Here is a 72,089-nt window from a genome sequence, read left to right as displayed (position 1 = left end):
TATGTGTGTCTTTCTGCTTCTGGGTTATCTCATTCAAGATGATCACTTCTATTTCCATCCATTTGCTTGAAAATTTCATTATTTTCTCACTTTACATAAGTTTAGATGAGTGATAATCTATTTTTATGCACGAGTTACTAAACGTTATTCAAATTTGATGATGTTTTGGTATTATTTCACTTAGTGTATTTATTTTTACTTTAATTTTGTCTATACATTCGTCTACTACTTTTATATCAAGTGAATGTTCTTGCTCAGGATTATTTTATAACTGTCTTGTTTAGCTAATGTGCATTTGTTAAGTTTCTTTTTTTTTCTATTGTTAACTGGATCATTTTTGTTCTTCAGTGATTAAATTAAAACACAATGCATTTTCCAAGTTTATTTTGGTTTCTTTTCTTTCTTTCATTTTTTTTAATGTCAACATGTGGTGTGGATTATTGGATATCCCCTGTTCCTTTAAAATGTATATTCAGTTTTTCTCTATTGGTTGACTATTTTATGCATTTTTATTGTAAGTTTTTTGATAGTGTATTACAACTTTGTTGTATTTGCATTGTTTTTACAGTGATTTGTGTTAGTTACTAAGATAAGAATATAGACATCTCTAAGTGTAAGTTTTCATGTTTCTCCTTTCAACCCTAGATTGTTTTTTATTACATAGAAACTTAGTTATTAAAAGTACACACATTTAAGTTTGTAATAATTTATTATTATGAAACATCTTTGTATCTTTTGAGTGATTCATCTTAGCCATTCTGATGGGTGTAAGGTGAAATCTCAGGGTCGTTTTGATTTGTATTTCCCTGATGACTAAGGACCATTGAGAATTTCTTTAAGTATTTCTCTGCAATTCGATATTCTTCTATTGAGAATTCTCTGTTTAGCTTCGTATTTCATTTTTTAAATGGATTACTTGATTTGTTGCTGTTTTACTTATTGAGTTCTTTATATATAATGGATATTAGCCTTCTGTCAGATATAGAATTGGTAAAAATCCTTTCCCAGTCTGTAGGCAGTCGTTTTGTTTTGACAACAGTGTCCTTTGCTTTACAGAACCTTTTTAGTTTCATGAGGTCCCATTTATTGATTGTTGCTCTTAGAGCCTGTGTTATTGGTGTTCTGTTCAGGAAGTTGTATCCTGTGGAAAAGATCATCCTGAGGTATCCCACAGAAGCAGAAAGACACACAGGGTATATACTCACTCATAAGTGGATATCAGACATATAATATAGGATAAACATACTAAAATCTGTACACCTAAGGAAGCTAATCAAGAAGGAGGACTCTGGCTAAGATGTTCAAACCCCATTCAGAAAGGCAAAGAGGATACACATGGGAGGAAGGAGAAAACAGAGGACAGGACAGGAGCCTACCACAGAGGGCCCCTGAAGGGCTCTACCATGCAGGGTATCGAGGCAGATGTTGAGACTCATAGCTAAACTTTAGGCAGAGTACAGGGAATGTTATGAAAGAAGCGGTAGATAGTAAGACCTGGATAGGACAGGAGCTCCACAAGGAGAGCAACAGAACCAAAAATTCTGGGCCCAGGGTCTTTTCCGAGACTGATACTCCAGCCAAGGAACATTCATGGACATAACCTGGAACCCCTGCACAGATGTAGCCCATGGCAGTTCAGTGTCCAAGTGGGTTCCATAGTAATGGGGACAGGAACTGTCTCTGACAGGAACTGATTGGCCTGCTCCTTGATCACCTCCTCCTGAGTGGGGAGTAGCCTTACCCTGCCATAGAGGAAGGCAGTGCAGCCACCCCTGATGAGGCGTGATAGACTAGGATCAGAAGGAAGGGGAGGAGGACCTCCCTTATCAGTGGACTGGAGGAGGGACACAGGTGGGTAAAAGGGAGGGAGAGTGGAATTGGGAGGGGAGGAGAGTGGTATGGGGGGGATACAAAGGGAATAAACTGTAATTAATAAAAAAATAATTAAAATAAAGAAATGAATCTAACAGAGCCAGTAAAATACTTAATTTGGAAATGATTATTTATAAATTATGTCAATGATTAAAATATTGTTGACTTTAACAAAGTAAGTCCATTAAAAATGAAAAAAAATCTAATGCTCATTCATGTTTAAAGTCTTGGAGAGATCAGGGATAAAAAGCACATACCTAAACACAATAAAGGCAATATACAGGAAACCTATAGCCAACATCAGACTAAACAGAGAGAAACTTGAATCAATCCCACTGACATCAGGATCAAGCCAAGGCTACCCACTCTCTCCTATTTCTTCAACATAGTATTTGAAGTCATAGCTAGAGCAATAGGACAACTAAAGGAGGATTCAAATAAGAAAAAAAGTTAAAGTATCACTGTTTGCAGAAGATAAGATAGTATACTTGAGTGACACACAAAATTCTACCAGGGAACTCCTAGAGTTATAAACACCTTCAGTAAATTGGCTGGATAAAAAAAATAACAACAAAGAAAAATAATTCAGTACCCTTCCTATATACAAAATACAGATGGGCTAAGAAAGAAATTAGAGAAACAACACTCTTTAGAAAACAAACAAACAAAAAAATATCTTGTTGTAACTCTAACCAAGCAAGTAAAAGACTTGTATGAAAAAACTTCAAGTCCCTGAGGAAAGAAATTGAAGAAGATCAGAAGATGGAATGATCTCTCTTGCTCATGATTGGTAGGAATAACATAGTGAAAATGGCCATCCTGCCAAAAGCAATCTACAGATTCAATGCAATTTCCATCAAAATAACAATACAATTCTTTATAGATCTTGAATAAAGAATTTGCAAGTTCATATAGAAAAACAAAACAAAACAAAACAAAACAAAACAAAACCAAACAAAAAACCCAGAATAGCTAAAACAGTCTTCTACAATAAAAGATCTTCTGGAAGTATCTCCATCCCTGTTCTCAAGCTGTAGCATAGAGAAACAGTAATAAAAATGGTATGGTACTGGCAAAGAAGCAGAATGGTGCATCAATGGAATTGAAATGAAGACAGAGAAATGTACATACACTCCTATGGACAACTGATTTTTGACAAAGAAGCCAAAATCATACAGTGGAAAAAGATAGCATCTTCCACAAATGGTGCTGGTCTAACCGGATGTCCACATGTAGAAAAGTGCAAATAGACCCATATTTATCATCCTGCACAAAGTAAAGTCCAAGTGAATCAAAGACCTCAACATACAACCAGACATACTAGATCTGTTGGAAGAAAAGGTGGGGAAGAGCCTTGAACTCATTGGCATAGGAGACAAATTCCTGAATAGAATACCAACAGCGCAGGCTTTAAAAGCAACAATTAATAAATGAGACCTCATGAAATGGGAAATCTTCTGTAAAGCAAATGAAACTGTCAACAGAATAAAACAACAGCCTACAGACTAGGAAAAATTTTCACCAACCTTACATCCAACAGAAGGCTAATTTCTAGAATCTATGAAGAACTCAAGAAGTTAAATACCAACAAACCAAATAATCCAATTATAAAATGGGGTCCAGAGCTAAACAGAATTCTCCATAGAGGACTCTCAAGGGCCCAGATTACTGTGGGTGGTACCATATCTTGCTTTTTGGTCCTGAGTTCCGTAAGAAAGCAGGATGAGCAGCAAGCCATGATGACCAATCCATTAAGCAGCACCCAACTATGGCAAGTCCATGCCCTGTTTGAGTGCCTGTCCTAACTTCCTCTGATGATGAGCAGTGCTAAGGAAGAGTAAGTCAAATAAGACATTCCTTGCTAACTTGCTTTTCTCTTTTTTTTTTTTTTTATCACAACAATAGAATCCCTAACTAAGATATCAGATTCCATTTTGTTGCTCTGGCATTTCTGCAACTCTCTACTGAGCAGTTTGTTCTAAAATTCATAGAGATACGCCCATAAAAAACTCATTGGTGTAGGGATTAAAGTTGTGTTTAAACTTAATCCTCTGAATCTGCATGCTTTAACTTGAGAGTTATGGCTATTGTCAATAAATGCTCATACTAAGCGATATCTGATCTCTAATTTCTGAGTTGTGTTTGTTTCTTTACCTGTTGTTTCTTTTTTCTTAAGGTTTATTTATTTTAGAGGATTGTTAGCTTGTTAAATTAAAATTTTGATTCATTCATTTCTGTACTTGTCTATATATCTATTCTTCTCGTGAGATTTAATCTTTCTTAAACTCTCATAATTGGGAATGTCTTTATTCCCCATTGGTGTGTAGAAATTCTCTAGGCATTTTCAGCTATGCTGACTTACTGTTTAAGAGTTACTTTCATCTGTCCTTGTAATTAGCTCTCCATAGTTTTGAAAGGATTACTTTTCTTTTTTCTTTTTTTTTTTTTTGAATTTTATTTTTTTCTTATCAGTTACATTTTATTAACTCTGTATCCCAGCCGTGTCCCGATCCCTCATTCCCTCCCAGTCCCTCCCTCCCTCCCTCATCTCCACCGTGCCCCTTGCCAAGTCCACTGATAGGGGGGGCCTTCTCCCCATTCATCTAATCCTGTTTTATCAGGTATCTTCAGGACTGGCTGTAAAGCTCTCCTCTGTGGCCTAACAGGACTGCTCCTCCCTTGGGGGGTGGGGAGGCCAAAAAGCCAGTCATTGAGTTCCTGTTAGAAATAGTACTTGTTCCCCTCACTATGGGAAACCAATTGGTTACTGAGCTACCACAGGCTACATCTGAGTAGAGGTTCTAGGTTACATTCATACATGGTCCTTGGTTGCATGTCAGTCTCAGAAAAGACCCTGTGCCCAGATATATTTGGTCCTTGTGGAGCTCCTATTCTTTCCTCATCAGACTAACTCCCCTTTTTTCTTATGATTCCCTGTACTCTGCCAAAGGTTTGGTTATGAGTCTTTGCTTTGAAAATACTGCTAGTTAGAGTCTTTCAAATGCACATTTCCCTGATGGCTAATGAGGATGAGCATTTCTTTAAGTGTTTCTCTGCCATTCGATATTCCTCTGTGGAGAATTCTCTGTTTAGCTCTGTTCCCCATTTTTTAATTGGATTACTTGATTTGCTGCTTTTCAGCTTCTTTAGTTCTTTGTATATACTCAATATTAGTCCTCTGTCAGATAAAGGGTTAGTGAAGATTCTTTCCCAATCTTTAGGCAGGCGTTTTGTTTTGATGACAGTGTCCTTTGCTTTACAGAGGCTTTTCAGTTTCATGAGGTCCCATTTATTGATTGTTGCTCTTAGAGCCTGTGCTGTTGGTGTTCTGCTCAGGAAGTTGTCTCCTGTGCCAATGAGTTCTAGGCTGTTTTCCACTTTTTCTTCTAACAGATTTAGAGTATCTGGTTTTATGTTGAGGTCTTTGATCCACTTGGACTTTAGTTTTGTGCAGGGTGATAAATATAGATCTATTTTCATTTTTCTGCATGTGGACATCCACAAGGAGAGAAACAAAACCAGAAAATTTGAACACAGGGGTCTTTCCAGAGACTCATACTCCAACCAAGTACCATGCATGGAGATAACCTAGAACCCTTGCACAGATGTATCCCATGACAGTTCAGTGTTCAAGTGCATTAGATAATAATGGGAAGAAGGACTGCCTCTGACATAATCTGAGTGGCCTGCTCTTTGATCACCTCCCCCTGAAGGGGGAGCAAATTTACCAGGCCACAGAAGATGGCAATGCAGCCACTCCTGAAGTGATCTGATAGACTAAGATCAGAAGGAAGGAAAGGAGGACTTCCCCTACCTCTAAATGCTATTATATAAATTAGCATTTTCTTTCGAGGCTAGAATATTATTTTGCTTTTCTTAATTTTGCAAGTCCTGTTACATTTTCATTTTTAAGTGATTTGCTGTTTTTCTTTTGAGGCTTCTCATATATATTAATTTGTTCTTAGCAAAGACATTATCATATAATAGGAAACAGTTGTTGTTTTGACTTGTATAAATATTACTGCTGTATTATACTACTCAAATCTTGGTCTTTCCTTCTTGCATTGATACATACCCAAAAGAGACATTTGAGCTCTATTCGCAACTTCAAGTAGGCTCCAGAAACTTTACCAAGAGCATGACTCTTTGACCAAAGCCGGTAACCAGAACATCATCAATTTTCTCAATGATGTTCAAGTAACTATCATTGGACGAAATACCTGTGGTGGTCCTTCTGTTCTTCATCAGATGGACCCTGACTTTTTTTTTTTTTTTGGTTTATCTCTTCTATTGCTGTGAATAAATTACTTTTTAGTATGTTGATATTTACAAATGTTACTGTAGATAAACATGTCTGAACCTTAAACACACATGAATATACAGAGACACACACACTCATATGTGAGTACATTCATTCATTCATGATGTACTTTTTTTCTTACAGGGTTCACTGCAGGTTAAGGTTATTGATCACATTCTTTGCAGAAGTCCACATAGCACCATCTATTTCTATGAGAACTACATAGCTGGTTGGATAATTTCAGTTCAGTACCAGCTTGATTTCTTTTTTTTAACTTTTATTAGTTACACTTTATTCACTTTGTATCCACCCATAAACCCCTCTCTCCTCCCCTCCTAATCCCACCTTCCCTCCCCCTTCTTCACGCATGCCCCTCCCAAGCCCACTGATAGGGGAGGTCTCCCTCTCCTTCCTTCTGATCTTAGTCTATCAGATCTCATCAGGAGTGGCTGCATTGTCATCTTCTGTGGCCTGGTAAGGCTGCTCCCCGCTCTGGGGGAGGTGATCAAAGAGCAGGCCAATCAGATTATGTCATAGGCAATCCCTCTTCCCATTACTATGGAACCCACTTGGACACTGAACTATTATGGGATACATCTGTGCAGGGGTTCCAGGTTATCTCCATGCATGGTACTTGGTTGGAGTATGAGTCTCTGGAAAGACCCCTGTGTTCAAATTTTCTGGTTCTGTTTCTCTCCTTGTGGTGTTCCTGTCCTCTCCAGATCTTACAATTTCCCACTTCTTACATAAGATTACATGCACTCTGCCCAACAGGTTGATTTCTTAATAACAAAAACTTACTAGGGGATCAAAGAAGATGCAAAGACTCACAGCCAAACTTTGGACAGTACACAGGGAGTCTAATGGAAGAAGGATGAGATAGAAGGACCTGGAGGGCCAAGAGCCCCTCAAGGAGACCAATAAAGAAAAAAAAAAAAAAGAAAGCTGGGCCCAGAGGGGACTACAGAGACTGATACACCAAAGACCATGCATAGAGAGGACATACACCCCACTCCCTGCTCAGATGTAGCCCATAGACAGCTCAGTCTCCATGTGGGTTCCCTAGTAAGGGGAAAACAAACAGTCTCTGACATGAACTCTGTTGCCTGCTCCTTGATCAGTGCTCCCTAGTGAGGTAACCTACTCAACCCAGAGAGGAAGAGGATCTAGGCAGTCCTGATGGGACCTGATAGGCTAAAGTAAGACAGTAGGGGAGGAGGGCTTCCCCTATCAGTAGACTAGGGGAGAGAGATAGGGGAGGAAGAAGGAAGAAGGAGCCTACAACAGGGATACAAAGTGAAAAAAAATATAAAAATATAATAATTAAAATTTTAATAAAAATTCACCATGCAGTTCTGATGGGATATCAAGAGCAACAGCAATAACCTAAGTCATTTTGGATGTTTCTTGGCCATTCCTAACCAAAACCTCGAGAAACAGTATTCCATATGTCACACTGAGTTATTTTATTTGGCAATCTAAACTTCTGTATCTTCTATATAATAGAGGATAACCATACTAAAATCTACAGACCTAAAGAAGCTAAACACTAAGGAAGCCCCTAGGAGTGGAAGACAGGAAACAGTATGGAAGCCTACTGTAAGGGTATTCTGAAAGTTTCGACCCAACAGGAAATCAAAGCAGATGCTGAGAGTAACAGCCAAACTTTGGGCAGAGGGTCTTATGGAAGAAGAGGGATGGACAGAAGGACATGGAAGGGACAGGAGCTCCAAAATCAGACCAACAAAGTTGAAAATTGTGAGCCCAAGGGGTCCTGCAGAGACTGATACACCAACCAACGGCCACACATGGAGAGGAACTTGTCGATTATTAATATTAATTATTTCATGTATCTTTTATTTAAACAGTGGTTATTCCTAAAGCAACTGTATACCCAAATCACCACACAGAGACAAGGATGTATCTAGTTAACCTAGAGCACAATGCAAGGCAATAAATAGTTCCTCCGTCCTAAACCTCCAAGCCCACATAGTTTCCTCTCATTCAGATTTCCCACATTACACTTGCTTTTACTCATATGATAGGTCCAGTCCATCTCTCCTCCTGTTTCCCAAGTTCTCTCCTGCTGATCTCTCCTTTCCAACACCTCCCACTTGCTCCTTCTCCTCCCCTCAGGACCAGGATACTCCACTTTATTCTCTCAATTGAGCAGCATTGGCTGGTTGTTTAATTGAAAAATACAGAGAACAAATGATGGTATGTTTACACAAACTTGAAACAGGTGATGCTTAGAATAAACATCAATGCAATGTCCTGATTGAAACCAGATAGAGGGGTATAGAAATAGCATTTGAATGAACAAAGGTAAATTGTATACATTCCACAAGAACATTGTTCTAACACAACCTAAACCTTGCCCTCAGATGTAGTCCATAGGTAGCTCAGTCTTCTCGTGGGTTCCCAAGTAAGGGTAGCAGAGGCCGCTTCTGTCATGAACTCGGTTGCCTGCTCTTTGATCACTTGCCCCTGATGATGTGGCCTTACCTGGAAACAGAAAAAGAGGATCCAGGCTATCCTGGTGAGACTTGATAAGCTATGGGCAGAAGGCAAAGGAGGAGAACTCCCCCTTTCAGTGGATTAGGGGAAAGTGATAGGGGAGAAAGGAAGGTGTGGGGTAGTAGGAGGAATTGAGGGAGGGGGCTTCAATAGGGGTATATAATGAATAAATTTTTGTGAAAAAAATAAAAATTCAAACTAAAAAAAGAAACACTTTGAAAATCCTATTTGCAATAATATTTCGAATTTATCCACATCTGCACAATAAAAGAAAAGTGATTTTAGATGTTTTCACTTCATGACACTCATATTTACTAAGTGCAGGCAACTTTATATCTTGAATTTTGTGAATGGGTGAGTCTAGCATAAAAGAGATATAAGTGAATAGCATGTTCCATTTGGGTAGGAAACTTCAGTAACTGTGGGATGCAAATTATCCAAAACTGAACAATTTGCTGTCGCATGGGAGAACAGCAAATGTTCCCAAGAAATTCTAATTCATGAACAGAAGACATTTTATAAAATTTTAGTGGCATGAGAGGAAGACACTGTTAGCATACAGTTAACATCTCCAATTAAAAGCATCTATTGACTGAAGCTTCCTGGAAGTGATTCCATTTTATGTTAGTGCCTCCATGGTGCATATAAACTGCAGCTTCTGGGTAAGGACCAATGTTTGCCTTTTTTTTTTTTTTTTTCTGACTGCAAGCACGATGGTAGTAAATCATTCCAGCACACATAATGCAAACAGGATGCAAAGAAAGATCTCTTGCGTATGCAGTTCCACCCTGATTCAAAGGTTTTAAATCTATTTATTTTTCAGCTGTGATCTAAATGATAAATTTCAAGCAAATCTCTCAACTGTGATTTAACTGAATGATGAAAACTTTTGTTTGGAGGAATTCATGATTTATCTAGGTTAGCACCAAATAACATTTTGTAGGAGCTTGGGAATTAATCATTTTCAAGGAGAAATATTTGTATAAAATATATACTCTTTTACCCCCATACTATCCCCAGGCAAACTCTCATTGCTAGACATTATTCATTGCTCTGAACAGGTGCCTCCCAGACCTAAGCACCTTTCATAGCAATGGCCATTGAAATGGTTAGCATTCAATGACTATTGACTAAATATGATATAAACAGTCTGAGCTAATACAGAGTGGGGAGGAGCACAGGAAGTATATTCTTTCACCGTATGTTATTTTATGATAGTAGAATAAACATTTGAAGTTTTAACTTGCAAAGAGTTAGGTAAGTATATCCTAATTAGATAAGGATGTCATAAAATATGCTCTGAGTATAGTTTCCCCATTTTTTTAGTTCTCTAAGTTCCTCCCTACCTTTTATCCCCCTCATGATTCATTCCCTTTCTGTCTCTCATTAGAAAAGAATGGGCTTCTAAGAGATAATAACCAAGCACAACCAAATAAAATATAATAAAATGAAGCAAAAACTATCATATCAATATTGGACATGACAACCCTACAGGAGAAAAAAGTGTCCCAAAATCAGGCACAAGATTTGGAGACTCACTAATGCTCATAGTTGGGAATCCCATAAGAATACTAAGCTAATAGGTCCAAGATGTACATTGAATACATATAGGCCCTGTGTTTGCAAGTTCAGTTTCTGTGAAATAGCTTAGTTTATTAAGAAGGTCTTGTTCTGGTATTCTCTAACCCTTATGCCCCTTAAAATATTTGTGCCTCCTCTTTCAAGAAATACCCTGAGCTCTGAAAGGAAGGATTTACTAGAGACCCCCAATTTAGGCTCTCTCTCCACATAATGTCTCATTGTTGGTCTCTGTATCTATTTCCATCTGGTGCTGGAGGTAGCTTCCCTGATAATTCCCGGACAAGGCAGTGATCTATGAGTATAATAGAACATCATTAGGAATAATGAATGGGAAGTGTCTGGGGTTTTTGTTTTGTTTTGCTTTGTTTTGTTTTGTTTTTTTTTTTTGTTTGTTTGTTTGGTTTTTTTTGGAAACTCAGTTGTGTCATGAGAATATAGTTTTTGTTTTGGTACCAAGTATGGGATGTGGGAATGTTTTCCTTCATAGAAAACAGCCCCCACCCTCAGAAAATAGTTCCCTCAGAAAACAGCCCCTGTGAAAATGCATGAAATGTTTGTCAGCTTAGCTACCTCATGCTAAGGGCTTTAGGTTTTTGAGCTGGAAAACATCCTCTTGTGGATTCTGAGAAGGGATAAATAGAAACCCACAGATAGTAGACAGCATCTTTTGTACATTTTGCAAACGTTCACATGTTGTTGCTGGTTTTCACAGAGAGAAATGCCCCAAAGAACTTTTCTTGCAGCTTCTGATGACTTGCGCCTTTGGGAGAAATCTAGCTGCTTTTGCTGAATCCTTTGCTGTAGCTTGAGGTTTGCTGCTTCTGCAGCTTTGCTGTTTGACTGGATTGCTGGTATCCTGACAACTGAGATTGGTATATCCCCACAGAACCCAATGACTCTAATCAGCGAGTAGGAACTAAGAGAGACCTACTAACCTCCTATCTAAGGTCAGGAGGTTGGAAAGAAAGTAAAGGTTTCAAGAACCTTAAATAACGTAGGTAATTGAAAAATCTAAGCCTACAGAACCATTTGTTTGTTTTAGATCAGTAGAGTTTGGTTTCACCCTACCTCTCTGGGCTACATAGTCTCTGGTTCTTGATTACACAAGCAATGTCAGACACAGGTTCTTTCTATTGGAGCAGGCTGTAGATCAGTCAGGCATTGCTTGTCTACTTCCGACTTCCAAGGGTTCTGAAACACCATCACCCTAGATGATCTGCAGGCAGGACAAACTGTAGATCAAATGTCTACAACTTGATATTTGGGTTGGTGTGCATGTTTCTCTGTTCACAGCCTGCAGAGTACTGTTCCATACCAAAGAAAACATAGTGATGAGGGTTCCATGTAGAGCCCAGCTCAATTTGTCCATGTTCAATGAGTTGAGTTATTGTTGTCCTTGGAAATGGGGCTTAGCTGTCAGTTTATAAGGAGGAACCCACACATACAGTTTTCTCACCAAATATATTCCTTCACCTTTCATGTAGTTGGTTCAGGTAGCTCTTGTGTCTGTCAGTCTTCTCTTCTCAAAGCACCAGCTCTTAGTTTTGTTAAATATTTGTTTCATTTTTTCCTTTGATTTATGCTCAATTATGGCTCATACAATAACAAGACATTGCCCATTACATCATAAGTCTGATATTCATTCAAGCACATGGAATAGCATACAGCTTTTATTACTGCAGAAAAGAAACTGTGAGGGCAATTTTGAATTCTGTATACACAGAATGGGTGTGGCAAGCTCTTTAAATGGAAGAAATATAAAAGTAACTTTTATTCACCTGATATAATTGTTATGTCAGTGGTTTACTGGCGAATAAGCTCACACATTCTAGCTCTTTCTGAACTCTGATTGGCTGGTTCTACTCAGCTGTTCTGGGTAAAAAGCCTCTCTAAGCTGATGGAGTCAATCTGGCTTTTCTCAGCTTCTAGCTGAATTGATCTGTTTAGCCTCAAACTAACCCTGGCAATTTGTTATAATCTTCTGGTGCCTTCTCATTCTCTGGCTCCTTCTGTCTTCCCCTGCAACATGTCTTTTAAAACTGTCAAAATTGCCTCCACTCATTCTGCAGGAACTGAACTGTACTCACTCAACTGAACTCCACTGAACTCAACTCCATGCAACTGAATTGCCCTCACTGCACTGACTCCCAAGTGACTGACTTCCAGCTGACTGACTGACTGACTGAACTCAACCCTCCAAACTCAACTGCCTCTTCATGCTCTCTTAAATAAACTCTCTTCCCTTTGTTCTTTGCATAAGAGTTGAGTCTATCCTCAACTGTCAAATATTTCTCAGATTAATCACTCTCTACATCCCTCAACTAAACACCATTCTTTGGGATTAAAAGTGTGTACTTAAGGAATGTCTGTATTCCAGACATAAGGATTAAAGGTGTGTATCCTGTCTGCTGTATTACATTACAGCTGTATCACACTGACCTAGGTCTTTGGATATGATCCTTTGCCAGAGCAGCCATGTTGCTGGATTAAAATTCCTCTACAGGAGATCTGATTTAGAAGGGAAAAACTTAAAGAGAATCTTGAGAACAGACACAAAAGTACTCAATGGGAAAATAGACTGTCAGAGAAACATTATGAAAGAGAACATAACTTTAAAAGTGTGGATTTGAAGAGTTTAAGTTAACCTGAATATAACTCCATTTTGAAATAAAGATCTTGACTGGAGCTGAATTCAGGCACCAGGAAATATCACAGAGTGTGCACTTGGCAGAAAACAAAGTTAACTCTCCTAGCAACAGCCTTCAGGAAATAATACAGAGTAAATGCTTCATAGAAAATAAAGACAAACTCCCTGGCAATAATCAATGGGAATCGGTTGGAAATAGGGTGGGAAAATTCTCCCCAATGTTTCAGATATGGTTTAGAAAAATAACCATTGTGATTGTGTGCCTCAGAAAAGGTCACCCCATCCTGCTAAACTTTACCCAATTCTATAACACCAAGGCTTGTGCCCCCCTTGCTTGCTGCCATGGAAACCTCCTGCTCACAGACTTTCCCTTTAAAAATCCTATTCTCTCAGAGCTCATGGTCCTACTTCTATACTGCTGTGTCAGTGAGACTTGGGTCCTCAGTTCGATCGTTCTCATAATAAAGCTCTCTTGCAATTACATCGAGTCGCCTCCTGGTGGTCTCTAAGGATCCCATGAACCTGGCATTACAGGTTATATTCTGAATTCCATTTATTAATTCTTTACTAATATTGTCATGGCCTGTCCTGCTTCAAGATCCTTAAAATAATCATGACCCTCAAACCAAAGTATGGCTAGTTGTATAATGATGCTTCAAATGGACTTTTGAATAGTTAAAAATTGTAATTAGTTGTCAAATATTTTATATATATACTGATTTCCTAAATTTCTTTAGAACTTGAAAAATCTGTTATTGATACATAATAAAAAATCCTTTGTAGGAAATATTTTACTACCTGCAAAATGTACACAATAATTAATAAAACTAAAAGACAAACATATTTTATTTTTATTGCTGTATATGAATAATTACCTAGCACACACACACACACACAAACAACTCACATACAAACACTCACATACAGGCATGAGTTGTCCTCTATCTTAAAGCAATTATGAGGCTGCTAGGCACTGCTGAGTTAAGCAAATATTTGATGGAGAAATAGGAAGCGGAGAGTTGTATGCTCTATGGAGAAAGGTGGAACTGGAGACAAAGTAGCTATGAGGACCAGGCTGATGTGAAGAGCCTGTGCTGTACCTGGGACCATTGCAGTAATGTGGATCCCTGCTGCCACTGAAGGCCATGTCTGGGGCTGAGGTCCTATTGCACCTGGGGTCTGTGTTGATGTCCATGGCCCATATTATTACCAAAGGCCACACAGATGTCCATAGTCAGTCCTGCAGCCTAAAGTCCTGTTAGTATCCATGGACTGTGCTGATATGTAGGGCACATTTATGTGACTTTCCTGAGCTGCCACCTGAGTCCACTGTAGTGTATGTGCTCTGGGCTGCCTCTAAGTGCCTTGACTACTTTGTGGTCCTACTGCAGCAGGGGTCTGTGTTTGTGGTTTGTGCTGTTCCCAAAAACCACGTGGAAGCCCCTGACCTGTGCTCCCGCTGATTGTAAAGAACAAAGAAGCCACATTTGCAGTGATATCAATGGTTGCAGATGCATGGTTCAAAAAGAGAGAGAAAGAAGGCGCCTATGATAACCCCTCACTCCCACCCCAACCTCCCCCCTCAAAAAGTAGCACCTAATCTTGAAGCCATTGAAGAGAGCTCTTAAGATGTGTGGTACACATGCTGACGTTTGCTCTCCACAACTGGTGGCTTCTGGTGGGAGTGTGGAAGGGAAGGACCCAGTACTATGCATGGGGCAGACAGCTGACAATTTGACTATGCTCCAGTCAGTATGTAGATACCACAAATTGAAATTGGACATTTTTTCCTTTTTTAAGATTGAAATTTTAACTTTTATAATATTTTGGGGGGACGAATGGTCACAGGGGAGGGAGAAGACATCGAAAGAATGGAAAATGAGTGTGATCAGGGTGCATGATGTGAAATGCTTTAAAAAAATCAATAAAATGTAATATTGAAAAAAGTATTTGCATTGTGTTTGTTAAAATATTTAAATTTAACTTTTAAATACAATTCCAAGGAATATTTTTAATTTCTGATTTTACTTTTGTGCCTCTACATTAATATGAATATCAACATAGTATAAAACTATTAAGTAATTTAAATCATGTTCAAAAAATAATAGACACTTATTTTAATTGAAATAATTTATTTTATTTCATTTTATTAATTACACTTTATTCACTTTGTATCCCCCCCATAAGCTCCTTCATCCTCCCCGCCCAATACCACTCTCCCTCCCCCTTCCTCACACATGCCCCTCCCCAAGTCCACTGATAGGGGAAGTCCTCCTTTCCTTCCTTCTGATCTTAGTCTAACAGATCACCTCAGGAGTGGATGCATTGTCATCTTCTGTGGCCTGGTAAGTTTGTTCCCCCCTCAGGGGGAGGTGATCAAAGAGCAGGCCACTCAGATTATGTCAGAGGCAGTCCCTCTTCCCATTATTATCTAATGCACTTGGACACTGAACTGCCATGGGCTACATCTGTGCAGGGGTTCTAGTTATCTCCATGCATGGTACTTGGTTGGGGTATGAGTCTCTGGAAAGACCCCTGTGTTCAAATTTTCTGGTTCTGTTTCTCTACTTGTGGAGTTCCTGACCTCTCCCAATCTTACTATTTCCCACTTCTTACATAATTTCCATGCATGCTGCCAACAGTTGGCCATAAATCTCAGGGTCTGCTTAGATAGTCTGCAGGGCAGAGCCTTTCAGAGGCCCTCTGTGGCAGGTTCCTAGGTTGTTTCCTGTTTTCTTCTTCTTCTGATGTTCATCATCTTTGCCTTTTGGGGTGGAGATTGAGCGTTTTAGTCAGGGTCCTCTCTCTTGATTAGTTTCTTTAGATGTACAGATTTTAGTAGGTTTATCCAATGTTATATGTTTATATGAGTGAGGTTATACCGTGTGTGTGGGTCTTTCTGCTTCTGGGACAGCTCACTCAGAATGATCCTTTCCAGGTCCCACCATTTGCCTGCAAATTTCATGATTTCCTTATTTTTCATTGCTGAGTAATACTCGAATGTGTAGATGTACCACAATTTCTGTATTCATTCTTCAGTTGAGGGGCATCTGGGCTGTTTCCAGCTGCTGGCTATTACAAATAAAGCTGCTACAAACATGATTGAGCAAATGTCCTTATTGTGTACTGGAGCCTCTTTTGGATATATGCCTAGGAGTGGTATGGCTGGTTCTTGAGGAAGTGCTATTCCTAGTTGTCTGAGAAAGCACCTGATTGATTTCCAGAGTGGTTGTACAAGCTTACATTCCCACCAGCAGTGATGGAGGGTTCCCCTTTCTCCACAACCTCTCCAGCATGTGTTGTCACTTGAGTTTTTCATCTTGGCCATTCTGATGGGTGTAAGGTGAAATCTCAGGGTCGTTTTGATTCGCATTTTCCTAATGGCTAATGATGTTGAGCATTTCTTTAAGCGTTTCTCTGCCATTCGATATCCCTCTACAGAAAATTCTCTGTTTAGTTCTGTTCCCATTTTTTAATTGGATTACTTGGTTTGCTGCTTTTCAGCTTTTTTAATTCATTATATATACTGGACATTAGCCCTCTGTCTGATAAAGGGTTGGTGAAGATTCTTTCCCAATCTGTAGGCAGTCGTTTTGTTTTGATGACGGTATCCTTTGCTTTACAGAAGCTTTTCAGTTTCATGAGGTCCCATTTATTGATCGTTGCTTTTAGAGCCTGTGTTGTTGGTGTTCTGTTCAGGAAGTTGCCTCCTGTACCAATGAGTTCTAGTGATTTTCCCCACTTTTTCTTCTAACCTATTTATGTTGAGGTCTTGGACTTCAGTTTTGTGCAGGGTGATAACTATTGATCTATTTTGCATTTTTCTACATGTAGACATCCAGTTAGACTAGCACCATTTGTTGAAGATGCTACCTTTTTTCCATTGTATGGTTTTGGCATCTTTGTAAAAGATCAGGTGTCCTTAAGTGTGTGGGTTTATTTCTGGGTCTTCTATTTGGTTCCATTGATCCACCATTCTGTTTCTATGCCAGTACCATGCAGTTTTTATTACTGTTGCTCTATAGTACAGCTTGAGATCAGGGATGGAGATAACTCCAGAAGATCTTTTATTGTAGAGGTTTGTTTTAGTAATTCTGGGTTTCTTCTTCTTCCATATGAAGTTGAGAATTTTTCTTTCCAGGTCTGTAAATAATTGTGTTGGTAATTTGATGGGAATTGCATTGAATCTGTAAATTGCTTTTGGTAAGATGACCATTTTTACTATGTTAATCCTGCCATGCATGAGCATGGGAGTAATTGAAATAATTTTAATTAAAATATTCTCTATTCTGTATTTCATGCTATTTTGTATTTTTATAATTAACCTTGTAATTATTTATATCTGGATGAAATATACAGATATAAAAATAGCCACACTTCATTCATAAATTTTTGTTTTAGCTGGGTTGAATTGAAGATCCATTTTTAGTTTTTTGAAAAAAAATTCTATACACATGAAAGTTATTTTTCATCCATAGAGAATCAAGTTTTGCAATTTGTAGAAGGTGGTTGCAACGGGAGATAATCACATTAAGTGACTTAAACCAATCTCAGAAAGACAAACATCATGAATTTTTTCATCTAGTTTCTAAGTTTCTTATAGATATTAAAGTCTGTATTTATGTGGTATGAAATTAGAATTGAAACTCTGTAGGGGATAAATGGGATCAATGTGAATAGATGGGAAGTGCCCGTGAGTGGAGGAGTATGGGGGGAGATAAAATCAATAATGTATCTTATATGAAAGTGAAGTACCTTTTCACTTCAAATGTTGGTTCTCAGGTCAGATCTTCTCTGGATCCAGTTATTTCCATAGATTTTATATTACCGTTTAATATTTGGACTCAGTGGTATGTATTTTATAACTGAACAACTTCTGTAGTGTGGGCCACTATGTATGTGGATGTAGTGCCTAGATATAAATGTTTCTGAAAACTGATTGGAGTTTGATTAACAGCATTTCAATTATTCTTGACAGTCAGCTCCCTAACAAAGATTTGAATATGGTAAGAATTAGAGAAATATTTGAGGAAGAGGGATAAAGGGATTGGGAATGGAGGAGGGAGGGAAGTACAGGGAGGATACAAAGAGAATAAACTGTAATTAATAAAAATAAAAACAATTATAAAAACAAAAAATTATATTTTTGTTTTACTATTTTAGTGTGTGTATGTGTGTGTATTTTTGTCTATGCATGCATGTGAAGATCAGAGGGCAATTTGAGTGTTAGCTTTTTTTTTTTTCACCATATGGGTTCTGGGGATTGAACTCAGGTCAATCCACTAGATGCAGCCATTTCTCACCATTTAGCAGTCTTACCATCCAATGTTGGGTAACACAGCTGTATATATCATTAAAATGATACAGATATTTTACTGAATTTTATATGATTATGAAATAATTTTGACTCTCAATGTGTTATTTCAAGTGTCTTTTTAACCCTTTTTCTGTACCTAATATTTCAAAATGCATTCCTGTTATTACAACCATATTCATGGTAATTAAAATTTCTATGATACTTTATGTTGATGTTTACTTTTTAAAGTAAATGTATGCATATACATTTGTATTTATATATACATGTATTTATATATAATAAGTTGATAGAGCTACTATTTTTTAATCTAGAAATGTGTATTTACATTTGTTTTGCAGCTCTTTACACATACTTTATGCAGAATATTTTTGTAAATTGCAGCTCTGATTAATTCATGCTTTAGATAGATGATGCTAGCAGAACTCTACAGAATGTGCTGACTATTACATATCTCTAGGTTAAAAAGCTACAGTTGGTAAAAAACTACATTCAGATTGAGCTGCTTCCCACTATTTTCCCAGTGTTGACTGAGCTGTATATTAATAAAACTTTATGAAAAGTAGAAAAACAAACCTGTATAAATTTAATGTAAACAATGATCCTAACAATTAGATAACATAAAATATATTCATTCTGTCAGTAAAACAATTTTATGTGTATCAATGTTTAATCTTTTTAAATGTAACTCTAGAAATTATGTTCTAAAAGAAAAATAATCATTAAAACTTGGATTCATGTCAATTCAGAAGGCAAAAAAATATTTTATCTCATTCACCTTTTAATGTAAAATGTTGAAATTTCTTTACAAGTTTTTACTCCAATTTTCCTATAAGCATGTTTAATGTTATATTTTATATGGGATCTTTAATCTTGAAAATGTACATCAAAATAATTAAAAAGTGAATTAAAATATAATACAGATTGCGTATAAAATAATTTTCATAATTTGGCATGGTTGACCAGTGTGTTATTGATTTCTCTCTACAATAAAAATAATAGATATATTTCTTTTAACATCATTATATTTTATAATAATTAACAAAAGAGTATAAACAGTCTTTATTCCTTTTTCAAGACACTTCTTTACATAGTGCTGTACAATTTCCACATTTGTTTTAGTTACATTTTTACTCTAATACAAGAACATGACCAGGGCAACTTATAAAAATGGCAGAGTGCAGGGAATCTTATGAAAGAAGAGGGAGATGAAAGACCTGGAGGGGACAGGAGCTCCACAAGAAAAGTAACAGAACCAAGAACTCTGGGCACAGGGATCTTTTCTGAGATTGATACTCCAACCAGGGACCATGCATGGAGATAATTTAGAACCCCTGTTCAGGTGTAGCCCATGGCAGCTCAGTGTCCAAGTGGGTACCCTAGTAAGGGGAACAGGGACTGTCTCTGACATGAACTGATTGGCCTACCTCTGAGGGTGGAGCAACCTTACCAGGCCACTGGTAAGGCAATGCAGCCAGTCCTGATGAGACCTCATAGGCTAGAGTCAGATGGAGGGGAGGAGGACCTCCCTTATTAGTAGACTTGGAGAGGGGTATGGGAAGAAGTGAAGGAGGGAGAGTGGGATTGGGAGGGGATGAGGGAGAGTACTACTGCTGGGATAAAAAGTGAATAAATTATAATAAATAAAAAATTAATTAAAATTTAAGAAAAATTACTTTATTTTGTTTTAAAGTTCCAGGTGAATCAGAGTTCATCGTAATGATGAGGGTAGAAACAGAGAAAGCCCATCTTCAGCCATAAGTATAAAAGATAGAGTGAGCTAGAAGCTTTGTAAAGATTGTTTTTATTTCTTCTGGTGAGGGGATGAGATGAGTGCCACACACAAGCTTTATGAATACATGGCTTGGTCTGACCCAGAGCATTTCTATCTAATTATCCATAGGCCTAGGCCTGGACACTTCAAGCCTCCTTACAAAATAATCATAATAATGTGTAAGTCTGGACCTAAAAAGCTTCAGCTTCCGGCCTCTGGCTGCTAACCTAGGCCTGGAATGTTTTCAGCCTTCAAGAAATAATGTTGAATAAGCTCACCCTTATCCAGTGTTTGCAGAACTCTGGCTGGCTGGTTAAACTCAGCTGTTCTGGCTCAAAGTTCCTCTCCAAACTGACTAATTCAAATTGGCTTCTCTTGGACTGTCACTGAATTGCTTTGCTTGGAAAAATTGCCACTGAACCTACAAACTGAACTACAGTGAACTGCCTGCACTGAACACAACTGAAATGCACCAACAATGTACTGTACTGATTACACAGACTCTACTGTATTCCTGTACTCTACACTTGAACTCTACTGTATTTTCTCCACAAACTCTTCTGCTCATTCTCTGTACAGCTCTTAAGAAGCTTCTCTTTCCTGTCTGTTCTTGTAAGAGTTGGGTGCATCCTATCTCTGACTCATTCTGTCAAATCTTTCTCTGATTCATCACTTTGTCTGCTCTTTGGTTAGTAGTCATTGTTTGGTATTAACGATGGCGATGCAGCCTTCCCAGGCCACAAGGAAGAGGACCCAGACAGTTCCGATGAGACTTGATAAACTAGGGGCACATGGCAAGGAAGGAGAACTCCACCTTTCAGTAGGGGAAGGGGATACTGAAATTTGTAGAACAGTTTCCTGGACAGAAACACAAATATCCCTGGATAGATAAAACACTTCTGAATAATAAAAGAACTACAGGAGGTATCACCATTCCTGACCTCAAATTGTACAACAAATCTATAGTATTAAAAATAGCATGTTACTGACATAAAACCAGACATTTTGACCAATGGAATAAAACAAAAGACCAGACTTAAATCTGCAGACATATGGATGCCTGGCTTTTTATGGATAAGCCAGAAATACACACTGAAAAAGACATCTTCAACAAATGGTGCTGGTCAAAATGGATTTCTGTCTGTAGAATAATGCCAATTGATCTGTATTTATCACCCTGCACAAAACTCAACTTCCAATGGCTCAAAGGCCCAACATAAGTAAAGCCAGATATGCTGAAAGTGATAGAAGCCACAGTACGGAAGAGTATTGACCACATTGGCACAGGAAAAAAGTCAGTCTGAGCATTGTACCATAATTTGAAGAATACCTTAGGCTACAGAATAGGAAAAGATTTTTACCAACTGCACATCTGATAGACAAATATTTAAAATATAAAGAATATAAAAAATGGATTTTAAGGAAATAACCCAATTATAATGGGCTACAGATCTAATGATGTGAACTGAAAGAAACATGTAACATCCCTAATGATATGAAATTAAAATCAAAAACACTTTAAGATTTTATCCTACACCAGTCAGGTGTCCAAGGTCCATTATAAACAAAACAAGGCACCTCGTGTTGCTGAGAAAGCCAAGTAAGGATTGCTGTGCAAATTTGCTTGCCCACCACTCTCATCCATTGATTGTGAGGATGAAGATTTCTAAGGTTTACTGGTCAAAAATAAATAAATAAATAATAAATAAATAGATAGATAGATAAATAAATAAATAGATAGATAGATAAATAAATAAATAAATAAATAAATAAATAAGGAGAATGATTAAATCAAGACCTGGAAGAGATAGACGCTCCACAAGCAGACCAATGGAGCCAAGAAATCTGGGCCAGAGGGGACTGCAGAAACTGATACTCCAACCAAGGACCATGCATGGAGAGGTTGGAGACTCCCTGCACAGACGTATCCCATGGCAGCTCAGTCTCCAAGTGGGTTCCCTAGTAAGGGGAATAGGGGCTGTCTTTGACATAAACTCAATGGTTGGCTCTTTGATCATCTTCCCCTGGGTGGGTGGGGGCAGCCTTGCCAGGCCACAGAGAAAGAGGATGCAGCCAGTCTGATGATACCTGATAGGCTAGGGTCAGATAGAAGAGGAGGAGAACCTCCCCTATCAGTGGACTAGGGAAAGGGCACAGCAGGGTAGAAGGAGGATGGGTGGGACTGGGAAGAGACAAGGGATGGCTCTACAGCCTAGGTACTAAGTGAATAAATTGTAATAAATAATAAATAAATAAAATTAATTAGACCTTGTCCTATACATTACTTCACACACATATGCAGGTATATGAGTACATGTTAGCATAAGCATGTGTGCATTGTAGAGTTTCATGGATCCTGCTTGAGTTTGAATTAAAATACTGAGATATCCACACAGTTTAGAGCTATTGGCCTTTTCTGCGGCTTTCTCTCAGGTAGTTTCTAACTTAACTTCTCCACCATTGTCTTGCTCCACGTATCTCTCACTTTCTCTTTCTCACTGCCTTTTTCGACTCTCCTCAGTTTCCCTTCAGTGTTCTTCTGAGTTCCTCCATGTCTGTGTCTCCATCTGTCTGGAAGAAAGTTCTGCCCTATTTCCTGTCCCAGTTCCAGTGGCTAGCTTTTTATCATGCAAAAAGTCACATTTTGCCTAATAGGGAAGGTTACCTTTGCCTTATTTTTGAAGGCAGGTGAGGAAGTGACATTTACACATCCTGCCTGCCTGGCATTGATGGCTTCAAACAATTAATATCATAGCTTTTCATAGCCAGAAGATACAATACTTGTGGGTCACCGCAAAAATGTGTGTGTATGTGTATTTGCACATGAACATACATATACACACAGAAATAAACACTCAAGAGTTAGGCAATAAGCTATAATGTTGATTTTTCCATTTGTCATCAAGAAAGAAAAGTTAAAGAAAAAAAGCTTTCATTCAAATTTTATAGTAGTTCAACATGCAGGCTATATAATTGGTTGAGAAATGTAGGTTTAGATTTTTCACCAAACCAACTTTATTTAGATTTCTTAAACAGTTTTACCTCCTCCCAGCCCTACCTTCCCACTTTAAGTAGATTAGTAGGGGAAAAGGATGTAGACTTTTTTATCTACTTCTTGCTGACTAGGGTGGATGAGTCCTTAGGGGATTACATAACTCAGTCCTCCAATACCAGCAGTTCAGACAAAGGCCAACACCAAGCAGCAACCCGAATCAGCACAATTCAGAAGATCTGGACATGTCAGCAAAGGCTGCAAGACTCAGATGGATTGCCCCAAGAAGTTCTCTGGAGCATTTCTGTCTGCAAAGTCAAATGTTGAGGCACAAAGATCAGAACAGTGATGTCAGTTTTTAAAAGCAAAGTCTCACTGTCCGTGGGCTTCTATGTATCTTCTCACCTCAAAGTCCACCCAAGGATGTTCTCAGCTGGCCAAAATCTCACCCCTCACACAAGACAGCTCACAGAAAAACATCACGTCCCTCTCACAAGACAGCTTGCAGCAAAACATTACATGACAAAACTGAGTCTTCAAAGAAACCAGAAACTTCCACTTCAGGAAACGATTGAAGCTTTGAGTTATTGAAATACATTTGTTGTGTGTCAATAATTTGGTTTAGGTTGTATCTCCTTAGGACACTAAATGAGCCACTGCATATGTAGTTTGATGTTTTCTAGGCAGATTGCTGTTTATGACACCAGTCACCTGATGACAGTGTTCTGAGGGATGGGGGAAGGGATAGCAATATTAGAAAGCCTTCCTACCACATCAAGTAGCAAAAAGTATCACTTCTTCCTCATCAGTCTTGACAAGTGAGTTATTTCAAAAGCGTTTAGTTAACTTTATCTTTCTGATATCATATTTACTTAATGTAATTTCTTGGATAATTTCACTTAATGTTTTTCAGACTATGAGGTATTACAGACAATGACAAATTAAGAGGAGGACATAATACTGTTGTTTCTATTTTATTCACATGAAATGGTTTTCTTTTCCTTCAAATTATTTTATATACAGTAAAAAGGATTTTGCATTTGATTCTCCTTTATTTTTTTATCACTCGATATCCCTGTGCGTTCATATATATTTTTGTGCTTATTATATTCCCCTACCTTAAATATTATTCACAGTTATACATGGTTAAATAAGGCTTTTCGAAATGACCAATTTTTAAATATATTCTCCATAATTTTATTTTTACTTTTGGATCCAAAGGTATTGCTACCTTTATGATTCAGCAGGTGGTGGCTGTAGATTTACTGGCAGTTTCAATAATATCAGGAAATATTTCAAGTTCCTTAAAGTCTTTGCTGCATTCATCTCAGAGCAATAGTTAATTTATCTTAATGACTTATACACCCTGTTAAAATACATCTCCAGCCGGGAATTTCACATCATCCTGTAGTTCATTTGTGCCATTTGTACTTCGCAGATAAAGCAATAAGAAGAATTAAAGTTAACCTCTAAGAAAGATTTCCAGACATAAATAACTCTTTATCTGTTGTTTATATACTTCTCTGAATGGTAATTTGAGAGGTATGTATTACAAGAAATGAAAAAGTCTTAAAAATAAAGTTAATTCAAGTTTAAATGATTTACTTGAATATAAGCTATATTTTATTTGCAAAGTACTTGCCAGACAATTACAATGATTATAATTTTACTCATTATGTTATAGGAGTAGCCAAGTTAAATATAAAAATTTAATGATTATCCAAATCTAATAATCAGTCAAGATCTCTGAGGTAGGACAGAGTGAACTTTTAAATATTTTCATGTAGTCAAGTTCGTCATGTTCTCAGGCTACCAAATTCTTCTGTCTGCACGAACTATTAGACAGAATACCATTAAAACCACACAGAATTAAATAGAGTGGCTTTTTTTGACAAATGCAATTTACACCTGATGATTTAACAGTGAACAAACAATATAAAATATACAAATATAAACAATGAATAAAATCCTGGTTCTTAAATTAATGTTTGTAGTGGTTTTATTTAACAGGTTGTGGTTTAAAACATTGTATAACTCCATTTTATACCATATGAATTGAACCTAATTTCCTCTAGGCAGCACAATTAGAGGAGCACATGTCACAGTAACCAGTGGAGACTTAGAAGCAATAGAATTAAAACAACAGATAAGAGAGTTGTTTGAATAAAAAGAATCAAATTGATTTTTCTCTATGTAGTGAAAATGCTATCAATTTTCATATACTAAAATATTAGCAAATTTATATTCACCCAATGAATAAAAAATGACTTGGTATTAAATATTAAGATGAGTTATAATAAATAAAATTCCATAGATACATACTTTCTTCATTTATTCATAAAGATTTCTTGATTGTCTAAATAGTACATGGCATTGAGTCACTTTACTGTCTATCCATTGTTTAAATTTTCTAATCCGCTTTGCATGAATGCTATGTGAAATAGATTCTATGTATTCATTGACTTTGCAAGTGAGAAACTCATTGTTCACAGAGGTTAAATGACTTTTCTGGAGTCAGTGGGCTTGGGGAGGGGCATAGGAGGAGATGAGGGAGGGAAGGTGGGGTTGGGAGGGGGCTACAACTGGATTACAAAGTTAATTAACTGTAAATAATAAAAGCAAGAAAGAAAAAAAGGAAAGGTAAAAGAATTGCTGGGAAAATGTTGGTATACTGTTACAGTGTGTATGTTTCAGATGCTAAGGTCTCTGAGGTCAATGACTCATTTCACAAAGTTCTGTAGGGATGAGAGACTGAAGGAACCGTGTTAGCATCCTGGGCAGACCTGTTGCAGGAATAGCATGCTGATTCCACTAACTCCTTTAGAATCAGCGAGATGCAGGCAGAACTTTCCTACCATGGATCGACAGACATGCTCAAGTGCTCGTTCATCTAAAGATTGAAGAAGAAGTGCTCAGAAACAATAATTCAAATTCTGCATTTTTTGGTAAACATATAATCTTGAGTGTCAGGCATGAAAACCAATTTTTTATCTGCTTGCTATTCCCATACAGGTTAGATCATCCTGTATAAGAATGCAAAACATACTTTATCCAAACACACATGACAATCTTTAATATAGACACAAATACTGTCATAATTCTGACTTATTGATTAAACAATGAATAATTTTCTGAAGTCATGCTTGATAATGATCATAGGTTTTATAATATTTTACAATATTTTAGGAGGTTGCAAAAAACTGTAGGCTCTAAAATTAGGACCAAAAACATATTTAATATCATAATATTTTTTTAAAAAATTGTAAGAATTCAATTTTCTTAAGAACACAAGCTTCCATTGACTGCTTAAATACTATTGATTATGAGTCTGCTGTAATTCCTTTGTAGTTAAGATACACTAAAATAGAATTTATGTTTAACATTCAGGATTAGGGTTAGGGTTACTCTAACCCTGAGAATCATAATGATGGTTCTCTAAATCTTTGGGATAATTTTAATATTTCTAAACTGTTTACTTTGAAAGTTTTTGTTTTTAAGTCAAAGGAAGTTTAAAAAACATAAACAATATCCTGGTGAATGTTACTGGTTTCGCTTTTGTCCCCAAGAGTCATGTTCAGAACATAATAATGAATGTACGCTAAAGTACTGTTCTGAGAGGAATGTTGACATAAGATAATGTGATTTATGTTTTCCATCCGTCAAGTTGACAGATTTTAGACAGATGTCACAGCTTGTCAAACATAGTATAAAACAAGGCAAAACCCCATAGTATTGTGAAAGTATTTGCTTTATCACAGCTCATCCATCTTTCATTCCTATGAAAATTTTAGTGTTGAAATAATGAGTGCTTCAATCAGAAATTTCAATGCATATTTTTGTCAAACAATGTTTCCCTTGAAGAGATTAAAAACTTGTCATTCCAATAAAATGTGAAAATAAACATGTAAAATTTATAAGAAATTAGCACTGTGATCATGGCTTAAGAATTTTTTTTTTTGACTGTAACTGCTAAACCAACTAATGATAACTTTTATTTTTTTATAATTAATTCAATTTACATCTCTGTCATTGGTCCTTCCTTCTCTCCTCCCCGATCCACCCTCTCTCCTGTATCACTTACCTACATAGGCAACCCAGCTCACCTATTCACATCAGAACTGAGTGCCTTTTCCTCCCTTGCCAGATAGAGGAGTCCCATCAGGAGGAAGTGATCAAAAAGCAGGCAATGTAGTCCTTGTCGGAATATCCCTAACTCTCTTAACTACTGGGCTCACAGGAAGCCTAAGATGCCCATCAGTCTTATCTTCTTTGGATCTGAATGTTGTAGTATGTCTATCTTGTGCTTATATGACTAAAATCTGCTTATAAGTGAGTACAAACCATGTGTGAGTTTCTGGGTCTGTACTACCTCACTCATGATGATGTTTTCTAGTTCCATCCATTTGGCTGCAAATTCCATGCCTTTCTTGTTTTTAATGGCCGAGTAGTATTCCATTGTGTAAATGTACCAGAGTTTCTTTATCCATTCTCTGGTTCATGGACATCTAGGTTGTTTACAGATTCTACCTATTACAAATAAAGCTGCTATGAACATGACTGAACAAATGTTCTTGTTTCCTGGTGGAGCATCTTTTGAGGGTATGCCCAGGTAGTATAGTTGTGTCTTGAAGTATGGTTATTCCCAGTTTTTTGAGAAAGTGTCATGTTGATTGTATTTTATTTTTCATTTTATTTATTTATTAAAATTTATTCATTTTTGTATCCTGCCTGTAGGCCTCTCCCTCATCTCCTCCAGGTCCTATCCACCTACTCTATTCCCCCTATGACCCTTGCCTTATCCACTTATAGCATAGGACCTCCTCCCTTTCTATCTGACCCTAGCTTATCAGGTCTCATCAGGGCTGGCTGCATCATCTTCCTCCATAGCCTGGCAAGGCTGGACCCCTAGGGAAGGTGATCAAAGAGCTGACCGCTGAGTTCACATCAAAGAAAATTAAATAAAAGGAAGTAAGGGCGATTAACCCACTTATTTTATTGGCATGTTAAAATCTTTCAATTAGCAATATGCTTATATTGTATTTTAGTACATTCTATTTTTTATTTTGATATGTACAAATGTGCATGAGTACATAAGTACATTATAGTAGCAGGGCTCTTATGTAGGCTAGAGAATGTTTGAAACAATAGTAAATTAGTATATTATTTTCTATGAAAATGTTTCAATTAAGATAATTATTAAAGGAAGATTTCTTACACAAGTGTTTAAGGAATTCTAAATGACATTTTGGAAAATAAAGTTTAGGAATTGAAAAGGAAAAGAAAGTGCATCCTAATAAAACTTTGTACATGTGTATTATTTCTGGTTTGTTTATTTTGTTTTGTGAACAGGGACATAGTTCTTAATTCTCAGGCTTATTTTTATAGACTTTTTTCCTATTAGAAAATTTAAATTATTAAACAATATTCTAATATAAATAATTCTAACAAAGTTGCCAAAACATACACAGAAAATGCATATAACTTAATTTTTATTTAAAACATAGGCATAATAAATAAAAATAATTTAATTTTTATTAAAAACCTAATCTTCCCATAGGTAACACAAAATAATTAAATGTAGTACTACTTAATTTTAGCCAATGAAAACCCCAAACAAATTCAACAGAGATCTATGCGTGGTCTGACACCTATCCCAACACATGTTCGGTGAAACAGGATGCAAACCCAGAAATTACATGCAAAACATACTAAACCTCCTTAAGTATAATCATCAGCATTAAAAAATGAACAAGTTTGTTCTGTTAAAAATAAAAATGTGTATGCATTTTAGCTTATTAACAAGTCCTTAAGCTAGTTCAAACCTTCCTTAAACCCTTTCTAGTAAAGTTTAGAAACTGCAATATTTGTATTGTTTTGCACATGATTGATAGATTTATGTCATTTTTTTGTTGTTGTTGTTTTGATCCCTGTTCTTATTTTTTCCAGTTTCTCTGGAAATGTCATTTTTTGTTGTTGTTGTTGTTGTTGTTGTTTTGATCCCTGTTCTTATTTTTTCTAGTTTCTTTGTTGGGTAAATTATATTTTTTTTTTCAAAATAAAATTCAATTTAAAAAACTAAGTAAAATCCAGGACGTGGTGACTCACACCGTTAATCCCAGTACTCAGAGAGACAGAGGCAGGCGAATTGCTCTGAGTTCGAGGGCAGCGTGGTCTACAGATTGAATTCCAGGGCAGCCAAAACTACACAGAGAAAACTATCTTGAAAAGCCAAACAAACAGGCAAACCAAAAACCAACAAAGAACACAAAAAACCTAAGTAAAACATAAACTATAAATAAACTTGTAATTCAATTCCGGAGTCATAATAAAGAAAAGAAAACTTCAAAACATGCTTCATTATTTTTTTCTGAAAATTCAAATTGAGTAAGATTTTGGTACAATTTTATATAGAACAGTAGTATAAGTTATTAATATGAATAAAATATTTGTTGTAATAGGTCAAATTGCTGATGGAATATAAATTTCATTGAGCTCAGAATATTAGTATGAAAGTACATTTATAGCTGAAATATATCTAATAGTAGCTATAAGCTGTTAAATTGAAAATGTGTGTCTTTAAATATAAATAAAAATAAGCATTGTTTAACATAAATTAAATTGTATCTAATTATTACTTTCTTAGAAACAGAACATTAAGTAGGGATTATTCTAAAAATCATATTTTCTGGCTTAATACATGAAATAAATTTACTATGTACTACTGTTGTTGTCCAGTCAGTATATTTAGGAGAGGACCTTCTAGGCATTGTTGCTGATAAGATTTCAGAAGCTTAGGAGACAGTCTATATGGACGTTCAGATGTCTGTGGTCTGTACTGAAGCCTGAACCTATATGGCTGGTATGGCTCATGGGCCATGCTTAGGTGAGTGTCCTCCACTGCCTCCTGAGGCCATGGTGATGCTTTTGGTTTGAGCTGCCTCTGAGCACCTTGTTAGTTTCTATGGTCCTTCTACAGCCAGGGTCTGTCAGTGGCCTGTGTTACCATCATCTTAGGGTATTTATTATCTTTGGTCCATGCGGGTTCTGAAGCCATGTTTCTGTCTCTGTGCTGTGCTGTTTTCAGAGTCCACAATGATCTCAGTCCATGCTGATGTCATGATTTAAATTGCTTCAGAAGTCCTTGTCTGGTTCTGTGATCTTACTGAAACCAGGAGTTGTGTTCATGGTCTTTGCAATCCCCAGAAACTGTGTGGAGGCCCATGATCCATGTTCCAGCTGACTATGAAGGACAAGAAGGCTACTTTTGCTATGATGTGGATGACTGAAGATGTACAGTTGAGAGGGAGAAACGTGTCATTCTGTACTTATAGCCCTCTGTACCCACCCCCAGAAGTAACACCTTAGACAGAAAACCACCTGAGAAAACTCAAAAATGTGATGGGGATGCATAACTGTAGATCTCCACAAACAATGACTTCTGATTGGATAGTCTAGGAAGGGGAGGACTCTGTGCTATCAGAAAGACAAGCCACTGAGAGTTTTATCATGCTCCAGTGACAATACAGATTGGAAACTTTTCATAATGCTTATTTTTATGTTTTAAATTTGGGGTTGTTACAAGGGTGGGGAGTCAGACATGCAATGGCTAGGAAGTAGTGTGATAAGAAGCATGATGTGCAAGTCCCAGGGAATCAATAAAAGCATTACATTAAATCAAACAAACAAACAAAGAAGTGAAGTCAAGATGGAAGAAGTGCATCACAGGACTCATGGTCTTGGGGTTATATTAGCATTTGTTGCAGCCTGATTTTCTCCATGTTGACCATGAAGTCAAGTATGCAATGCCGTTTTACTAGGTATATGAATCAAATATTATCAATTTATTATGAACCCAAATTAGCAAAAAGTTTTAAACTTTGTAAAATAAAAAAAGCACTCATCTCTCATCATGGCATCAATTCCAGTGCCATGATGTCATGCCCAAGCACAAGGGAACAAAGGACTTGGATTGAACCCTCTGAAAATGAATGAACATAAATTCTTCTTCCTTCAAGTTGCTTCTGTAGGGCACTGGTTCTCCCAATGAGAATTGCAAATGACACATTAATGCTGCATATATTCCTTGGAAAATATCACCCATCATAGACTTTTTAACATGTTGTCCTTTCAAATGTAATATTTTTTGGTAAAGGAACTCTCCATAGTCCTCTAGGTATTGAATGCATTCATTTCACTAATGTGTTGCAAATTTGATGGCTAATACTCGAAACATGCATTTCATATTAATGTTTGAAATAGACAGTGAACAATATTGCAACAAAAGTGGAAAATAAATTTATAATTATTTGGCAAACGAAACTGTGCCAATAAAATATTCATGAACTTAAATGTAAGCCAAGATCACTTTTTAGCCATTTATCATTTCTGACTTGCTAAATATTATTCTGTTCTTCACATTCACTTTTTAAATATTTACGTTCATTAATATTATTTGAAAATTTAGTTTAAATCTAATATACTGTATGATAACTGGAAAAATAACAAACATTATTTATTTTTCTATACAAAAAATTAAAGATTGTATTAGATGCTGTGCTAAGGGGTTATTATATTATTCATGTTTATAATATCTTTTAAGCAAATATATTACATTCTCTATTTTGCTGTGAAGAAATATGCAGCATATAAGATGAAAGCACATCTCTCAAAAGTTCCAAAACTCGGGTTTGGTATTGAAATTAGATTTTTAAAAAAAGCCACCACAGAAAACCAATACAATTTGAAAATATTATTTTTCCAAATTGTAGACAAACCTTTCAGATAAGTTTTATATCTTTTAACAGAAATTTTCATTTTCCTATTGGTGTGGATTTGCATTGAGGTATTTTCTTAAATACTTATCCATGGAAAAAAAGAATATCTTAAAATACTTTTTTTTAATTAAAATATAATTTCATCATTTTCATTCTTTTCTTCCTAAAATACCTTCTGTGAACATCCTTGCTATTTCTTTTTTTATGGCCTCTATTTCTTCTTTTATTTTTATTTACTTTCTATTTTTATCTGTATTTATTACAATTTATTCACTTTGTATCCCAGCTGTAGCCCCTTCCTTCATTCCCTCCCATGAATTTTCTTTCTCTTCCTCCTATGAATTTCCCCAGTCCACTGATAGTGGAGGTCCTCCTACCCTTCCATCTGACCCTAGCCTACCAGGTCTCTTCAGAACTGATTGCATTGTCCTCCTCTGTTCCCCCCTCAGGGGAATGTGATCAAAGAGCCAGCCTCTGAGTTCTTGTCAGAGACAGCCCCTGTTCCCATTACTAGGGAACCCACTTGGATAAAGAGCTGCCATGGGTTACATCTGTGCAGAGGTTTTAGGCATTTCCATACATGGGCCTTGATTGGAATATCAGTCTCAGAAAAGACCCCTGGGCCCAGAAATTTTGGTTCTGTTCCTCTCCTTGTGGAGCTCCTGTCCCCTCCAGTTCTTTCTTTCTCCCCCTTCTTTCCTAAGATTCCCTGCACTCTGCCCAAAGTTTGGCTATGAGTCTCAGCATCTGCTTTGATACCCTACTGGGAAGAGTCTTTCAGAGGCCCTCTATGGTAGGCTCTTGTCCTGCTCTGCTTTCTCCTTCTTCTGACATCCATCCAGTTTGCTGTTCTGAATGAGGATAGATCTTACCCAAGGTCCTCCGTCTTGCTTAGCTTCTTTAGGTGTACAGATTTTAGTATGTTTATGTTATATTACATATCAAATATTCACTTATAAGTGAATATACACCATGTGTGTCTTTCTGCTTCTGGAATACCTCACTCAGGATGGTCACCATTTGCCTGAAAATTTCATGATTTTCTTATATTTAATTGCTGGGTAGTATTCCATTGTGAAAATGTACTACAATTTCTGTACCCATTCCTCAGTTTAGGGACATCTGGAATGTTTCCAGATTCTAGCTATTATGAATAAAGCTACTGTGAACATGGTAGAACAAATGTCCTTGTTGTATACTTGACAGTATTTTGGATATACTCCTTGGAGGGTATAGCTGGATCTTGAGATAGCACTATTCCTAGTTTTCTAAGAAAGTGCCAGATTGATTTCCAAAGTGGTTGTACAAGTTTACATTCCCACTAGAAATGGAGAGGGCTCCCCTTTCTGCACAACCTCTCGAGCATGTGTTGTCACTTGAGTTTTTGATCTTAGCCATTCTGTTGGGTGAAAGTTGAATTCTCAGGGTCGTTTTGATTTGCATTTCCCTGATGACAAAAGATGTTAAGCATTTTTTTAAGTGTTTCACTGCCATTCTATATTCCTCTATTGAGAATTCTCTGTTTAGCTCTGTACTCCATTTTTTGATTTGTTGCTTTTTAACTTCTAGAGTTCTTTTTATCTTATGGATATTAGCCCTCTGTCAGATGTAGGGTTGGTGGAGACCCTTTCCCATTTTTTGACTGAGGTATTACTCATGGGTGAGTAATACCTTCCAAGAAACAATGTTTTTTTTTTTTTTTTTTTTTTTTTTTTTTGCTTGTAGAGAATAATTTATTTTTATTTTATTTTTTAATTTTTTAATTTTTTTTTCTTTTTAGTTACATTTTGTTAACTCTGTGTCCCAGCTGTATCCCACTCCCTCATTCCCTCCCCAACCCCACACTCCCTCCCTGGTCTCCTCCCTGCCCCTTTCCAAGTCCACTGATAGGGGAGGACCTCCTCCCCTTTCATCTGACCCTGTTTTATCAGGTATCTTCAGGGCTGGCTGCAAAGTCCTCCTCTGTGGTCTAACAGACTGCTCCTCCCCGGGGGGGGGGGAGGCTCAAACAGCCTGCCCTTGAGATCCTGTTAGAAATAGTCCGTGTTCCCCTTACTTTGGAAAACTACTTGGTTACTGAGCTACCACGGGCCACATCCGAGCAGAAGTTCTAGGTTATATCCATAGATGGTCCTTGGTTGCGTGTCAGTCTCAGAAAATACCCTGTGCCCAGATATGTTTTGTCCTTGTAGAGCTCCTATCCTTTCCATATCATACTAACTTCCCTTCTTTCATATGATTCCCTGCACTCTGCCGAGGGTTTGGTTATGAGTCTTAGTGTCTGCTTTGAAACACTGCTAGGTAGAGTCTTTCAGATGCCTTTTGTGGTAGACTCCTGTCATAAGTTCAATGCACATCCCATTTGTCTTTCTAAATGAGGATTAATCACCTTCGCCTGTGTCCACTTTCTTGATTATCTTCTTTAGGTGTGTAGATTTCATTATGTTTATCATATCTTGTAGGTCTATATAAGCAAGTATATACCAAGTTTGTCTTTCTCCTTCTGAGATACTTCACTCAGAATGATCTTTTCTAGATCCCACCACTTGCCTGCAAATTTCATGATTTCCTCCTTTTTGATTGCTGAGTAGTATTCCATTGTGTAAAAATACCACAATTTCTGTATCCATTCCTCCGTTGATGGATATCTGGGTTGTTTCCAAGTTCTGGCTATTACAAATAAAGCTGCTACGAACATGGTTGAACAAATGTCCTTGTTGTGTACTTGAGCATATTTTGGGTATATACCTAGGAGTGGTATAGCTGGGTCTTGAGGTAGCACTACTCCTAGTTGTCTGAGAAAGCCTCAGATTGACTTCCAAAGTGGTTGAACCAGTTTACAATCCCACCAGCAATGGAGGAGGGTTCCCTTTTCTCCACAACCTCTCCAGCATGTGCTATCACTTGAGTTTTTCATCTTGGCCATTCTGATGGGTGTAAGGTGAAATCTCAGGGTCGTTTTGATTTGCATTTCCCTAATGGCTAATGAGGTTGAGCATTTCTTTAAGTATTTCTCTGCCATTCGATGTTCCTCTTTCGAGAATTCTCTGTTTAGCTCTGTTCCCCTTTTTTTAAGTGGATTACTTGGTTTGTTGCTTTTCTGCTTCTTTAGTTCTTTATATATACTGGATATTAGCCCTCTGTCAGATAAAGGGTTGGTGAAGATTCTTTCCCAATCTGTAGGCTGTCTATTTGTTTTGATGACAGTGTCTTTTGCTTTACAGAAGTTTTTCAGTTTCATGAGGTCCCATTTATTGATTGTTGCTCTTAGAGCCTGTGCTGTTGGTGTTCTGTTCAGGAAGCTGTCTCCTGTGCCAATGAGTTCTAGGCTGTTCCCCACTTTTTTTTCCAACTGATTTAGAGTATCTGGTTTTATGTTGAGGTCCTTGATCCACTTGGACTTTAGTTTTGTGCAGGGTGATAAATATGGATCTATTTTCATTTTTCTGCATGTAGACATCCAGTTGGTCCAGCACCATTTGTTGAAGATGCTGTCTTTTTTCCATTGAATGGATTTGGCTTCTTTGTCAAATATTGAGTATTTATAGGTGTCTGGGTTTATTTCTGGGTCTTCTATGCGATTCCATTGATCCTCCTTTCAGTTTCTATGCCAATACCATGCAGTTTTTATTACTTTTGCCCTGTAGTACAGCTTGAGATCAGGAATGGAGATACCTCCAGATGATCTGTTGTTGTACAGGAACGTTTTGGAGATTCTGGGTGTTTTTTTTCTCCATATGAAGCTGAGAATTTTTTTTTCAAGGTCTGTAAAGAATTGAGTTGGTATTTTGATGGGAATTGCATTGAATCTGTAGATTGCTTTTGGCAGGATGGCCATTTTCACAATGTTAATCCTACCAATCCATGAGCACGGGAGATCTTTCCATCTTCTGAGATCTTCTTCAATTTCTTTCTTCAAAGACTTGAAGTTTTTCTCAAACAGGTCTTTCACTTGCTTGGTTAGAGTCACACCAAGGTACTTTATGTTATTAGTGGCTATTGTGAAGGGTGTTGTTTCCCTAATTTCTTTCTCAGCCTTTTTGTGTTTGGTATACAAGAGGGCTTCTGATTTTTTTGAGTTGATTTTGTATCCTGCCACTTTGCTGAAGGTGTTTATCAGCTGAAGAAGTTCTCTGGTTGAATCTTTGGGGTCGCTCATGTATACTATCATATCATCTGCAAATAGTGACACTTTGACCTCTTCCTTTCTGATTTGTATCCCCTTGATCTCCTTTAGTTGTCTTATTGCTCTGTCTAGGACTTCAAGTACAATGTTAAAGAGATATGGAGAGAGTGGGCAGCCTTGTCTTGTCCCTGATTTCAGTGGGATTGATTTAAGTTTCTCTCCATTGAGTTTGATGTTGGCTATAGGCTTGCTGTATATTGCCTTTACTATCTTTAGATATGTGCCTTGTATCCCTGATCTCTCCAAGACTTTAAACATAAATGGGTGTTGGACTTTGTCAAATGCTTTTTCAGCATCTAAGGAGATGATCATGTGGTTTTTCTCCTTCAGTTTGTTTATGTGGTGGATTACATTGATGGATTTCCGTATGTTGGACCACCCTTGCATTCCTGGGATGAAGCCTACTTGGTCATGGTGGATGATATCTTTGATGTGTTCTTGGATTCGGTTTGCAAGTATTTTATTGAGTATTTTTGCATCAATGCTCATAAGAGAGATAGGTCTGAAGTTCTCTTTTTTGTTGGATCTTTGTGTGGTTTAGGTATCAAAGTGACTATGGCTTCATAGAATGAGTTTGGTAGTGTTCCTTCTATTTCTATTTTGTGGAATAGTTTGAGGAGAATTGGTGTTAGTACTTCTTTGAAGGTCTTGTAGAATTCTGCGCTGAAGCCATCTGGTCCAGGGCTTTTTTTGGAGGGGAGACTGTTAATGACTGCTTCAATTTCCATGGGAGATATAGGGCTATTCAGTCTTTCTACCTGATCTTGACTTAATTTTGGTAGATGGAATCTGTTAAGAAAGTTATCCATTTCATTTAGATTTTCAAATTTTGTGCCATATAGGCTTTTGTAGTATGACCTAATAATCGTTTGGATTTCCTCAGTGTCTGTAGTTATGTCCCCATTTTCCTTTCTGATTTTGTTGATTTGTATGGTTTCTCTCTGCTTTTTAGTTAGTTTGGCTAAGGGTTTGTCTATCTTGTTGATTTTCTCAAAGAACCAGCTTTTTGTTTCATTGATTCTTTGGATAATTTTATTTGTTTCTAATTGATTGATTTCTGCCCTTACTTTGATTATTTCCAGCCTTCTGCTCCTCTTGGGTGTATCTGCTTCTTTTTTTTCTAGGTTTTTCAGTTGGGCCATTAAGTTGTTTGTATGTGATGTTACAGATTTCTTCTTGTAGGCACTTAGTGCTATAAATTTTCCTCTGAGCACTGCTTTCAATGTGTCCCATAAATTTGGGTATGTTGTGCCTTCATTTTCATTGAATTCTAGAAAGTCTTTAATTTCTTTCTTTATTTCTTCCTTGACTCAGCTGTCATTGAGTAGTAAGTTGTTCAGTTTCCATGTACGTGTCTGCTTTTTGTTGTTTCTGTTGTTGTTGATGTCCATCTTTAGTCCATGGTGGTCAGATAGTATACAAGGGATTATTTCAATCCTTTTGTATCTGTTGAGGCTTGCTTTGTGACCAACTATATGGTCTATTTTGGAGAAGGTTCCATGTGGTGCTGAAAAGAAGGTGTACTCTTTTGAGTTTGGGTGAAAAGATCTATAGATGTCTATTAGGTCCATTTGATTTAGGGATTCTGTGAGTGCTTTTATTTCCTTATTTGGTGTCTGTCTGGTTGATCTGTCCCTTGATGAGAGTGGGGTGTTGAAGTCTCCCACTATTAAGGTATTAGGATCAATGTATGATTTAAGCTTTAATATTGTTTTATTTACGAATGTAGGTGCTCTTGTATTTGGGGCATAGATATTCAAATTTTTGATGTCCTCTTTTTGGATTTTTCCTTTGATGAGAATATAGTGGCCCTCATTATCTTTTTTGATTAACTTCGGATGAAAGTCTATTTTATTAGATATTAGGATGGCTACTCCAGCTTGTTTTCTGGAACCATTTGCTTGAAAAACATTTTTCCAGCCCTTTACTCTGAGGTAGTGTTTATCTTTGTTGCATAGGTGTGTTTCTTGGATGCAACAGAATGTTGGGTCTTGTTTCCGTAACCATTCTGTTAGCCTGTGTCTTTTTATTGGTGAGTTGAGTCCATTAATATTGATAGATAATATTGACCAATGCATGTTAGTTCCTTTTGTAATGGAGTCGATGATCTTACCTTGTTTCATTGCTTGTTTTCTTTTCATTTTTGTTGGGATATTATCTGTATGCCCTGTTTTCTTGGGTGAATTCGTTTTCGTTGGATTGGAGTTTTCCTTCTAGTATCTTCTGTAGGGTTGGTTTGCTGTATAGATATTGCATAAATTTAGTTTTGTCATGGAATATTTTGTTTTCTCCATCTATGTTGATTGAAAGCTTTGCAGGGTATAGTAGTCTGGGTTGACATTTGTGATCTCTTAGAGTCTCAATGATGCTTGCCCAGGCCCTTCTGGCTTTCATAGTTTCTGATGAGAAGTCTGGTGTGATTCTGATAGGTCTACCTTCATATGTTACTTGGCCTTTTTCCCTTGCTGCTTTTAATATCTTTTCTTTGTTCTGTAGATTTAGTGTTTTGACTATGATGTGACGTGATGTGTTTCTTTTCTGGTCTAGTCTATTTGGTGTTCTGTAGGCCTCTTGTATATTTATGGACATCTCTTTTTTTAAGTTGGGAAAATTTTCTTCTATGATTTTCTTGAAAATATTTTCTGGACCTTGGAGCCTGGAGTCTTCTTTTTCATCAATTCCAATTATTCTTAGATTTTGTCTTTTCATAGCATTCTTGATTTCTTGGATATTTTGTGATTGAAATTTTTCTAATTTTACTTTTTCTTTGAGAATTATCAATTTCTGCAAGTGTGTCTTCAGCTCCAGAGATTCTCTCTTCCATCTCTTGTATTCTGTTGGTGATGCTTACTTTTGTGGTTCCTGATCTTTTCTCCAAGTTCTCCAGCTCAAGAGTTTTCTCATTTTGTGTTTTCTTTATTGATTCTAATTCTGTTTTCATGCCTTACACCATTTCTTCCATGTGTTTGAATTTGGATTCCTGTCTCTCTACGATGGACTCTATTTCTTTGTTCATTTCCTTTTTGTATGCCACTAATTTTTTCTCTACTTGTGCCTCTATTTGTTTGGCTATGTTTGCCTGTTTTTCTTTAAGGGTTTTGTCTATTTCTTCTTTCTTTATCTCCAATTGACTGGCCAACTCTTTGAAAGATTTGTTCATTTCCTCCTTATGAGCCTCAAATAATTGAGCAAGCATGGCTTTAAGGTCATTTTCCTGTGCTTCTGATGAATTGGAGTATCCATCGATTTTGGGGTTTGCTGTTGAAGTCATGATGTCCTAATTTATGTTGGAAGTGTTCTTTCGCCTACCCCTGGCCATTGGCTTATCTGAGACCTTCCCTGTTTGTTTTTGGATTCTGCTGATCAGACTGGTACTGTCTCTCTCTCGAGTCTGGAGAATTCTTCAGGAAGTTGAGAGAGGTCCCATGTCCTTAGCGTGTGCTGAGGACTAGCTGTACCTGTGGGAGGAAAGTACGCAGGCGCAAACAGAGGCAAATGCAAGTGTGTGTGTGTGTGTGTGTGTGTGTGTGTGTGTGTGTAAGTGGGCGTGGGCGTATGTCTCAAGGGACAGAGTGATGGCTAATGTTGAACTCTTGAGTGTGTGGGAGGGGCTCTGCAATGTATATGTCACAGGCGCTAGTGATGATTGCAGCACAATTTCTGGCATTAACTGCCTTAACTCCTCAATTAGACCCACAGAGCAGGAACTTCAATGTTCCAAGTGCCCCTCTGTTTCCCAAAGTGGGTATATGGGTGGGATGGGGTTTGATGCCTGGCTTCTGTTTTAGAAGGACCCAGGATCAGTGGAGCTGCAGATTCTCAAGGGTTCACTCACTTACAGGCAGGTCATTTGGCAGAGATCGGGGTATCTGGGCACTCTGCTCTCTGGTATGGCCCTGCTTCTTTGATGTGCTCTGCCAGTTCCGTGCTGTTGTCACTGCCAGGTTATGAGGTCTTGCTGCAGCTGGAGATTTCCGGGTGGTCACGTCAGTGGGAATTGGGGTAACCAGCCTTTCTGTTCTCTGGTTTGGCCCTGGTTAGTCTTAAACTGGAGGGCTGATGTGCCCTGCCAGCTCAGTGCTGCTCTGCTGCCAGGTTAGTTACAGTCCCGCTGTAACTGGAGACTGGGTTGCTAGTCCAGATGCTTTCTGGGAAGTCCTGGGGTCTCTTCACTGTGCTCTCCAAGCTTCGGAGGCCCAGCGCCTGGTGTGTCTAGCTTGTATGGCGTTTCTGTCTGGTTTTGGTGAGTATATAGCGTATTCTCTGTCACTGTGGGATTGGGCGTGCCGTACCGTCAGTGATGTTGATCCTGCGGAGCTAGTTTGGCATCTAGCAGACTCGGGCCCTGGGAGGATGGTGCAGCCGCCACGCGAATCTGGGGCTCCAAGACACAGTACTGCTGGCCTTTGCCGATAAAGGGCTTGGGGCTCCGCCTCAGTGGCTGCAGGCCCCAGGCAGTTAGGTCTACGCTGAGAAAAGCGAGTCTTCCCCAAACAAGTCCCTAGGTGACCCGAGACCAAGGTTTTCACCTCCTGCGATGTTCCCTGTTGTTTAGAAAGTCTCTCCGTTGTTTCCCGGGCTTCAGAAGTTCTTCCACTCATCAACTCAGAACTTTATCTCTTCCACAGCTCGGAAACTGTGTGTGCTAGTCGCCATCTTGGCTCCGCCCCCTCAAAACAATGTTTTTTTTACCAAAGATCTAAATGCCATATTGAAATAATTTTTTATTCATTTTTGGTCAAATATTCCCTGTCATAACCCCAAAACTATAAAGACTTGCTCTTGGTTACCCACCAAAATTGGCTGATAAGATTCTATTGCTGAATGCACTGCACACTTTGATCACAGAGATAAAGAAATAAAGCATGAGATAGGGTAGAATTTTTCTCCCTGTAAGATAGCCATGATGGTGCCAGAATGAGCCATGCAGGTTGCTGGAGGTGAGGATATCAGTGACAGTCTTACTTGGCACTGAATTCTTACAGCTATAACAAAGCCTCAGAGACAAAATGTGTCCTACAATGTAGTAGTAGTATTACTGGTATGGAGGTAACCACCAGCCATCTTCCAGGATTTAAGGCCTGCACCACTGAAAGAAATTCATGCCTTTTACTGTTTACCGAGCCAAGAGCTGATGAAGTGATAACACCTATGCAAGAGAACCAAGAACTAGGATTTTTCTGAATGTTCATGTTTCAGTCTTCTAAATACTTCTCTTTATATTTCATATCTCACACTGAATTAAGAATGGTTAATGCAGTAACGTCTAACTGTCATGGTGCAAAGAGTAAGTGGAAGTTAAGTGCTTGGTCCTGAATGAGGTATCTACAGCACACTCTGCAAATCTTGAGATTATTTCAGCAAAGGGTGAAAAAATAATATAAGAGCTACAAGATGTAGCTATCTAGCTAAAAGATGCCTTCTGGACATGAACTGGCCACTGGATTCATGAAACTCATTGTGAACATAGTTGTCTGTACAATATTTGGACATCCTCGGGCCCATTCATTTCATCAGGAGGTAGGGACCCATCACGGTTAGATAAAGTAGCTTATGTTAAAGGTATTCTTTTGACAGTGGTGTAGTAACTGATACTTTGCCCTTGCTCCAGTAGATAGCCCCAACCCATGTACAGGAAAGAAACTAATTACATTTGAAGAGTTTCACATAATGAAGAAGGCACAAAACTCTAGAGGGGGTTTGTTGTGAGGAAGATTTAGAGGGAGAGGGAGATTAGAAGATAAGATTGGAGATGAAGATGGCTGAAATTTTTATGAAAGAACTAAATAGTCATATAATACAAAAAGGTTTAAAAACCATACTTAACACAAATTACTTGAATATGTATTTCAAGGAAGACAACATATATGAATCATGTTTGTGAATTACACAATTATTATTTCCCAAACACATTAGCTTTGTTTGATAATTTATTTATGAACCAATTTAATAAATAAATCAATAAAACAAGTCAGTAAAAACATTTTACACCATGGCATATAAAAGAATGCCTTCTACTCTTCCAAAAACTGCAGTTTTTTTCCTAACAATAACCCACTTACATAATAGAGATTATTTTAAAACATCAATTTTAATTTCTATATTTATAAGAGTTTATTAATTTTGTATCCCAGCTGTAGCCTCCTCCCTTATTCCCTCCCAATCCTACCCTCCCTCCCTCATCTCCTCCCATGCCCCTCTCCAAGTCCACTGATATGGGAGGTCCTCCTCCACTTCCATCTGACCCTAGACTAACAGGCCCCATCAGGACTGGCTGCATTGTCTTCCTCTGTGGCCTGGTAAGTCTGTTCCCCAAAGAGAGGAAAGTGATCAAAAAGCCAGCCTCTGAGTACATGTCAGAGACAGTTCCTGTTCCCCTTATTAGGAAACTTGGGCACCCACTTGGACACTGAGCTGCCATGGACTACATATGTGCAGGGGTTATAGGTTCTATCCATGAATGATCCTTGATTAGAGTATCACTCTCAGAAAAGACTTTTTGCCCAAATTTTTTGGTTCTGTTAATCTCCTGTGGAGCTCCTGTCCCCTCCAGGTCTTTTTATCTCCCCTTCTTTCATAAGATTCCCTGCACTCTACCCAAAGTTTGACTATGAGCCTCAGCACCTACTTTGATTCACTGCTGGATAGAGTCTTTCAGAGGCCCTCTGTGGTAGGCTCCTGTCATATTCCCTGTTTTCTCCATCTTCCTATGTCCACTCTTCTTGCTTTTCTGAATTAGGATTAATCTTCTTACCCTTCTTGCTTTGATTTTTAGGTGTACAGATTTTAGTATGTTTATACTATATTATATATCTAATATCCACTTATAAGTGAGTATATATCATGTGTGTCTTTCCGCTTCTGGGATACCTCGCTCAAGATGATCTTTTATAGATCCCACCATTTTAATCTTACACTTTATTAATTTTAAAATGTGTAGGTTACAACTTGATGACAACGAAAAATGCATATGAATTTCATGTAATGTGAGTAAATTATTTTCACTCTAGTAGTTAAAACTGAGTTCAATGATAAAGGCACAGTGTAACTAGAGCTCTCTTTAAAGTGGACAAATCATCACCTCTACAACATGACTTGCATTTGTTTTATATTTTTTTTTTGACATATCACTTTTGTGATTTTCCATTCCACATAGTTTCTTTTACTAAATTAAAGTGCATTATTCCACCTCTAGTGGATATATTGCTTTACAGACAGTGTTCAATAATTACATTGTTAAGGAATAGTCACTGAGGGAGTAGAAGCAATCAGAGCAAAGATACAGAACAGAAGAAGCAGTTACTGACACTGTGTAGAATATGTACAGAAGTGCTATCAGCCACTTGAAAGAGCTTATCAGTGTGTTGACGGTACATTGTACTCTTGTAATATTGGCTGACCTTGCCATGGGAAGTCCTGACTTGATTTCGTTCTAATTTGTGGGCAAACCTCTTTCTCACCTGCAGCAAGCACTCAGGGATAAAATAAGCTGTTCCATCCATTGATTCTCTCTATTAGCTTTCTCTGTGCTTCATTTGTCACTTAGATGCAACATATCAGTCAATATTGCATCTTATGATTGGGCAGGGAATTTACAACTAACATTGTGACCTGAAGGTCTAATAGATGATCGGGAAGATGGGTAGGTAAGTAAGCAGAAGGAATGTATATATTTATTTTTATTCATTTTCTGAATATTAATATGCAAATAACATATTAGTATCAAGATATGTACAAATTACACAAAAATATTTTTAATGAAAACAAAGTAATAATATTTTTCCTGATTGAACTGACTTCCTTTGATGCATATCAGTGTTTTATTAGTCTTGAAATGCAAGGATTTTTCAAATTGTTTGATTGTTTAAATAGACATGTTTTTCATTAGAATCAAACTGAAAGTTTTCCATATGAATAATTTTAGATATAGTTTTAGATGAGAATTTTAGGAACTATTTTCAGGTGAAATTGGCTGATATCTTCAACTATCACAACTTTATAAATACCCAAATTGGCAACACATATTTTTATTTATCTAAAAATCATGATGAAATACCTGGAATGGACAGGAGCTCTACAAGAAGAGCAACAGAACCAAAAATTCTGGTGACAGGGATCTTTTCTGAGACCGATATTCCAACCAAGGACCATGCATGGAGATAACTTAGAACCCTGCATAGATGTAGCCCATGGCAGCTCAGTCTCCAAGTGGCTTCCCTAGGAAGGGCCTGGTTCTTTGATAACCTTCTCGTGGAGGAAGAACAGCCTTACTAAGCCAGAAAGAAAGACATTACAGCCAGTCCTGATGAGACCTGTTAGGCTAGAGTCAGATGGAAGTGGAGGAAGACCTCACTTATCAGTGGACTGGGGAAGGAGCAAGGGAGGAGAAGGAGAGAGGGTAAGATAGGGATGAGATGAGGAGGGGGGAGACAGCTGGGATACAAAGTGAATAAATAGTAGTTAATAGAAATAAATTAATAATAAAAATGTTTAGACAAAAAAATAAATAAAAATCATACTATTGGAAGTGGAGGAGGACCTCCCCTATCAGTGGACTGGAGGAGGGGCATCAGGAGAGAAGAAAGATGGAGGGTGTTATTGGGATGGGATGAGGGAGAGGCTATAGCTTGGATACAAAGTGAATAAATTGTAATAAAAAATAAATAAGAAAAATGTAAAAATCATATTATTGAATAAGTTTTATGTTTACTTTCTGGCAAACATATTACTTTGTTGAATGTGTCTTCTTCAGCATCAAAAGGATCAGTAATTACTGTTGGAAGAAAGTCACCTCTTCAACTTAAACTGATTCAAAAGACTAACTCAACATTGATTATAATCCCTTATTTCCCAAGGAAAAGAGGCAAAGTATTCAAATGGAAAGGTATAAGATTAGTGGAAATAATCTAGTAGTTTAGTTAACATTATGGTTTTCATTATAATACTATATTTAGGACAGTGGTTCTCAGCCTTCCTAATGCTGTGACCCTTTAGTGTAGTTGTTCTCTTTCTGGTGAACCCCAGACATAAAATTATTTCATTGATACTTCATAATTGTAATTTTTCTACTGTTATGAGTCATAATATAAATATCTGTTATTCAGGATATCTGATATGTGGCCCCTGTGAAAGGGTCATTCAACTCACAAAAGTGCCATGGCCCTCAGGTTCAAACTACTGCTTTAGGGGTAAAATAAAGACTTTCCCCAATGTCTGGCATGGAGAACGTCATTTGAAACGTGATTTATATGGAAGTGCATTTGCTATAAAAGATTTTTCATTCTCCTCCTCCTGAAAATGAAAAACTGATGTTAGTACATTATTCAATTATGCTGTATTACCTGCTTGATTGAAGAAGAAAAGAATGTTATGCTTAAATGAAAACCAATGTACCCGACTTACAGTTTGGCTAATTTGAAATAATTATATTATATAAAGTGTGAAGCCATTTATTATATTTGATTCATCATATCAATTTTCTTTAAATACTTTCAGATATAACATGTCATGCAAGAACCACTTTTGCAATTGCATTAAATATTAAGAAAGTAAGCAATGACATGTGAACAATATTTATTACCTTCTAGCAAATCCAAACAAGTTAAATAGATGATATTGTTATACATTCAACAGAAAAAGGAAATAGAATTTTGATAGTAAAAGATAAACAAAACATATAAATTCTTTATAAATATGATAAAAGGAATTTGTCATAATTCTAAGTCTTTACCTATTAATTCTTATCAAGTAAGTACTAGTTTAAAAAGTAGGGCTAAGAATTTGGAACTTTGTTTATTCTGTTTATTAAGACAGATCTATCTTTTTACACCAGACTGATCTCAAACCTCAGATCCTCAACTAGTAAGTTATTAAGTATTTTCATAATATAATTTCTTGATATAAACTATATAACATTAGAAATACAACCTTAGTATACATGCTCGCAAACACTGTATGTTTCAGAATACTAAATGTAGAAAAGTAAAGAACACATGAACTTTGTGTGTCTACTTTCTGGTCTTATAATTTTTAGAAGCACCATACTGGATAAATGTTCTGTTTTGTTATTTTTTCTTGTTCTGTAATATATTTTTAGTAATTTTTGCATAACATTTTGTATTTTGTTTTCAATTAAAACTTATTTTTACAATACAAGAGAGATTTTGCCACACACAAGCCTACTTTAATAATATAAAGCAGCAGTAATATTTGGATTAGGTGGTAGATGGTTGTCATGATTATCTAAAACAATCAGGTTGGATTAATTTTCTCATTCATTTTACTATGATATTCAATCAAGGCGTATAGTACATCTAAATCATGTTCACATCCCTACTACCTTTTTCTGCTCTGTTTTCCCATCATTTTCCTCATCTCCTGTATTCTATTTTTTACTTTAAGGTCATTGCTTTTTATTTTCTTTATTTTGTTCTTCTATATTCAACATGCTTGAGAGAAAACATGTGATTTTGGTTCATCTATCTATAGCAAAATAGATACATCCTACAACTGCTCTTGGGTTCTTGCTCACTAATGTTTCTGGATAGCCATTGGGTTTGGGAGATATAAAAATGGAGAGGCTGGATTTCACCTGGTTCTGTATGTAGTTTACTGAATCATGCCTATTCCTTTCCATATTGCTGAAAGCTCCTTTGCAGCCACACACTGGTTTCATTTGACATTCATGAAGATGCAGGAAAATACCAGGTGTCTGTAACCCACCAGATTCCATGTTTCTGAAAAGAGATTTAGAGATCTTTTTCATAAAACTATACCTGATGAAGGTATCTACTTTTGAGAGAGTTAGGAGACATCAATAACTGGTTTGAACTGCATTCTTTAAATGTTAATCTCCGAAGAGTTTCTTAGCCATTATGACTCAATTTATTATTGCCTTACATTGAAAGTTCATACATTTGAATTCTAACCTGAAAGGCAATGGGTAGTAAGACTCATAGGAGTTCATATATTGAAATTATTGTATTTATATAGGACAATTTACAAATATTTAATTAGAAAATATCTAAGATGGCTTTCTGTATATAAAATAGAGTGACTGTCTGATTCTAAGGTGTAAGATCATTACACTAAAATGTGAGTTTTATGTAGCACTTCAGGTGGCTTAATGCTTTCAAACTATGTAGATTCTGGTTCTAGTTAATTAAGTAACTAACTAGTAAGTAAGGCTCTCTGGTGTTTTCAAAAGAAATAAAAAATGAAACTTAAGACACTAGTCCATCTTAAGAAATATGTAACTTCAAAATAAAAAAAATAAGTATTTATTGAAGTATTATTTTTAAGTGTCCCAAAGTATTTTATATTTGACTTCGAATCACTGGAACAACTTTTATCTTCTTTGTTATAAAAAAGGAGCAGTCATTGGGAAAAAAAATCACAGTTTATAATTAGAAAAATATATTTCAGAAAAATTAAACAGCAAGTATCCTGACCAACCTAAGAAATGAAAGACTTACTTATTCATGTCATTTGTCAATTTTTTTTCAAGTAATGAAATTACTTTTAAGTTAAAAATTGTTGTGAAAGAACAATGAAAGATTTCTTTCAACTATTTAATTGATTGAAATTTAAAATAAGCTTTGAATAGTTTTAGTAGAAACGATATAATTATTTTATTTTCAGCTTTAAACCTTCAGTCTGAAAATTTTTAGTTATGTGGCACATTCAGTATATTCTTCTAACTTTGGCAGATATTTCAACACTTATTAAAGTCAGCTTTGGGATTCTCAGAGACAGGCATTTTGATGATGATACATCTAGAAACCAAAAAGACCTTTTTAATCTATGTTATTTTGTTGTTTGCATTTGATTAAATAAGCATTGGTTTTCTTTGGGGGGGGGTCTCTAAAACTGAAGAACAAGTTTTAGTCTCCTTTAAATATTTATATTGTCCAATAAGAAAAAAATGAGGAAAGTCTAAAATAAATTGTTTATAAGTTAAAATTATCTGGAAGAGATGAGGAGAAATGCTCACACATATCATTATCTAAAGTTCCAGTGTTGAGTGAGCACAAACAGCAAATGATAATTGCATAGGATAAACCACAATTTTTTGAATATTTGTAATTAAATACATAGCATTTATATAAAAATGTATCATATATTAACTCAAATAAATGACATTATTGTAAAGGAGAGATGCTACTTATGGCAAATGATTCTGCAGTTTAGGGATAGTCTTTTTTTTAAGATTCTTCTGATACTTTATTTTTTCAGATTTTTTTATTTTTTAACATTAGTTACAGTTTATTAACTTTGTATCCCAGCTGTATCCTGCTTCCTCATTCTCTCCCAATCTGACCCTCCCTCCCTCATCTCCTCATTGTCCCTTTCCAAGTCCACTGATAGGGAAGGACCTCCTCCCCTTTCATCGACCCTGGTTTCTTAGATATCTGCAGGACTGGCTTCAGAGTCCTCCTCTGTGGCTTAGGAGGCCTGCTCCTCCCTCGCGGGGGGGTGGGATGGGGAGGCTAGGTTAAAGAGCCAGCCATTGAGTTCATGTCAGAAATAGTCCCTGTTCCCCTTACTAGGGTACCCACTTGGATAATGAACTACCATGGGCTTCATCACAGCAGGGGTTCTAGGTTATATCCATGGTCCTTCGTTGGAGTAACAGTCTCATAAAAGATCCCTGTGCACTTGAGCCTGTTTGAATATATGTCTAGGAGTTGTATAACTGGATCTTGAGGAAGCGCTATTCCTAGTTGTCTGAGAAAGTGCCAGATTGCTTTCCAGAGTGGTACAAGTTTACATTCCCACCAGCAGTGGACGAGGGTTCCCCTTTCTCCACAACCTCTCCAGCATGTGTTGTCACTTGAGTTTTTCATCTTGGCCATTCTGATGGGTAAAAGGTGAAATCTCAGGGTCGTTCTGATTTGCATTTCCCTGATGGCTAATGACATTGAGCATTTCTTTAAGTGTTTCTCTGCCATTCGATATTCCTCTACAGAGAATTCTCTGTTTAGCTCTGTTCCCATTTTTTAATTGGATTACTTGGTTTGCTGCTTTTCAACTCCTTTAGTTCATTATATATACTGGATATTAGCCCTCTGTCAGATAAAGGGTTGGTGAAGATTCTTTCCCAATTTTTGTAGGCAGACGTTTTGTTTTGATGACAGTGTCCGTTGCTTTACAGAAGCTTTTCAGTTTCATGAGGTCCTATTTATTGATTGTTGCTCTCAGAGCCTGTGCTGTTGGTGTTCTGTTCAGGAAGTTGTCTCCTGTACCAACGAGCTCTAGGGTTTTCCCCACTTTTTCTTCTAAACTATTTAATGTGTCTGGTTTTATCTAGAGGTCTTTGATCCACTTGGACTTTTGTGCAGGGTGATAAGAATGGATCTATTTGCATTTTTCTACATGTAGATATCCAGTTGGACCAGCGCCACTTGTTGAAGTTGCTGTCTTTTTTTCACTGCATGATTTTGGCATCTTTGTCAAAGATCAGGTGTCCATAAGTGTGTGGGTTTATTTCTGGGTCTTCTATTTGGTTCCATTGATCCACCCTTCTGTTTCTATGCCAGTACCATGCAGTTTTTATTACTGTTGTTCTATAGTACAGCTTGAGATCACGGATGGAGATACCTCCTGAAGATCTTTTACTGTAGAGGATTGTTTTAGCAATTTTGGGTTTCTTGCTCTTCCATATGAAGTTGAGAATTTTTCTTTCAAGGTTTGTAAAGAGTTGTGTTGGTAATTTGATGGGAATTGCATTGAATCTTTAGATTGCTTTTGGTAAGATGACCATTTTTATTATATTAATCCTGCCAAGCCATGACCCTGGGAAATCTTTCCATCTTCTCATATCTTCTTCTAATTCTTTTTTTAGAGACTTGAAATTTTTAACATACAAGTCTTTGACTTGCTTGGTTAGGGTTACACCAAGGTACTTTATGTCTTTTGTGGCTATTGTGAAGGGTGTTGTTTCCCTAATTTATTTCTCAGCCCTTTTGTCTTTTGTATACAGGAAGGCTCCTGATTTTTTTTTTGAGTTAATTTTGTATTCTGCCACTTTGCTGAAGGTGTTTATCAGCTGTAGGATGTCTCTGATAGAATTTTTGGGGTAAGATATACTGTCATATCATCTGCAAATAGTGATACTTTGACCTCTTTTTTTCTGATTTTTATCCCCTTGATCTCCTTCAATTGTCTTATTCCTCTAGCAAGGACTTCCAGAACTATGTTGAAGAGATATGGAAAGAGTGGGCAGCCTTGCCTTGTCCCTGATTTCAGTGGGATTGCTTTAAGATTTTCTGTGTTTAGTTTGATATTGGTTATAGGCTTGCTGTATATTGCCTTTACTATGTTCAGGTATGTGCCTTGTATCCCTGATCTCTCCAATACTTTAAAAATGAATGGATGTTGAATTTACAGCCTAGGATCAAAAGAAATAAAAAGAAACCCTCCCCTACCAGTGGACTTGGCGAGGGGCATGTGTGGAGAAGTGGGAAGAAGGGAGGGATTGGGAAGGAAGGAGGGAGGGAACTAGAGGGGGGATAAAAAAAATAACGTGCAATTAAAAATAAAATTGAATTAAATTTTTAAAAAAGAACCTTGTGCATACAGAGAGGAAATGAACAGAAAAATGGAGATCATCACAGAGCGACAGGAATCCACATTCTAACAGATGAAGAAAATGGTGCAAGGCATGAAAACAGATTTATAGAGATAGTCTTTTTTAAATTTTTTTCTTTCTTTATTTTTAACTTTCATTAGTTGCACTATTCACTTTATATCCCCCCCAAAAAAAATAACCTCTCCCTCCTCCCCTCCTAATCCCAACTATTCTTCCCCTTCTTCATGCATGCCCCTCCCCAAGTCCACTGATAGGGGAGGTCCCCCTCTCCTTCCTTCTGATTTTAGTTTATCAGATCTCATCAGGAGTGGCTGCATTGTCATCTTCTGTGGCCTGGTAAGGCTGCTCCCCCTTCAGGGGGAGGTGATCAAAGAGCAGGCCTATCAGTTTATGTCAGAAGCATTCCCTCTTCCCATTACTATGGAACCCACTTGGACACTGAACTGCCATGGGCTACATCTGTGCAGGGGTTCTAGGTTATCTCCATGCATGGTCCTTGGTTGGAGTATGAGTCTCAGGAAAGACCCCTGTGTTCAAATTTTCTGGTTCTGTTTCTCTCCTTGTGGAGTTCTTGTCCTTTCCCGATCTTACAATTTCCTACTTCTTTCAAAAGATTCCATGTTCTCTGCTAAACAGTTGACCATAAGTCTCAGCATCTGCCTTGATAGTCTGTAGGGCAGAGCCTTTCAGAAGCCCTCTGTGGCAGGTTCCTAACTTTTTTCCTGTTTTCTTCTTCTTTGGGCTGGAAAGATGGCTCAGCTCTTAAAGGGTAAGCTCACAACCATAAATATAAGGGGTAGTCTTTCTCCAAACAATAACTCACTGTATAGTTTTTTAGGAAAAGATGATTTTAAGTCATTGCTACTATCCCTTATGTGATTGATTATTTTTTTTCCTTTGTTGGCCCTTTCCATCATTTTCTATAAATCTAGGTAAAAAATATAGTTTTATATCAAAATTGAGGCATATCATATTAAATTTTTGAATGGAAATTCAGTTTTCAATTAGAAATAGAGTTAAATTTTCAGTAGTACCATTTCTTGTGAACTTGAATAAACTTTTATGTTCTCTCAAAACACAAGTCTGCAATGTTCAAGTAAATACAAATCTAGATAGTTATGATTATCAGTTGAAATAGAGATATGTCTAAAAAATTGCAAGCTAGACAATTTTAGTGAAAGTGTTATGTAAATTAATTTATATATAGCTAACTTAGAAAACTTATGCAATTCACTTACTTAAAGCATGGACTATAGAATTATGTATGATCAAATCTCATATATACCATTTCCTCTTTATGTACTTTGAATAAACTGTAACTTTCTTTATTCATATATAAAATTGGTTTAACAGAATATGATTGATTCATTTGACTACCACTGATAAAATGTTAGTGAAGGTAAATAATTTGGCATATAAATCCTGTATAGTACTTTTAATCGAATTTGGTTCTTTGAATTTGTAGAATGGGTGTATTAATATTAATATGAAATCACATTTGTTTAGTAGTTATTGTTAATTATCAATATTTTATATCAGTTTCCTATGTTTCTTTGATTGAAAATATTCTATTTTCAATCATAATATAACATAATATATATCCTGATATATATATAACATAATATATTATGTTTCTCCTTTCTATATTCTGTCCAGTTTTTTCCACTCTTTCTTCTTCTCCTCATGTCACTTATTTGAAAATTAACTGGTTTCCAAGAGATAATAATAAAATAAAATGATACATAATAAAATAAAATATGCTAAGGCTTAACAAACTGCAACCTTTCATTTCTTTTTCTAATTTATTCTCTCTCCTATATTCCACTGTCCTTCCTTTATTCTTTATAAAAAACTTGACGAAATTCCATCATAACAAAAATATTTTAGGAGCCTAAAACTGATGCTTTTTAAATAGACATTTAACATATACTCAGTAGTTTGTAGTTATTCAAATTACCTAGGGAGAGTATGTTTCTGAGGTCAGAGGGTTCCCAATATGAATTACGCAATGCATGTTTTCTAAAAATTGGACCTGTGCTTCACACTGAAGTGCTGTCTTGAAGTGTCAGCAGTCTTTTCTCTGGCATAGAAACAGACAGCCTAGCAGGGCATTTCCTATAGTTTCATTCTTCCAATGTCAAGTACAGAAGAAAGATGATATACATGTTATAATTGATTATATTGATTATAACTAAATATAAACTTCCACCATAATTCTGGTTTTCTCATTTGTGTACGATAAGATGCTCACTGATTTTACCTTTTATCCTTTTGAAAATTAGAAATTGCTGCCAATAGCTCTTGATAGACAAAAGCCAAGTCTCATATCCTGAAACATTTTCCTATGTATTTAGCATAAATTCTAAGGATCTAGCACTGATCTCAGGAATCACAAATTGGAGCAAATAGTTCTTTGAATCAGAGACTACATATTTCTTTGTAACACTCTACCTTTTCAGAATAATCTTCTCTGTCTCTCTCTCTCTCTCTGTGTGTGTGTGTGTGGGGGGGGGGAAGGTAACCTGGCCCTCAAAAAATATTTGACTTTCACAGTGTTGAAATCTGTTCTTATATTGCAAAGATTTAAAGTCTATTTATTATCTGTGACTCTCATATATGCAGTCCATTTTGATCAAATCAATCTTCTAATTTATCCCAACAGCCTCACAACTTTTTCTTCCAAAGATACACATAAAGATGTGCATAGTTATCTCAATTTAAATATAAATACATCATTTTCCCTTCCCTTTCCTCCTCCAAATTTTCCTATGTACCGTACTTGGTTTCTCAAGTTCATGGTCTACATTTTTGAATGTGTAACTAAGTAGATAACTTCAACCTACTTAGTTCACATATTCCTTGTATGTCTATTATTTCTGAGCTCTTTCAAAAAAATACATTATCCATCTAGTTCTGTCCCTCTGTGCATGTGAGTAGGGCTATAAAATAAATAGCCTCTTAGATGTGTCATTCTTGAAGAACATAAAACTTTTCCTATCATAATAGCATTTAATTCTAAATATGTTTCAGCTAGTGGTGGTACTTTATAAGCTACTTCTTAAACTATACTAGGATTTTGTTGTTTTGATCTTCTGTGGGCCTGATATATTAGGTCAAAGCTTATATGTACATATATATATGTGTGTGTGTGTGTGTGTGTGTGTGTGTGTGTGTGTGTGTGTGTACTTATAGGCACTATCCAGCAATTACGGCTTGCTGCGGATACTCACTATTCTGACTCACACAGTCTTTCCATACCTATTTTGCATTGATCCCTGAGCTTTTGAGGGAGAATGTGTTATACATATATTACTTAGACATTATCTTTCCCCAGTCTCTTATTATAAGTTGTAATTCTTATATTAATCACTATCTGCTAAAAATATAAGCTTTTCTAAAGTACATTGAACAATGTACTAATCTGTGGACATAAAGATAAGAAAATAGAGGCAATATTACTATGTTCATTTGGCAAAATAATACTTTTAAACTCTCCCCTATGGAAAAGTGAGCCATGAGTTTTAAAAAGAGTTAGTATTACCATGCATGAATTCCTCTGTGGTTGGTTGAGAGAGCTTTAAAACCAATCAAAAGCTGGATGGTTACTCCCATAATGTTTGTGCAATAGCTTTTTCACTACTAGGTGTATAATGCCAGGCTGGTTATTTTTAAATCTTGCAAGGTTTACAGCTAGGAAGGAAAATCAATTATCTTTCTAAACCAGTATTCTTATAGAACTTCTAGAGTTGTGAAAGTTAACTAGTAAGGTTGAATATTTTGCTTGGTAATAGCTTGATTTTTCCCTCTTTATAATTCATATGTGACCAACTATATTTTGAGAAGGTTCCATGAGATGCTGAGAAGAAGGTAAATTCATTTAATAATAACTGGCCATTGACCACCTTTGTTCAATTCTTCTTGCCTTAAAATTCCTTTCCATTTATTTTTATTAATTCCCTGACTTCTATGGTTATTCCAACTTAAACACATATATCTGAGGATTTACGACAAGCATCGAAAGATGAGTGAGAACTTATACTATTTGTCTTTCTGGGTCTGAGTTGCCTCATTCAGAAAGACTATATTCGGCTCCCTCCATTTATCTATGAGTTTCATACTCTTTATTTTCTTCACAGATGAATAAAAACTTCATTGTTTTAATGTACTTCATTTTTATTGTCTATTATTCAAGTAGTGACTATTTAGGCAGATCTTACTTTCTACCTATATTTGCATAAGATTTGACTCATTTATTCTCAAAACCTTGACCACGAAATACATTTTTTCAATAACCAACTGATACATTTGTCACATTGTGAAGGCATGATGATATGAGATTTCAGTATATTCTTCTACTGTGATGTATGTTATCTATTGGAAGGCTTTGATTCTCAATCTCTCACTCTCCTTCTTTTCCAGCTTTTCTAATAATTAGATGGCTAATCTTTCCTTGCACTCATACTATCTATAAATGTTAAAAGATTCTTGTTCTGACAATATATATATATAAGGAACACGAATCTTTTATCATACATATGAGGGTTATTTCTTGACCAAATTTCAACTTATCTAAGAAATCACCAACTCATATTTTTTCATATTGTTATTTATAAAATATTCACTTTATATCTGACTGTAGTCACCTCCTTCATCTTTTCTATTCTCACCCTCCCTCTCTTTTAACCCCTATGTCCATCCCCTAGTCCACTGACACTGGAGGTCCTACTCCCCTACTGTGTGACCCTAGCCTATCAGGTCTTATGAGGACTCTCTGGATCTCCCTTATAGTTGATCTTTAAAAATATTTCTTGAATTCACGAATTTGGCAAAGAGACTTTTTAATTACAGAATGGAGAAATTACAAGGGTTAATATCTTATTAAACTGATATATTTCTTCATTATATTTTCTAACATATTCATTTTAGCAGTGAGTCATATTTGTTTATGTATATGCTCAATATTATATCTTAACAACATGATTAGTTATATTCTTTCAAATTAATATTCTAGTGTCATTATATGCTAGCTACTGTAGTAATTACCCCAAATGATTTATGACTCAAAACCCTAAGGTTAGACATAACTGTTTTGATTTTTAATTCTTCTGAACACAATCTATTTCTATTCCAGACATATTCTTGTGTGTTTGTTTGTTTGTTTGTTTTGTTTTGTTTTTGATGATGCAAGGTCATGAAGGAGTTGGATATTTCAATAAAAAGACTGATGTTGTTAAAGTCTTTAATGGTTTAGGCAGAAATTATTCCACTGTCCAATAATCCAAACTGCTATACTTAGTATAAGATTTCATTCTTCTGTTTCATAAATGCCACTGGACAATTTGGTTACAGTCTTTAATGGTCTTTTGAACAGATGATAGTGAGTAAAACATGCCATCTATATAACCTAGTTATCTTGTCAAAAAACTGTTGAAGAAATCTGGAAGGTATAACTTGCCAGATAGTAATCACTTTCAGCGTTACCTGAGTGGATGGTGTTGTAAAATAAAATTAAAATTTACTCTTGATATATCTCCTGGTAAAGCTGCGATTATTCCAAAACCAGCTGTATGCTGGGCAATAGTTCTCCATCCTAAACCTCCAAGCCATCATTGTTTCTTAACATTTAGATTTTCCCATTATACTTGCTTTTTGTGAAATATTAGGTTCAGTTCATTCTACATGTCATTCCTAGACCTCTCCTCCTGCCTCTCTTTCCCAGCTCTCTTCCAGCTCTCTCCTCCTCTGCCTCCCATTCCTTCCTGTCCTCTGGCTCCTCCCCTCTCCTGCCTACTCTTTCCTCTCCATTGCTCAACATTGTGGCTGGTTGTTTTATTTAGACATGTTTACACCAAGTTGAGCCAGGTGAGGCTTAGAATAAGTATCACAATACAATGTCCAGATTGAAACCAGAGAGTGGGGGAGAGAAATCAGCATTTGAAGGAAAAAGGGTTAAGGTACATACATTCCAAAAGAACACTATACCAACTGGATGGTGAGTGACTATAAGAATAAAAAAGTCATACACTAACTAACATTCTATCACAATGGAGATAACCAATTTCTCTGTTGTTTTACTACAATTTTATTTTATTTTATTTTTTATTTTTATTTTTAGTTACAATTTGTTAACTCTGTGTCCCAGCAGTATCCGGCTCCCTCATTCCCTCCCCCTCCTCAACTCCGTCCCTGATTTCCTCCCTGCCCCTTTCCAAGTCCACTGATAGGGGAGGACCTCCTCCCCTTTCATTTGACCCTGTTTTATCAGGTATCTTCAAGGCTGGCTGCAAAGTCCTCCTCTGTGGCCTAACAGGACTGCTCCTCCCCTGGGGGGGGGGAGAACAAAGAGCCTGCCCTTGAGATCCTGTTAGAAATAGTCCTTGTTCCCCTTGTTTGGAAAACTACTTGGTTACTGAGCTACCACGGGCCACATCCGAGCAGAAGTTCTATGTTATATCCATAGATGGTCCTTGGTTGAGTGTCAGTCTCAGAAAAGGCCCTGTGCCCGGATATATTTGTTACTTGTAGAGCTCCTATCCTTTCTATATCATACTAACTCCCCTTCTTTCATATGATTCCCTGCACTCTGCCATGGTTTGGTTATGAGTCTTAGTGTCTGCTTTGAAACACTGCTAGGTAGAGTCTTTCAGATGCCTTTTGTGGTACACTCCTGTCATACATTCAATGCACATCCCATTTGTCTTTATAAATGAGGATTGATCATCTTCACCCATGTCCACTTACTTGATTATCTTCTTTAGGTGTATAGATTTCATTATGTTTATCATATCTTGTAGGTCTATATAAGCGAGTATATACCAAGTTTGTCTTTCTCCTTCTGGGATGCTTCACTCAGAATGATCTTTTCTAGATCCCACCATTTGCCAGCAAATTTCATGATTTCCTCCCTTTTGATTGCTGAGTAGTATTCCATTGTGTAAAAATACCACAATTTCTGTATCCATTCCTCTGTTGATGGACATCTGGGTTGTTTCCAAGTTCTAGCTATTACAAATAAAGCTGCTACAAACATGGTTGAACAAATGTCCTTGTTGTGTACTTGAGCAAATTTTGGGTATATACCTAGGAGTGGTATAGCTGGGTCTTGAGGTAGCACTACTCCTATTTGTCTTAGAAAGCACCAGATTGACTTCCAGAGTGGTTGTACCAGTTTACATTACCACCAGCAATGGAGGAGGGTTCCCTTTTCTCCACAACCTCTCCAGCATGTGTGGTCACTTGAGTTTTTCATCTTGGCCATTCTGATGGGTGTAAGGTGAAATCTCAGGGTTGTTTTGATTTGCATTTCCCTAATGGCTAATGAGGTTGAGCATTTCTTTAAGTGTTTCTCTGCCATTTGATGTTCCTCTTTCGAGAATTCTCTGTTAAGCTCCATTCCCTATTTTTTAATGGGATTACTTGGTTTGTTGCTTTTCTGCTTCTTTCGTTCTTTATATATATTGGATATTAGCCTTCTGTCAGATAAAGGGTTGGTGAAGATTCTTTCCCAATCTGTAGGCAGTCGTTTTGTTTTGATGACTGTGTCTTTTGCTTTACAGAAGCTTTTCAGTTTTATGAGGTCCCATTTATTGATTGTTGCTCTTAGAGCCTGTGCTGTTGGTGTTCAGTTCAGGAAGTTGTCTCCTCTGCCAATGAGTTCTAGGCTGTTCCCCACTTTTTTTTCCAACTGATTTAGAGTATCTGGTTTTATGTTGAGGTCCTTAATCCACTTGGACTTTAGTTTTGTGCAGGGTGATAAATATGGATCTATTTTCATTTTTCTGCATGTAGACATCCAGTTGGACCAGCACCATTTGTTGAATATACTGTCTTTTTTCCATTGAATGGATTTGGCTTCTTTGTCAAATATCGAGTGTTCATAGGTGTGTGGGTTTATTTCTGGGTCTTCTGTGTGGTTCCATTGATCCTCCTTTCTGTTTCTATGCCAATACCATGCAGTTTTTATTACTGTTGCCCTGTAGTACAGCTTGAGATCGGGGATGGAGATACCTCCAGATGATCTGTTGTTGTACAGGATCGTTTTGGAGATTCTGGGTTTTTTTGTTTCTCCATATGAAGCTGAGAATCTTTTTTTCAAGGTCTGTAAAGAATTGAGTTGGTATTTTGATGGGTATTGCATTGAATTTGTAGATTGCTTTTGGCAGGATGGCCATTTTCACAATGTTAATCCTACCAATCCATGAGCACAGGAGATCTTTCCATCTTTTGAGATCTTCTTCGATTTCTTTCTTCAGAGATTTGAAGTTTTTCTCAAACAGGTCTTTCACTTCCTTGGTTAGAGTCACACCAAGGTACTTTATGTTATTAGTGGCTATTGTGAAGGGTGTTGTTTCCCTAATTTCTTTCTCAGCCTTATTGTCTTTGGGACAATAAGGAGGGCTTCTGATTTTTTTGAGTTGATTTTGTATCCTGCCACTTTCTAAAGGTGTTTATCAGCTGAAGAAGTTCTATGGTTGAATTTTTAGGGACGCTCATGTATACTATCATATCATCTGCAAATAGTGACACTTTGACCTCTTCCTTTCCGAATTGTATCCCCTTGATCTCCTTTAGTTGTCTTATTGCTCTGGCTAGGACTTCAAGTACTATGTTGAAGAGGTATGGAGACAGTGGGCAGCCTTGTCTTGTCCCTGATTTCAGTGGGATTGATTTAAGTTTCTCTCCATTGAGTTTGATGTTGGCTATAGGCTTGCTGTATATTGCCTTTACTATCTTTAGGTATGTGCCTTGTATCCCTGATCTCTCCAAGACTTTAAACATGAATGGGTGTTGGACTTTGTCAAATGCTTTTTCGGCATCTAAGGAGATGATCATGTGGTTTTTCTCCTTCATTTTGTTTATGTGGTGGATTACATTGATGGATTTCCGTATGTTGGACCACCCTTGCATGCCTGGGATGAAGCCTACTTGGTCATGGTGGGTGATATCTTTGATGTGTTCTTGGATTAGGTTTGCAAGTATTTTATTGAGTATTTTTGCATCAATGTTCATAAGAGAGATTGGTGTGAAGTTCTTTTTTTTGTTGGATCTTTGTGTGGTTTAGGTATCAAAGTGACTGTGGCTTCATAGAATGAGTTTGGTACTGTTCCTTCTGTTTCTATTTTGTGGAAGAGTTTGAGGAGAATTGGTGTTAACACTTCCTTGAAGGTCTTGTAGAATTCTGCGCTGAAGCCATCTGGTCCAGGGCTTTTTTTTGAGGGGAGACTGTTAAGGACTGCTTCAATTTCCTTGGGAGATATAGGACTATTCAGTCTTTCTACCTGATCTTGGCTTAATTTTGGTAGATGGAATCTGTTAAGAAAATTATCTATTTCATTTAGATTTTCAAATTTTGTGCCATATAGGTTTTTGTAGTATGACCTAATAATTGTTTGGATTTCCACAGTATCTGTAGTTATGTCCTCATTTTCATTTCTGATTTTGCTGATTTGGAAAGTTTCTCTCTGCTTTTTAGTTAGTTTGGCTAGGGGTTTGTCTATCTTGTTGATTTTCCCAAAGAACCAGCTTTTTGTTTCATTGATTCTTTGGATAGTTTTATTTGTTTCTAATTGATTGATTTCAGCCCTGAGTTTGATTATTTCCAGCCGTCTGCTCTTCTTGGGTGTGTCTTCTTTTTTTTCTAGAGTTTTCTCTTGGGCCTTTAAGTTGTTTGTATGTGATGTTACGAATTTCTTCTTGCAGGCATTTAGTGCTATAAATTTTCCTCTGAGCACTGCTTTCAACGTGTCCCATAAAATTGGGTATGTTGTGCCTTCATTTTCATTGAATTCTAGAAAGTCTTTAATTTCTTTCTTTATTTCTTCCTTGACCCAGCTGTCATTGAGTAGTAAGTTGTTCAGTTTCCATGTGCGTGTCGGCTTTTTGTTGTTTCTGTTGTTGATGTCCAGCTTTAGTCCATGGTGGTTGGATAGTATACATGGGATTATTTCAATCCTTTTGTATCTGTTGAGGCTTGCTTTGTGACCCACTATATGGTCTATTTTGGAGAAGATTCCATGTGGTGCTGAAAAGAAGTTGTACTCTTTTGAGTTTGGGTGAAAAGATCTGTAGACATCTATTAGGTCCATTTGATTTAGTGATTCTGTGAGTGCTTTTATTTCCCAATTTGGTGTCTGTCTGGTTGATCTGTCCCTTGATGAGAGTGGGGTGTTGAAGTCTCCCACTATTAAGGTATTAGGATCAATGTATGATTTAAGCTTTAATAATGTTTCATTTACGAATGTAGGTGCTCTTGCATTTGGGGCATAGATATTCAAAATTGTTATGTCCTCTTGGTAGATTTTTCCTTTCATGAGAATATAGTGGCCCTCCTTATCTTTTTTGATTAACTTTGGATGGAAGTCTATTTTATTAGATATTAGAATGACTACTCCAGCTTGTTTTCTGGAACCATTTGCTTGAAAAACATTTTTCCAGCCCTTTACTCTGAGGTGGTGTTTATCTTTGTTGCATAGGTGTGTTTCTTGGATGCAACAGAATGTTGGATCCTGTTTCCGCAACCATTCTGTTAGCCTGTGTCTTTTTATTGGGGAGTTGAGTCCATTGATATTGATAGATAGTAGTGACCAATGCATGTTAGTTCCTTTTGTAATGGAGTCGGTGATCTTACCCTGTTTCATTGCTTGTTTTCCTTTGTTTTTTTTTTTTTTTTTTTTTTGGGATATTATCTGTATGCCCTGTTTTCTTGAGTGAAGTTGTTTTCGTTGGATTGGAGTTTTCCTTCTAGTATCTTCTGTAGGGTTGGTTTGCTGTGTAGATATTGCTAGTTTTGTCATGGAATATTTTGTTTTCTCCATCTATGTTGATTGAAAGCTTTGCAGGGTATAGTAGTCTGGGTTGACATTTGTGATCTCTTAGAGTCTCCATGATACTTGCCCAGGTTCTTCTGGCTTTCATAGTTTCTGATGAGAAGTCCAGTGTGATTCTGATAGGTCTACCTTCATATGTTACTTGGCCTTTTTCTTGGCTGCTTTTAATATCTTTTCTTTGTTTTATAGATTTAGTGTTTTGACTATGATGTGACGTGATGTGTTTCTTTTCTGGTCTAGTCTATTTGGAGTTCTGTAGGCTTCATGTATATTTATAAACATCTCTTTCTTTAAGTTGGGAAAATTTTCTTCTATGATTTTCTTGAAAGTATTTTCTGGACCTTGGAGCCTGGAGTCTTCTTTTTCATCAATTCTAATTATTCTTACATTTTGTCTTTTCATAGCGTCCTTGATTTCTTGAATATTTTGTGATTGGAAGTTTTCTGATTTTACTTTTTCTTTGAGAGAAGTATCAATTTCTGTAAGTGTGTCTTCAGCTCCAGAGATTCTCTCTTCCATCTCTTGTATTCTGTTGGTGATGCTTACTTTTGTGGTTCCTGATCTTTTCTCCAAGTTCTCCAGCTCAAGGGCTTTCTCATTTTGTGTCTTCTTTATTGATTCTAGTTCTGTTTTCATGCCTTGCACCATTTCTTTCATGTGTTTGAATTTGGATTCCTGTCTCTCTACGATGGACTCTATTTCTTTGTTCATTTCCTTTTTATATGCCACTAATTTTATCTCTACTTGTGCCTCTATTTGTTTGGCTATGTTTGCCTGTGTTTCTTTAAGGCTTTTGTCTATTTCTTCTTTCTTTACCTCCAATTGACTGGCCAACTCTTTGAAAGATTTGTTCATTTCCTCCTTATGAGCCTCAAATAATTGGGTAAGCATGGCTTTAAGGTCATTTTCCTGTGCTTCTGATGAATTGGAGTATTCATCAATTTTGGGGTTTGCTGGTGAAGTCATGATGTCCTGATTTATGTTGGAAGTGTTCTTTCACCTACCCCTGGCCATTGGCTTATCTGAAACCTTCCCTGTTTGTTTTTGGATTCTGCAGATCAGACTGGTACTGTCTCTCTCTGGCATCTGTAGAGTTCTTCAGCAAGCTGAGAGGGGTCCCATGTCCTTAGCGTGTGCTGAGGACTAGCTGTACCTGTGGGAGAAAAGTATGAAGGTGCAGACGGGGCAAATGCAAGTGTGTGTGTGTGTGTGTGTGTGTGTGTGTGTGTGTGTGTGTGTGGAGGTGTGCGTGGACGTGTATCTCAAGGGACAGAGTGATGGCTAATGTTGAACCCTTGAGTGTGTGTGAGAGGCTCTGCACTGTATATGTCGCAGGCGCTAGTGATGATTGCAGCGCAATTCCTGGCATTAACTTCCTTAACTCCTCAATTAGACCCACAGAGCAGGAACTTCAATGTCCCAAGTGCCCCTCTGTTTCCCAAAGTGGGTATATGGGTGGGAGGGGGTTCGATGCCTGGCTTCTGTTTTAGAAGGACCCAGGATCTGGGGATTTGCAGATTCTCAAGGGTGCACTCACTTACAGGCAGGTCACTTGGCAGAGATCAGGGTATCTGGGCTCTCTGCTCTCTGGTTTGGCCCTGCTTCTTTGATGTGCTCCGCCAACTCCGTGCTGCTGTCACTGCCAGGTTATGAGGTCTTGCTGCAGCTGGAGATTTCAAGGTGGTCACCTCAGTAGGATTCGAAGTAAACAGGCTTTCTGTTTTCTGGTTTGGCCCTGGTTAGTCTTAAACTGGAGGGCTGATGTGCCCCGCCAGCTCAGTGCTGCTCCGCTGCCAGGTTAGAAAGTCCCATTGTAACTGGAGACTGGGTTGCTGGTCCAGATGTTTTCTGGGAAGTCCAGGGGTCTCTTCACTGTGCTCTCCCAGCGCCTGGTGTGTCTAGCTAGTGCGGCATTTCTGTCTGGTTTTGGTGAGTATATAGCGTATTCTCTGTCACTGTGGAATGGGCGGGCCGTACTGTCAGTGATCGCAATCCTGTGGAGCTAGTATGACATCTAGCAGACTCGGGCCCTAGAAGAATGGTGCAGCCACAGCGGGGATCTGGGACTCTGAGATGGGTACCGCTGGCACCTGCCGCTAAAGGGCTTGGAGCTCCGCCACAGCTGCTGCAGATCCCAGGCAGTTACTTCTGCGCAGAGAGAGATGATTCCGCTGTGCTGAGGAGGAGGGCAGTCTGGGTGAGGGGAGTGCTGTGAGATCAAAGGGTCGTTTCTCACCTTCCCCAAACAAGTCTCCGGGTGACCCGAGACCAAAGTTTTCGCCTCCTGCGATGTTCCCCGTTGTTTAGGAAGCCTCACCGTTGTTTTCCTGGGTTAGAGGTCCTTCCACGCACCAACTCAGATGGTTAGCAAGTCCACAGCTCAGAAACTGTGTGTGCTAGTCGCCATCTTGGCTCCACCCTCCCAATTTTATTTTCTAAAGACAGTTTTTAAACATAAAAATTAGAGAATTTAAAAAATTGATTGTCCTTTTCTATTTTAGTTATTTTTCTTTTTAATCATTACTATTATTATAAATAATTTGCTCACTTTGTATCCCATTGTTAGCCCCCTCCCTCATCTCCTCCAGTCCCATCCTCCCTCCCTATTCCTCCACTATCCTTCTTCCCTAGTCCACTGATATGGGAAGTCCTCCTATCTGACCCTACTATCTGACCTTAGCCTATCTGTTCTCATCAAGACTGCCTGGATCCTTTTTCTCTGTGTGCGACTAGGTTTCTCCACCAGGGAGAAGTGACCGAGTAGCAGGTAACTGATTTCATGTCAGAGACTGTCTCTTCTTCCCTCACAAGGGAACCCAGATGGAGACTGAGATGTTTATGGGCTACATCTAAGCAGGGGTTCTAGGTTCCCTCTATGCATGATATTTGGTTGATGCATCAGTCTCTCCAGCCACCCCTGTGCCCTTTGTAGTTTGTTTTGTTTTGTTTTGTTTTGTTGGTCTCTTTGTGTGTCTCCTGTCTCCTTCATGTCCTTTAATATTCTCATTCTTGCATAAGACTCCATGCTTTCTCTCTTTAAGTTTGGCCGTGAGTCTCTGAATCTGCTTCAATACTCTGTGAAGAAGAGTCTTTTAGAGGACGTTTGTGATATTCTCCTGTCCTATACCCTATCTTCTACCATTTCTAGTGTCTGTCCTGTTTTCCCTACTGAATGAGAATTAAAAATCTTCCCTAAGGTCCTCCTTATTTTTTAGCTTCTTTAGCTCTGTAGAATTTAGTATTTTTATCCTGTATTATATGACTAATATCCACTTAAAAATGAATATATACCATGCATGTCTTTGTCTTATGGTATACCTCATTCAACTATTCATTATTTTAAACTAATTTTAATCAAGTTTTTTTTTTTCACTGTACAGTGAACTGGTTACCTGATACAGAAACTCATTTAATTATTATTCTTATTAAATAACTCAGTAATGATCACAAGAATTTCTAAATCATTGAACTGTTTGATAATATCTGATACACCATAGTGCAGAATTTTATAGGTCAAAGTGAAGAGGCCAGATGAGATATTCTTATACATGGAGTCCTTTCTGTTGTCCTTCCTGACATAGGAATCTAGCTTCATTGAGAAAATAGTTTATTAGACACAGGACCTCAGGACAGCACACATATGTAATTATCACCATGGTCTAGAGGATGTTAGTGTCACTCAATCAGAAATACTTCAGCATTTACTTCTTATAAAAGTGAATTGTTTCTGCTTATTCATTTGAAAACACACACACAGATTTCTAGATAACTTTTAACTCCTATGTTTTCTCCAGTATTCTCAGTGGTCAGCAGTTTTTTTTTTTTTTCCTGCTACTGTGGCTTCTCTTCTAGTATTTTACAAGTTGTAAATACTATCTAAAGAAATGGACAACATACTGCTAACACAACGTTGATAGCATTGGGATATATGAGTCATAATAAATATCAAGTAGACAGAATAATATTGAGCAGTATTTGATGACCTTAAGTGACTCAGGAAGCATATGGCATTGATCTATTCTTTGAAACATAGTGTAGTTTGTTGGATAAACTGAGGCCAGTAAGCTAGCATTAATGTAATTCGCTGATTTTGGGATATAGTCATATTTCTATAAAGTGATTAATATATCTTATGGGTTTTAAAAGTAAATCTAAAGAAATAATTATCTATCTGTACTGTCTGTCACACCTACTTTATGTATTTACACACATGAATACATAACCATGCATCATTTAAAACTGAACACACGTTGAAGAATTAATACTAAAGGTGTTTGGGTGATTTGGCTGTTTTTTGTTGTGTGGAAGGTCAAGGAGTGCACTGACAATACTGGATGGTAAAAATTAATCTCTTAAGCTAGTTTCCAATGCAATCAGAAAATAGGAAACAGAGATGGTTTAAGTCTACTTTAGTATCACACATCAAATTACTCCAAAGTAGGCTTTGCAAAAAATTAAATTGTGAAGTAGTATCAGTAGTGTTGCAGAGGAAAATACAAAAAAAGAAAACCAATGAAATAACAACTCATTTGTTACCACTTTCATGTGTTGTACTTTTCTATGTAGTGAGTTTGCTTATACAACCATCTCCAGAAATATAGTACCCAGTGTTACCATAATGTTCCCAACATCAATAGGTCACAGAGTTTTTAAAATGACATTATAAATTTATGCAACTACTACCCTCTATGTGGAAAATGTAGTGGATAGAGTAGATCACTGACCTAAACACTATTATTAGACACATATTGCAAGAGAATACATGTACATTCATGTACATTTCCATACAATTAGACTGAGATCAACATATTCTCTACATTCATATATGAAAGTAAATATGCATATATTTACTTTCAGATAAGACAATTATTAAAAGAGTAAAAATTAAACATTGAGTTTTAAACTAAATATAATGTGCTCTTTCAATTTTGTCATTTGAGAACTGACCAATAGAATGATCAAATGAATGACAAAGCATCCCTGAGACTTCTATGTATGACAGCAAATGCATCTAGGTCAAAGTTTGTTTTCATGTTTTTATTGCCATCTCCATTTTCCTCTGGAATCTAATACCTGGCTCCCGATCTCCCATAAACATGCCATTTGATGCTAGGCATGACAGCAACAGAAACATCTTTGCTCTGTTCAGATATCTGTGAAATTAGAAGATGAAGGAGAAATTCTTGGAATGTCCTTTATTCCGGTTGTCTTTGAAATGTCTGACACAGATGTGTGGTTGCTTTGGTTTCTTTCTTTCAGTATGTTGTTCTATTCATCTAAGGTTCTTCTTCTTCCAGATAGGTCCTTTTCTGTTATTTAATTCTGAAAACGTCTTCTGTACCTGACATGCTCATGATATTAGCTGATTTCTTCAAGTGGGTTTAACTTATCGCTGTCTAAAGTACTATGTGAAAGCTCCAACCATCTTATCACACACACACACACACACACACACACACACACACACACACACACACAATGGCTCCATTTCAAAATAATTTCACCAAAGTGATCCAACTTCCTTCTTGTGGTTTATTTTATAAAATAAAATACGCAAAGTATTTTATCTTATTACCATTTACACAAGGAGAAAGTAAATTAATTGAAATTATGAAGAGAAAATTTGTCAGATATAGTGTCCTTCAAATTTAACAATGGCTCAAAAAGTTCTGAAAGGTAATTTTATTTTCAAATTTACAATTGCTATACTGGTTTACTTTATGCTTAAGAATGTCTACATAATTTGCAGTTATTATGAAGATTTCACTTTTGCCTGTTAAAATTAGCCACTTTTAAGGTCTTTGTCCATACTTGTAATTACTAATTCTGCGTGTTTCGGTAACTTTTTCCAAAATAAAGTATAAAAGGAAGCCTTTGTATAGCTCAGAGACTATTTGTCTACCATTAATAAAGCCTGGGTTCAATCTCAAAACCAAACAAGACAACAGCAACAAAAGCAAAATAACAAAAGCAGAAAAAAACTATTCAGGGACACACACACACACACACACACACACACACACACACACACACACACTACTCACTATGCATTAGCAGTTATATTCAATCAGAAGCCAATGACTCAAGTGAAGTCTACTATTTTTTTCTCTATTATTTAATGAGGTAGCTGTTATCCAATTTATTTGAAAGACCGAAGATTATGAAATTTTGGAGACATGTCTTAAGAAGTTAGTGTAAAAGTTCAGAGGCAAAGATTAGTTTGAATGGTGAATACAAATTAAAAATGACCAATGATATAAAATAACATCAAAATATCTAATAGATTAAAAAGCTAAAAGGACATTTCCAATAATTATTTCACTTTCACATTTCATATTTTGACCTGACTTTGCTTAGAACAGAGATTTCATTAAATGATGGGCAAGCAAAAGTAATTCAAGTCCTGGTAATTCAAATCAATATAGGGCCTCTGGGAACTCCTGATCAATCACTCATTACGAGGTTCTCTCATCAAATCAGAGGTTTTGTTTCATATGCAAAACCATCACTCTAGAACATTATTCTAGCTGTATTTGTTATCTTCCTTCCAATTATTTTAATATATATATTGTATATATATCAATATATTATATATTTGTATATAAAATGTATTTATTATAAATTATATATTAAGTTGGAAGTTGCATATGTATGTTTAAATTGGTTATTATAAGGTCCTATTTTCTTTCACATTTTTCTTTTATACACACTGTGTCTAACTATGAATTAAAATGTACTAAAATGTATATCTTAAAATTTAAGGTTAAAAGTTAAGGAAATATTTTGTATTTTACTGTTTGTATGGCCACAGAAATAACTCAGTCTTTATAACCTTAGCTGATAGAAAATTGATTTTTGGTTAATACCTGGAAATTGCTAAATATGTCTCATCACACAACATTGCTCCATTTAATAAATAATATTTGGGATATTTTTAAAATAAAGTTTTAAAATACAATATGAATTCACCTGTCGAAACTGTATTATCAGGCATTCTTTTGACAGTAGAAGAGTTCCCTTTGATCTTGATCAGTATTCTTACAGTAATAGAGTCTTCCACTGATCTTTTTCCTCAGTTAAATGGAGCACTGGATTTGTACATTTGCTTCCCCTTTACTCTACACTTAGTACTCATTTTTGTACGTGATAAAATAAAGCTGAAATCAACTCTGGGTGAACTTCCATTAATAAGATACCTACATTTAAATTATCTATGTGTGATATTTCAACCAAAGTTATTTCAGATTCATTCAAAATTCACATGCCCTTTCAGTTTCATTCCCATAATATCAAAAAGCCGTTTCAATACAAACATTGGGACAAGAATGAAAAAAATTAGAAGGCTAACATATATATATATAATGTATATATATCATTTAAATTATGACATTTGAAATTTTCTCCAAAGCATTTTGATGTGTGAACATTCCATAGAAACCTATCCAAGGCTTTAGAAAGGACAAAAGTAGTGGTTGTTAAAGCTTATGCTTTCTTAAATTCTTACTGAAATGTACCTTTAGGTACTATTGTGTCCGGAAAGGCATTTAGAAGAACTGTGAAATGTTTCAAGGAGCAGTAAGAGCATAAGCGTGAGAAAACGTAAGCATGGAGAACTCCAGGAGAACAAGGCACTCTATTGGTTAAGCAAAGTTCATATGAGCTCACAAAGACTGAAGCAGCAATCACAGGGCCTACATGGGTCTGAACCAGGTTCTCTGTATATATATGACAACTTTCAGTTTAGAATTTTTACGGGACTCCTGAGTATGTGAACAAGCGATTATCTTATTCTTGTGTATTCTTGTGGTCTCTTTTCCTTGTGTTGGTTAGCCTTGTCCAATGTGATAGTTTTTGTTGTATCTTACTGTATTTTATTTTGTTAGTTCTTGCTGTTATCTCTTAGAAGCCTGTTTTTATTTTTTCTGTTGAGAAATAGGGAGTGGATCCTGATAGGATGGAAGGTAGGAACTGGAAGGAGTAGAGGAGGGAAAACTGTATTTAAGATATATTGTATGTGAAAAGAATCTTTATTCAATTAAAGGGGGAAAGGCTTTTTTTTCTTTTCTTTCTTATGTAAATTTGGAATATAAATTTGTCAGAATATTGCACTTGGCCAATAATGCATATTCTCTGTGATCTAAGTTTCATGATGCTACTCTAGGCACCTTAATGATATAAAACAATTACTCATTATAAGCAGTAATTAATGGTTGCTGACCTCCATTCTGTGGTCCCTTGAGTGACCTGTATCTTATCATCTCTTTTAAAATTTTTATTTCCCACCTTAATTTTCTATCCATATTTTAATTACTGTCTATATTTATATTGCAGTTTTAAAGACCATATAACACTGATGTTTTAATTAACAGAAGCTCCACACTGAGAAGAAAGGGGTTATCAAGAACACAAATTTCAAGGTATAAAATGCTTCTTATTTAAGATGGAATATTGGACCTAACAAATATATACTTAATTAATGAGTGAAACATCCTGTTATACACTTAAGTTATCACTGATACTAAGAATAGAGTCCCTTAGAAAATTTGAAGACTACTAAAATATCATATTTAAGAAAGGCTAACTGAAATATGGAAAATACATTTATTCAAGTTTTTAATTTTTAATTAAACCTTAAACTGAAGAATAATTTCTATGAGTAGCATGATATATGATATGCTTTCCACTCTGTGGGAAAGACAAAATATTGTAGTCTTAGATTTTTCACTAAACATACTTTATGTGGGGTTCTTAAGTACCTTTACCTCTGTTCCAACTCCCAAAACCTTAGGTAGGAGATTTGTAAGTAAATGGGTTGTAAACCTCTTTTATATACTCCCTGCTGATTAGGGTCAATGGATCTTCAGGCGATTACTGAACTCAGTCATCATGATACTAGCAGTCCAGTCCAAAGATTAACACCAAGCAGGAACACAACGTCAGCAAAAGCCACAGGACTTAGCTGGACTGCACCGAGAAATTCTGTGGAAAGTCTTTTTCTGCAAAAACAGAAGCAAGTTGTAGAAGCAGGAAGATCAGTACAGCAATGTCAATCCAAATAGAGATTTCTTACTGTACATGGGCCTCTATATATTGTCTCTCCTCAAAGTCTACCCACAGATATGTTCTCAGCTAGCCAAGTCATGCCTCTCCAATGTGAGGACTCACACCAAAACATCATGTGCCCTTTCACCAGCCAACCTCCAGCAAAATATCACATGACTAAACTGAGTCTTCAAGGAAACCAGAAATTTCCACTTCACAATATTGTCAAAAAAGTCAAATTTTTAAATATAATTGTGAATTCTTACTAATACCTATCATGAGATGTGCATTTAGCTTCTGAGAAAAGACCTGCTTGTGAAAATGATACTCAGTAAAAGAGATGACATAGATCATATGACATAAGAAAATGTTTGTAGTCAAGAAGTAAGGTTCTATTTATTAGCTCCCCTGTAAAAGGTATTGGATCGAACCAACAAGTTAGGTTGCCAAAACGTTATTCTGTTCTCAGTCATTTATAATCTTATTTTAATTTTCCCAAAGACAGTGAATAATGGTATTGTCATTCAATTCTTTGGTATATTCAATTCACATGACATGCTTAAGTGAAGATTTGACTACATGGCAATTGGAAGAACAGTTGTTAGACTTTTGAGGCATTGTGGCCAGAAACATGAGAAAACAAGATTGAATCTGCTGAAATCCTGAGTGAAACAACATTAATTTTGACTCAGTATTTCGGAAGATTTGATCTTTCCTGGGGATGACAGTGTGGGACAGAGAAAGATCACTTCACAGAGACCCTACCATTCAGAAAGTGAAATACAAAAAGGAGATGAGCAAAATTTAGTGCTCAAGATATGTTGCCAATGAACTAGTTCTTCCAACTAGGTCCTAACGCCTACCAGCCACAGTCTACCTCCCTATATTGTTCTTATAACATGAATCAAAGAATCAATATACCTACTAGAAGGGGGGAAATCATTATATTCAATCATGTCTGAAAACTATCTGTGGTATGCATTGAGGTCTGCTTGTCCATAAACCAAAGAAATTCTAACCCAATCAGCATGACAATCAAAATCAATTATCAAAGACTATGGGTTATTCTATATCTGTTTTGTTTTGTTGTTATTGTTACGGTTTTGTTTTTTGTTTTTTTTTAGGTGTAGACAAGTCAAGGTTTTTCACTTATCATTTAAGAAATTATGTTTCTTTTGCTTTCTGTTGTTTCCAAAGTTATTTTTAACTTTGTTGGTTTCTACTTGTCACACCTTTAATTTAGTTACAGAGTTTTAGTGAAAACTCTGACTCTAAACTTCCTTGGATATGAATCATAAATTTTTGTTAATTTATTTTATTTACCTTATCTTACCTATTTTCATCTAATATGTGAAATGTGCCTTCTGAAATAGCGTTTATAGATTAGGGCTATTTTGTTCATTACTGTATCTAACTCCCTTTTCTTTTGGAAAGTTTTCACAGACACATCAAAACCTCTACAATAAGGGATATTTTTGCTTTGGCAAATACATAAAGAAACAACAAAATAGACAAGTAAATGCACAGAGACAGAGCAGAAAATGTTAGGTAAAAATGTTTTATAATTACAGGACAAAAAATTTTCATGGAATAAAAAACACATTATTTATGGAAATATAAATCATATGAAAAATGTATTTGGGACATATTGCTTGAAAAATGATAGAGCAACAT

The sequence above is a fragment of the Psammomys obesus genome, unplaced genomic scaffold, assembly GCF_907164565.1.
Source record: "Psammomys obesus unplaced genomic scaffold, mPsaObe1.curated_primary_1811, whole genome shotgun sequence".
NCBI lineage: Eukaryota > Metazoa > Chordata > Mammalia > Rodentia > Muridae > Psammomys > Psammomys obesus.
The sequence above is the reverse complement of the archived record's forward strand: the minus strand, read 5'-3'. Positions refer to the sequence as shown.